Consider the following 72,089-nt stretch of genomic DNA (forward strand, 5'->3'; position numbering starts at 1 on the left):
ATTTTACATAGAAATGAAATTCAATGGATTAATTTTGGTAAAAAAATGAAATTCAAATAATTCACTGCACAATTTCAATAAATGAATTCAGTGCACAATTTCACTTTCCTGAAAAAAATTATATGTGCCACCAACTTATTTCTTTCAAAATGTTAACAATATATAATTATTTTTAGAAATGAATTCATTGTATGCTCTCAATTTCCATAAATATTATGACTGTAATTTACATAAATTAAATAATTAAATCATGAAATTAATTGATTGCATATACAAATAATTTACTTTATTGAGGAATTATTCGGCCTGGAAATCCATGTGTCACTACGGGAGAGAGGAGTTGAGGTGGCTTGCTAATGTTCTAACATGTGTGCTTAGGAGTCCTAATTATAAACATATATAGATATATAGATTATTAATCAAAATAAAATGGATTCAAGAATTCAATTTCCTCATAAATTTATCCCATGATTATACTTTCCATAAATTGAAGAATCAAATCAAGAAATTAATTCACCGCATCCATACACATTAAATGCATGCATTATATTTTCAAACAATGAATAATAATTTATTATTGAGAAATTATTTAACCTGTGTCTACTTATCGTCATGAGAGAAAAATATGGAGCTGATGTGGGTTCATAACATACTGACATGTGTGCTTGAGGTTCATGATTTTATATACATATATAGATATTGACAGTGGACTAATCATTTAATGATTTCAAAACATTAAACCATGCAGAGAAAATTTATAACGAATGTAATTATTAATTTTTTTAGTTATTAATATTTAAATGAAAGTGCTTATGACTCAGGATTTGGCTCTGCCACTAATAGATGCCACATCACTATTATAATTGGTCGGGTATAGTTGTGTGAAGAACACTAGCACTAGTGACCAAACCATTCTTGGTGATGATTGTGAGGAGCTTTGATGAGAAGATTTAATTCAGACTTTGATTTGATAAATTGTAATTCATATCTTGACAAATTGTCAATGAAGGTGGTTGGGGAAGCTTTGGTGACAAGTTATAATTCATACTTTTACAAATATTACTTTAAATATTAAGTTGTTAGAGTCAAATAACAATTTGTCAAAATCTAAATTATAACTTGTCAATATTATGAAAACATATAGTTAATACTTAAAGATTGTGTAAAAGCCTACTTGTCAAAATTTGAACCATGCAACTTGTCAAAATCAAATAATTTGTTAAACTGGAAATTCTCTTGAAAATTTGCTGAAAATTCATCCATACAAAACTATGGAAACCTCCTAATCCAATGTCATATTCTTGTTTCAAGAAATATTTTAAAACTACCCATAATCCCTACATTCATTTTAATACCTCTTTATTTTTGTGTTTTAAAGGTTATTTTGATAACTCTTTATTAAATGCATCGTGTTTATGAGGAATAAAGGAGTTTAAATATTATGCTGGAGATATTTTAAAAATATCATCAATTTGAAACATAATGGGAAGAATAAATGTTTTTAACAACTTTTTTAAGAATTAAGAGGCAATTGATTTTGTTCATATGAGATCAGTGAGTTTGAAATTGCATTATAAAATGAAAATTAATTTTTAATAACATGATTAGTATGTTCTTTTATAAAGAATATTAATGTTAGTTACTTTTTGCACCAACGATTTAAAAACTGGACCGGACTAAACAATCGGATCAGTTTGACTGTCAATCGGTCCAGATTTTGATTTAGTCAATATGTGAAAACCATTTTGGGGGTTGAGTTGAGTTGGACCGTTTTGGATCGATGGTCGGACTAGGAATGATATCTGGTTTTCAAAAATCGGATTGTTTAAGAAAAAAATTTTTTATTTTTTATTAAATTTTTTTAAGAAATGATCAATTTTTTAATCATTTGATGTTATATTATATCATGTGACTTGTTAAGTCATGATAAACTTAAAATATTTAGTTTTTTTAAGTATCAATTTCATATTTGTTTCTTTTATTTAGATTATTATATACATATATAATTTTTTCAATTTAATTATTACATCACCGGTTTAATCATTAGTCCAACCCAATTGACTTATGTGAATTGTAAATTGCTGACCTTTTTAGCTCAGTATCTAGTCCAATTCTTTTATATATATATATATATATATATAAGGGAAGAAAAAACAAAACAAAAAAAGACACAAAAACATAAAGGAAAGCAAACAGGAAATTAAGGAGGCTCAAAAAGAACATCCCTGTAGAGGTCTTCAACTTGAAGATGATGGAATCCCAGTGAAATATTCAGTGCTTTCTTTACACATCTATCTGCTTCATGGTTACTAGCTTTAGCAATAAGAGCAACCCTTATCCTCCAATCCCTTTTTAGTATGTATCGTGCTTCTTGTATTATCGAGGCATATTCATGAAAGCTTATCTCACCTCCCTGAAGAAGGTTAACCGCATCAGAGCAATCAGAAAACAAAGTACCAACCTGAATTCCTTTATCCCATGCAAACTTTAAGCCCATAATACATGCCTATAACTCTACTAGAAGCGCATCTCCTTCATGAAGACTGACAAGAAATCCACCTGTTAAAACATCATTCTCATCCTTGACTAAGCCTCCACATCTTATTAATTCTATGCTTATCGAGTATGCTCCATCAATAAAGATACTAAAGTTGTCAACTTCTCGATTAATTATAACAGAGTTTTGAGATAATCCTTGCCAACCAACATTATTCATGCCAAGCTTATTGTGATTTAAGCTCATACATCCAATAACACCTCTAACATGCACCCCAATGCTGGTAATATTTGTATCCTCTTGAAAAATGAATTCATTGTGGTTCTTCCACAAAAACCAGCAAACAATAGAAAACCATTCAGTCTAATTCTCACCATTTCTACCTACATTATAGCTCAAATTCCATTTGAACCAGTTGAAAGCATTCAAGGCAAAAAAAAAAAAATCCTCAAGATGTTCAAGTCGCACATTCCTAAGCCAGATTTCTTTTGAGAAGGCATAGTCCCGAAACACATGTAAAATATCTTCACAATCATAATCACATCTAGAGCACTTAGCATCAACACACATACCTCTATTTCTTCACACCTCATTAGTCAACAATCTATCTTGCAAATCAGCCATAAAAAGGACTTACACCGAAGGAGTGATATCATCGTCATGAAATAACTCATAAGTTGACTTGATGGTAAAACACCCATTCTTTTCAGGTCTCCAATGGATAGAGGTTTGTCCATTAGGAAGAGTAAACTACTGAAGGCCCATTTCTAATAAATCCCAAGTCTTCTTAATACCACACCAAATTTTGGAACTAAGCCTTTTCCATTCAATTTTTAGTAATAAATCATCCCCACATTCGTACTTGGCATGTACAACTCTAGTCCAAAGAGAATCTTTTTTGTGGATAAGCTCTCACCCTTTCTTCATTAAGAAGGCCTGATTTTGAGCGATAAGAGACTTAATACCCAAACCACCATTGTCCTTATTTTGACACACCTTATCCTAAGCCACTGGGTGAATCTTTCTTTTCTCCTGGGAAGAACCCTAAAGAAATGATCTAGCAAGCTTCTCCACTTCATCACAAATCACAATGGGTAGCAATATTGCTCAAAGTTGTTTCCACTTGATCAACTGAAGCCTTTGAAAAAATCACGGTCGTTAACAAAAAATAGGTGTGACAAAGCAGGTCCCAATTTTGAGAGTCTAATTAGCCTCAAAGCACCCTTTTGAATTTCATCTTGTATTATATAAGCTAGCTTCTCAATACAAATCATAAAAAGATAGGGAGATATAGGATCACCTTGTCTAAGTCCATGAGTAGGTAAGAATTCCTCCGTTTTGTAACCATCTTAAAGAATTTCCATACTAGAAGTGTCCAAGCAACGAGAGATAATAACTACCAATTTAGTCGACAATTTTAATTCAACAAGACAATCCCGAACGAAGTCCCATCTAATGTGATCGTAAGCCTTTTAAAGGTCAATCTTAATGGCCATAAAGCCTTTCTTTCTTTTCATATTCCCCATTGAGTGAATCACCTCCTGTGCAACAATAATATTATCAGAACTCTCCTTCCAAGCATAAAACTACATTAGTTAGGGGCAATGATAGAACGTAAAATCCCTTTAATTCGATTAGATATCACCTTCATCTAAAATCACGAATGGTTTCCTAGTTCTCTTTCTTAGGAATGAGCATGATAAAAGTATTGTTAATATCCCTAATTAGGGATTAGTCTCTAAAACTGCTTTGCACCATAGAAATTATAAAAGGCCCAATTAAGGTCTATTGGTTTTGAAAGAAAAGAGCATTCATCCCATCTAGACCAGGAGACTTTAGCGGTCCCATATCAAATAAAGCTCTACGAATCTCCTCAGCATCAAACATTCTAGATAATTGGTTGATCTGAACATTGTCAACCTCCGAAAATGAATGGAAAGTCTGAACAGTTTGTCTTGGTCCCTCATCATCCTTAAAAAGGTCAATGAAGAAGCTTCTAGTAATCTGAGCAATCCTTTTAGTATCATATACCCTAGCAATTTGAGCAATCCTTTCAATATCATATACCTAACTCCTATCTTCCTTTTTAAGAGCTTCAATTCTGTTCGCTCTTCTTCGAGCATTAACTTTTCCATGAAAATATCTATTATTTTTATCACCAGAAACAAACCAATCACACTTAGGTTTTTGAGCCTAAAGGAGACTTTCTTGCATAAGAATTTCTTTAAGATCAAGCCAAAGTCTGTATTGTAACTCCATCCTTGCAGGTGCATTAAAACAAGGCTAGTCCATTTTAGAAAGGCCTTCAAGCCTACAAATCAATAACTTTTTCTTATTATCGAGATGCCCAAAAACTTTATCTTTCCATTTCAAGACGGCCTCCGTAAAAGAACACATATTATCATTCCAACTATCTAGATTGTTCCAGTTCTCATACACCAATTGATCAAACTCATTATGAAGAACCCAAGAGGTGACAAATCTAAACAACTTGGGCCATGAAGAACATGAGATAGTGTCTTCATACAACTTTAGAATAATAGGCCTGTGATTAGATTTGAAATAAGGCAAAGTGACAACTGTTGCATTAGGAAAATTACATGTACCTTCCTTATTCATGAGCATATGATCAAGTTTACTCTCACACCCAGCTCTATGCCAAGTAAACAATGGCCCTTTGCACTCTATATCTATTAACTCTAATTCATCAACTAACAAGCAAAAAATTTGGCTAGCAATAGTAGAAGGATGAGATGAGGATCTTCTTTCAAGACTAGACAAGATAAAATTAAAGTCCCCTCTTATGAACCAGGGACCATCAATATTCATGTTAATACATCTAAGTTCGTTCCAAAGAAGATTTCGGTTAACAGCATTCGGGCTAGCATACACAGCTGTGCCATACCAGCTCGGATCATTTTTCTTTACCTTGAAATGAATACATTGAGCGTGACTACTAAGAATCTCAATTTTCTAGTCTAAATCATCCCATAAAAGCCAAAGACCTCCACTATATCCTCTTGCATCAACAATATGATTATTATGGACTTAGCAATACTAAGAGCATTAGGATCGCTAGTTCTAGTCTCCACTATTGCCAAAATCCCTACCTTATATCTACACTTCAATTCTTTAATAAGGCATGGAGAGGAACACGGCCCAGTGCCTCTAGAATTTCAAGTCATAAAATTCATAAAAAAACATATTAAAAAGAATGGGCTTGCAAGCCCAAGTCAGTACTTGCACATAGAGTGATGTCCATTTTAGTCACAGCGTCTAGCTCTTGATGAAGTATTCTAGTACTATTTGGTAGCTGATTCATGATGTGACACCCTTTTACATCCTGGCCTAGTTCATTCACACGCTAATTAGCCATCAAGTCCAAGCAATTTGGCCCATTATCCATTTGAGGAGTTTCACCACCAGACGTGCTCTCACCATTAATTGCAAAAGCATCAAATGAATTTGGGCTTATAAAATCTGGCCCATTTTGATATGCTCTAGGTGCAGTATTCTCTTTCTTTTTTCCTTTGACTTTCAAAGGAGCTTTTCTTTTTCCTCCCACTAGGGTCTACTCTAATTTTTGATTCAAGATCTCCCTGCCAAACTAACACTGCTCCTCAAAATTCTTTCCATGCATATTAGTATAATCATTAAATGCTTTACTTCCCTGCTCTCCAAATCTCAATTTTCTTGGCACAACCATAGGCTTCTCTATCTCCTTCCCCTTATCCGAAACACTCGCAGCTCCCTTAGGCTCTGATTTCAGCAATCTCTTGTGAAAATCTTGTTTAATGATCATATCAGGCCCGTATTTTCCACTAGATAATGTCGCCGGTGTACCTCCATCATTCTGGTCCACTGCATGAGTTTTGTCAGATTCTCCTGGCTTTTCCGACGTGATCTCCTCCACTCTTTAGCCATCCCCTGATTGTATCTTATCAATAGACATAACCATCTATTGTTTCTCTTCATCTAAACCGTCATTCATTTCTTTTCCTTGTTCATATCCTTGAGCTTGATCAAGACAAACGTTCAAATGATGCCCAAACCAGCTATAGTGGAAGCAGATGAGATGAAGACCTTCATAAGCGATTTTATACTCTTCCCCATACATAGTGAAGATGGGCATAAGAGGTTTGCTTAAGTTGAATTCAACACATATTCTAGCAAAGGCACCCTTATCAAATATAAAAGTAGACTAATCAACTTTTAGAATAATACTAACCTTATCCCCTATCATTCTTAAAAATTCTATATTATATAATTCGACGAGCAAATCCAAGACACAAATTTCAGCGGCTATCCTTCTCTGTGTTTTTGCTTTCTAGGGATTAAAATTAGGTCTTCATTTTTGCACAAGAAGATAGTGATCATCCATCATTCATGGCCCCTCCTGGTAAGCATGATCAAGATCATCCTTGCTAGAAAGGGAGATAATAAAGTATCCATTACTTAGTGGTGTAATTTGCATAGGCTCCTTAATCCGCCACATTCTTGTTAACCTGATTCTCAAAAACCTTAATAGGATATTTCGTCCCAATAATTTCACAATAAGAGAGTTTAACCAGGGCTTGCACGAGACAAGATATGCTTGTTCAGGGATCTTCAACTTTGGGATTTTCATAGACCTCTGATCATCAGACAAATCCTCCTCCTTCGATTCTTCCTCGCTTATTTTCCCTTCTGCCCTCTTAATAGCCTCTTGCGCCCTTAACTTTTCAAGGTAGCTCTTCCAAGTTCCAACCATGCATAATATCGTCGGATTCATCATTAGGAGAAAGAAAACCTATAGAATTCAGACTCAGCAAAGAATCCTTATAGGATATCTTCTTCCTAGAATTCAAGCCTTCAATCATCTTATCCTCCTTCCCACCCTTGCGATATCTATCAGTGTTCGTATTGGAAAAAACAAAGTTACTCCTTCCTTCATTGATTTCGCCTTCAAGATCACCACCCTTATCCTCGCCACCATTACCTCCATTAATCTCCAGACGCTCTCTCTTTTCCTCACTCATTTTATTCAGTCCAATTTTGAAGACATTGCTTTACACTCGAGTTTCCCGTCCTCCTTCCAAAGAAACGATTCATCTCATATACAAAACCGTATTGATGGTTAAAAAAAAAAAAAAAAACGTAAAAAACCGCATGCCACGTCAGATGTGCTGACATGGCGGACCATCAATCAAGTTAGATAGGCAAATATAGGCGACAGGCTACAGCGGGAATCAGAAGCACTCGAGTTAGCCACCCACGGGGACAAGGCGATGGAGGCGCTTAGAATATGGACCTTAGCCTCGCAGCCACTGAAGCGCTTCTCTCGCCTCGTCTCTTCCTCCACTACCACCACCATTAGGCGGACACCTACTAGAGTGGTTCTTCGCTGTTGCTCTTCTTCCGCCACCACCTCAAGCAATGTCGACCAAGGTGCTCCCAAGGGCGCTGGTCGTAATCGCCGGTCTTCTTCGTCTTCGTCTTCTACTTCCGATAGGGAAGCTGTCAGAGCCATTCGGTTGAAGAAGGTAGGGTCTACTACAATATCAGAAAAAACTGTTTCAGTATGTGATTGTTTTCTACGATTTATAATTTTATTTCAACCTTCTGTACTGAGGAAATAATAATTTCAGAGTTAGTTTGCATTGTATTATGTAAAATTGTGAACTTCTTCTTTTAAGTGATTTAGCTTTGCCGTTGGGTTATGTCCAATTTGTGGCATAGTATCTATCTTAGGGATTTAGACAGTAGTCTTTTAATCTTGAAGTAATGGGAATTTACTATTTTCTATTTGACACTTTTCTGTCCTTCTCTAGACAATCAGTTGGGAAAATTGAGTTGCAAACTTATATGTCAAGTTTATTTCTAGGGACAAATGCCCCCTTCAGCTATGGATAGGAGAGACAGTGTGATAGGTTTTGGTTAACTGCTTGATTTCTTATCATAAGGTCTGAAAATTGGTGATTCTATCTTTAAAATTATCCATTCATTTAAACTCAAATCTTATCATTTCAATTGCTTCAACTTCATTGTTATTTTGTAGGTTGAAGAATTGAGAAGCAAGGGGCTTGATCCATATGCTTATGGATGGGACAGAACTCACAGTGCTGATCAGCTTCAAAATATATATAAAAATTTAGAAAATGGAGTGAAATTAAATAGCGATAATGATCAAGTATCTGTGGCAGGAAGGATTATTGCTAGGAGGGCATTTGGAAAGCTTGCTTTCCTGACACTTAGGGATGATTCAGGAACTATTCAGGTATTTTTAAAGACTCATTTTTTTTCTCTCTGAAAACCCATAGTAGGCTGTTCACTATGAACTGTCAGATGTGAGCTTTTGTATAGTTCTTATGCTTAAACTCATAGTTGAGTCTTCATAGTTCGTTGCATTTCTTAATTATAGAAATGTTAGAGCATGTGTTGCTTCTATGTAATACGTGTTGTAGTGAGGTGCTGACTGCAGTTATTGAAATCTTTAATTTCAGCTTTACTGTGATAAAGAGAGGCTCCCGGGTGATCAATTTGAGCAAGTAAAAGCATTTGTTGATATTGGTGACATACTAGGTGCTAGAGGTTCTATAAAACGCACTGAGAAAGGTGTCACTCTGATGTTCTTTAAAATTTGCTTCCTTTAGCTCATAATTCTTCAGTAGAGTTACTGTGACTTGCATTTCTAACATTCTATATTGTGAGTAATTTCCTAAAATGCTTTACATAGTGCAGCAGATTGTGCAAGTTGGGCTTGGGTTGTCAATTATAGTCATATACAGATTATTGATGATTTTTCAGTGATAATTTTAGATAATTATTAGGATATTTTTGGTCAGACTGAGGTAGTTAAGGAGAAAATGGAGTCTTATTAGGATATTCTTTATTGCTGTCAATGAAAGTATAATATATTAAGATATAAGAGAAGTATAAATAGGATACTATATGGTATAGGGAAATATGGAAAGATCTTTTTGCGTGTCCTCTTTGATAAATATACCCTTAGGCTAATGTACTAGAGTATTATTCTTTTCCTTTGTTTACTCTTTGACTCCCTTATGGACATCTGTTCTGTTTTTGCTTGTATGTTGGTCCTTGGGACATCATTTTTATTTGCTTATCGTTCTTAAATGAAGTTAAAACATGGTTTGTATTCTGACCTAAGAATCTTGTTTTATGAACAAAGTATTAGAATAAACTGGTCATTTAATTTAAGATAGTCAACTGACTCTTGCAGTAAAATACACTGGAAGTTTTAATCCTAGAATAACATCATAGAAAAGGTGTAAATTATATTGATAATGATGTTTAGAAGGTAATTGATTTATTAAGCTAGGAAACAAGTTTCATTTGGCTTCAAAATCTGATCTTTTTTGGGTTTGATTTTGTATTATATTTTGTATTGCAATTAACTTTTGACCGAGACATAAAGGAAAGCCAAATTGTCAATGGAACATAGCCAATGCTATGGAAGTATGATGGCCTTACCCAGAACTATAAATATGAGCCAATAATTTGTGACCCATTATTCAAAATTAAAGTCTAGTTGTCCATCATGAAAGTGGAATGAAACGACAGTCAATGATAACAATATTATGTTTTCAGCAACTGGGGTTTCTGCACAAGCAGATGTCATTTCTGTCTTGAGCAATTTTTGTTTGAAATGCATTTCTTTTATGGAATTTCATTGCTTAATATGTTTCTGTTTTTTTTTTTTTGGGTCTTCAATAAGAAGACGCAACAAGAAAAAAGATTGAGCAAAATGCAAAAATATTGACAAAATTATCATATGAAACATGAAGACTTTAGCAGACAATGTAATACAGCTTGGAACAGATCTGCTTTTTGAGGACTTGCAGAATTGGGAATGCATCCGATTTTGAGTGGGTGTCTGAATTGAAGTTGATGGGTTACTTGTAGCTTGGCTTGGCACATTATTATCTTATGTTAATTGTGTTACTGTGTGTATAATTCCGAAGAGAAGTTAGTGTTTTGATCAGCTAAAAGAAGTCTTTGTGGGGTTATATGAGATATTTTAGATTCATTTTCCTTACTTCCTCTATTTTTTCTGTTAGCCCTGTGGGTCTTTCAAGGAGTTGGACTTTTGGTATTCTATGATGATGGACCCTGGGCAAATAGATGTAATATGGGAGGTTCCCGGTCTGTTATAATGATTGGTGAGGTGTCCAAAGAGGGGCCCAGGGCTGCATTACTATCACATGGGACAAGAGGTGAAGGAAGGGGAAAGGGGAGAGATGGAGTTGGCTATAAAGAAGGACATACATAGGATGGATTTGGGACGAGTGAGGTAAGAAATTTGTGACTGTGTGAATGGGAGAGACTAGCCTCTCAAATGCTATCTTACTCTGTGTTTTCTGCTATCTTCTGTGTGGCTTATCTATTAAGACCTGCACTCTGGCAGTTTATTGTTAATTTGATACCATTTCGAGCTTGAGTTCCATTATATGACTTGTAGGCCCTGCATATTTGTCATTCTTACATACCAGGTATAATTTTTTGTGTACTTTCTCAGTTCTCTGTCTGTCAATACTCGATGGCTGTTGTTGGCTTCTATTACTCTTACTGGATAATGACACTGAAAAGAAAATCTACCTGCTAACTTTATCATCACTTTGTATTGGTCTCACTTGGAATTTGGAAATCATTTTGAAGGGCCTAATAGGCAAGGAAGAAAACTCCTTTATTGTTTGTCCAATAAAGCAAATGTTTCTTAAATTGATTATAGAAGGCTCTAAACCTTCTGCCTTTCATTTCTTATACTGTTACTTGGATGCTAAATCCTAGAAATACAACAAATCAAATACATTTTTTTGGTTGTTTCAAAGCTGTGATCGATTAAGATGGAGATTATCCCTGTTTATGGTTGGTTGATTGCATCATGCTGGTCTATTACTAATATCTTGTATTTGATGAACATGCCTTATCTTTTAATATAACTACTACAAGGGGTGGAGCATTTGTACAATACTGTGATTTTCTGTCATAATATCTTTGCTACTTCTTTATGTTATTTTTCTTGTTTTGTTCCTTTCTTTAGGGGAGCTCTCTGTTTATCTGAATTCTTTTGTGATCCTTACAAAATCTCTGCTTCCACTACCTGACAAATACCATGGATTAACTGACATAGATAAGCGTTATCGCCAGAGGTTAGTGCACATTTCAATGTCTTATGTCACTTTACTCCAGTTCTTGTTATGTTTAATTTTTTTTATTGAGAAGAGGGGTTTGATTGGGGGCATGGCTTCTTGGGTTGTACAATGGAAATGGTGTGTTTAGTTTTTGATAGTGCAATTATGACATTTTTCCTAATAACTTGCTATTTCTTTCATAATGTTCTTGAAAGTTATTTTCTTGTCCTTTATTGTTGCATTGTGTTAGGTTCTCACAAAGAAAGAGATGGGGTTTACCTTCTGATAGAGAATAAAAAGTGTAAGAGGGAAAGAGAGAGAGAGCCAGAAGAAGAGAAATAGAGAGAATAGAACAAGGGGGAAGAGAGAAATGAGAGAAAGGATGATTCTTCGTTATTCCAAAACCCTTGATTAGAATACAGATACTGACCTTTCCCTCCTTGTATAGCCATTGGTCCTTAATGCCTAATCAACTAACAACCTAACTACCCATTACCCCCTAATGCCTATTCAATTATTTATTACATATCACCTTCTAATAAGACACCTCATTTAACAAGCACTCCCTTGAATAATCCCTCTTTGGCCTTTAAATCCAGATTGGGGTTTTCTATTATCATTCAGAACAAGGCAATAGGTCACCAAAATAGTCCAACTTCTCCATCTAATCTGATGGAGGACCTCATCTAAAAATAGTTCTAGCTGACATGTTATCCGCATTTTTAAAATAATACTTGGATGCGAAAGTCTTGTTTTTATTGGCTTTTGACATCCTCTACCAAGTCATTAACTACAAAAGTAAGATTCAGAATATGGAGACTTGCAATAAAAGCACTTTAGTTTTCAAATATGATGCTCAACATGTATGAGAAGATATTATGTCAGATATTACTAACTCATTATAGATGAGGATGAGGGATTAAAGATAGATAAAAGAAAACATATTTTACTTAAGAGTAGGATCATAAATTAGTAGTTTAAATTGCATCTATTTTATTTAATCCCCCCTTCTTTTGAAGTTATGGGGAACTATTCTATGGGGTCTATATAATGACCTCGTCAATTATATTGAAGTAGATTTTGTCCATTTTGGATTATGCTGTTTGTTTTATTCTCTGCTTTTTTTTCTCTATCAATTTCCTCCCTTTCTTTACCTTTATGTTTCTCCCTCTTTCTCCCTCTCCCTTCTCATCCACTACTATTCTGTGTCATAGTGATAAGTTTATTCACATTGGTCATCAAACTAGTAGGCTTGGCTTGACTTCTTTTGTCATAGTAGATCCATCCTCTGGGCATTCTGGCCCCTCACCTCTGTTTTTCTCCGTAACTTTTGACTACCAATTTTTACGTCATTTTGCTTTTCAGGGTTTCAAGAGGTATTTCATTGACGAAGTTCAAAGGGTTTTATGTTAATAATTGTTATTCTTATTTTTATGTTTTCATGTGAATGTGCATTGTGTGTTTCTATTTCATTTGTGAGCTTCTTGTTTTCCCTCTTCCACATGTCTTCCTCTTTCTTTGTTATGTGATTTTAGTAACTCTACTTATTTTGATCCGATTATCATTTCTGAAGTCATTGGCTTTTGTTAATTCTGAATTGCTAGGAAGTTTACGCACTGAAACTTGAGTAGCCCTTTTGTTTAAGTATTTCTTCCTGATGTTTGTTGTGGTTAGGTATGTAGATATGATTGCAAACCCAGAGGTAGCAGATGTATTTCGTAAAAGGGCAAAGGTGGTTCATCTCTCTTACCTTTTCATCTGAATAGAACTGTTTGCGGTGGTTCACATCTTATTTTCTTTAAATATCTATACTAGATGATTAGTACTTTAGTTTAGATATAAAAGGCTTGCTATGTTTAAGCTACATTTCTTTTTAAATGCCAACAGCTACCTTCTGCTTTTACTGTCTCTTTATTGGACCATAACTTGGAACACAATGTTAGGAGTTGATGCTGCTAAATAGAATGTAATTACCGAAGGAATAAGAATATGGGAAGATAAAAATGAAAAGAAGTTAAGACAAAATGGACCCAAAGTTACTCATTAATAATTTAAATAGATAAGTAAGTTTTTGAATTTACTAAGCTGGTGCATGTGTCATTGACAAGTGTTAAGTCGTGTCAGCCTTAAATTGCAAAGCTACACCTAATGTAACATGGGGTGCAACCTAGGTCTTTCTTCCCTAAGAAATAGATTTAAGTTGAGCTAAATTGAATTAGAAGTGTGAATAAACAGTAGCAAATGATTGGGTTTGGATTGGCTAGTGTGAAAAGAAAGCAAAACCTGGTCTTCTTTTTGTGCGTTTGCAAGTTTAATGGAAATGCAATGGAATGAAGATGACATCAATTCGATAAGCGATCCCTAGGAGTAGGAATCGGGGACAATCCTAGCCAATGCAAGTTTAATTAGCTCATTCACCTTGACTCATTGGTATATAGTAGCCTAAAGGATTCTTTAGACTTGATGGAATTGCTTTCTATAAATCCTAGAACGCTAGCAACTTGTGGTAGTTCAATTTCACTTGATTGACTCATCAACATATAGATTGATCTTGGAATGATTAATTATGCCTAAAACAGCCCCAAAACAGATCCTAATTATATTTGATCTTGCACGATTGGATTGGATTTGATTTGATCTTCAACCAGCCCTTTGAGTGATGCCACATGTCCTCACTCAGTGACCAATTGGCACATGTTGTGCAACATTTAATTCTTTTGCCACCTACACGCAAAATAAAATGTTCACTAGAATATGTATTATGAGAATTTGTTTATTTATTTAATATTCAATAAAATCTGTAAAAATTTGCAATAAATTCCAAAAATTCCCATAAAATTAATCTTCCCCTCTAAACACAACTATTAATCAATTAAGCTCAGCTAATCACAAAACAAGTTCTAAAAGTCAAGTTTAATCAGGTAAAAATGTGAAAAAAATATGATTTATCAATCAGATTTCCCAATCAAAATAAGTGCAAGGACAATTTCATTATATGTTTTCTATAACTATTATAAATCAATGAAGTAGTTCCTATTGACATTTGTGTAACTTAAAGTATTAGCCTTCAATTTTTAAATTAATGTTTGATAGAGACTTGGGTAGTACAAGATGCTTGAGTCTCACATTGAGCAGTATGAGATGCTCCATTGGGTATTTAAGTGACCTGGTTTTCTCATCTCAATAGCTATTTTTTGGGGGAGGCTTCCTCATTTCATTTGAGTACCTATCAATTGGTATCAAAGTTGGTGGTTGACGGTTCTAAAAGGGCTATCTATGGAGCATTTTGACTAATGAAGAAGCCAAGTGAGGTGGCATAGAGTGTGTTCTTTGAGGATATTAGCTCTCCAAGGAGGCCAATTTATGAAGACTTGGATAGTATGGGATGCCTAAGCCCTGCACTTGGTTGTATATAATGCTTTATAGGGTATTTATTGGGCTGGTTTCCCACTTCAATGGCTAGCTTTTGGTGGAGGGTTCCCCATCCCTTGGGTACCCATGAATTTCATATAAGAGAACTGGAAGGATTGCCTGTTTTGTTTATATTTAAAAAAATAACTATGTTTACATAAAGCATTGCTGAATTTTTTTTTTTTTTCATTGCACAACTAAATTACTGGCCTATGCTTGTTTGGATTGCTATTCCTAAAAAAGTTTAAATTCCATGTAGATAGCTGCCATATTGTCTGGTGTCTGATTTGGTAAAATTATCCATTACAGATATCTATGTTGAATATGGTTCTTGCTTTGAATGAAACTATATTCTAATTAAAACTATTTACATCAGAGGCTTTAAACCCCCTATGCAAAAACTCACATCAGGTATAGAATAAAAAGAGAATTGGCCTGCAAGATAGAAACAAACCCACCCCAGATGATGTTACATGTTTTACCTAACACCTTTGTTTACCTGTTCCTGCCTATGTACAAGTGTTTCCATTTAACAAAAAATCATTTGCTAGTTTATGACAGATCTGCGTATCATCAGGGAGTTCTTGTCAAAAAATAAAGTTATTTTTGCTTGCCAAAAGCATAGATTGCAGCACAAAACATAGTCATCCTAAGCTTAAACAACAGCCTTTTCTTCCTTCTAGTTTTCACAAAAACATGTAAATGGATAATCTTGAAGAGCCAATATCTAAGTTAACATAAGCCATTGTTATTTTAAAAATATTAACAGGTATAGAATGTCCAAGAAATAAATGATGAAATGTTTCATGATTAGTTTGTCAAAAATTGCAGAGGTCATTTTGCTTTAACTTAAAGTGTTTCGGAAAATCCTTGGTAGCTAATTTGCCATGGAAAACCAGCTAAGCAGTAATTGAATATTTTGGCAGTGTGCACCCACTCTAAACAATAGGACCCTGGGGGACTTCAGAAGGGGTAGGATGAAAACTTCAATAACAATCCTGCAATATGATTACACTGCATGTAGATTTTTTTTCTTGCATTCTTAATTGTGATTGCCATCAAGGGTGAAGAATATAAGATTTTGATAGTTGATTTTCCAATGATTATTGCTTTTCACTCGGTGCATGAGCTAGTAAGTTCTATGCATAAATTAATATAAACTCTTTGCCTTTCCAAAGATTGTATCAGAGATACGCACAACAATGGACTCCTTAGGGTTTGTTGAAGTTGAAACTCCGGTTTTGCAGGTTTGTTATATCGTTGTACCTTCAAGTTTACGTGGATTCTTTTATTTGATTTTAGTTCATCTCTTGGTGGATGATTGTTTCTGAAAGAATGCAAATTGTACAAGTCTTTCATTGACAGTCGTTGGTATCCTAACATATTAGGCATTAGTTTGACAGGCATCATGTAATTGTTTGATCTTCCTCTTCCTGTTAAAATTTAACACAATACCTTTTCTTTTAAAGTAATAGTTAGTGACAGCAATTGGTGAAATTTAGAGCCAAGTACCCAGAATGCTATAGCATGTAGGGAGAACTGCATAGTGTATATCTATACAATTCCCACGTCAAAAAATGGAACTTTAATTGTTAACAATCATTATAATGATTTCAACAACTAACTGCTAACCTGTACAGTGGTTCTGTCATTCTTTCGATGCTTCTATTTTGGCACTTTGTTGGTCTTATGTTTTATTCGGTCTGATCCCCTGTTGCTTGCATGCTTCACAACCTTGTTTTAATTTAGAAAATTTCTTTTTCAACAATACTTTTTAAATGCCATCATGTTTGGAATTTGTTTCTGTGTCAGCCCTCTTTCGATTAATTTTATTGTCCAGGGCACAGCTGGGGGAGCTGAAGCCAGACCATTTATTACATATCATAATTCTCTTCAACGGGACTTGTATCTGAGGATTGCAACTGAACTTCATTTAAAGAGAATGCTGGTGAGATATTTTGTGACGTGAACTGACTGTATAATGAACCCCAATCAGCATGTCATCTTTTGAAGTTCTGGTTTTTCTTTTATTTAAACCGTGAAACTGAAGTGTCTACAGAAAATACTCTTTTCATTGTTAGGGGAATGGAATATTAAATAATCATCTTCTTTACATTTAATATTGTGAAGATACGATGCAACTAGTATGTTAAACAATAAAAGGAAACATGGAGATAGATTTAGTATTATCAACAATTTGCCACCAAAAGATATTAAATTACTATTCACGGTCTTGGATTTTTATGGACATGGCAACATTCTGAGGGTTTGAAAAGTATACATTTCAAAGGTTGAATGGAAGAGGCTTCTTCAGGCTATGAATTTAATGTAGCTAACCACTTTGATGTGTTTCTTCATGACAGGTGGGAGGGTTTGAAAAAGTATATGAGATTGGCCGGATATTTAGAAATGAAGGAATTTCTACTCGTCATAATCCTGAATTTACAACTATTGAGGTAAAGTTTTGAGCATGCAGTAACGGGAGTGCATCTTCAAGCACCTATTCGTTTTCTTTTGAGATGTGATAGATTAACTTGAGAATTTTAAAGCAATTGGGTTGGGGTGGTGTCTGGTATGAGTATGTATACTGGTTGTAGTTAATGCATTTGTAGTTATATCTTAATGACATTCTGATTTATTAATATTTATAAAATTTTAGATGTATGAGGCATATTCAGACTATCAAAGCATGATGAATTTGGCAGAGGAGATTGTCACTCGGTGTGCTCTTGCGGTTCATGGAAAACTTACTGTTGATTACCAGGTAGATTTTGTATTTGGTCAATCTCATGGCATGATGTTTGTCTGTTTATACAAGATGTCATATGCAAGTTATTTCAAAGCTTTAACTGAAATTAATGGTCTTGTTAAACATCCTTTTTTCTCATTTAGTTGCTTAGGGAAGAAAGGTTATTTCAAAGACTATCTGGTCTTTTAATATCTTTCAAGTCTTATTACCTAGGCACTATCTTGGGACTGGAAGTTAGATTTTAACTTCTCATCACCAGAGTGGTTAGTGTGTTTCTTTGTATTAGTCTTTTGGTAACTAATTAGATAAGGTTATGATGACATTATATGACTTCTTGTTCTACAATACTGTTGCAATAGTAATTCATGATGCATAACATTCTTCAATTATTCCAATTTTCTTCCAATACAACAAATCTGCTGAAGAGGGTTAAATGCACTTTGCAGGGGGATGAAATATGTTTGGAGCGTCCCTGGAGAAGGGATACCATGAACAACCTTGTAAAAGAAACTGCTGGAATTGATTTCAATGAGTTGGGAAGTGATCTAGATGTTGCAAAGAAAGTTACTCTAAGCACCCTTGGCAATAACCTTGATAAGAAAGATAAAGCTTCCATCGATGCATGCCAATCACTTGGCCACCTCCTTAATGAGGTTGATTAGCTTCTCTATCTCATGTTCCTCGAGGCATTTTTAGTCCTCTTTATTTCATGTACTTGGTTTTGTTTGCAACTACTCACTTATTATTTTTCAAGTTGATTATTCTTTATTAATATGTTCAACTTCCTTCTGGTCGTGCTTTTAAAAGTTTTTGTATTTTCAAATTCACTTGGCCTATACAGTTTGTTGGTCTTGTTTTTTCAGGTTTTTGAGATTGTTGTAGAACCAAAACTTATCCAACCTACATTTGTGTTAGACTACCCAATTGAAATATCACCCCTGGCTAAGCCCCACCGAAGGTAGTGATATCTTAAGTGCTATTTTATCAACTTCCTTGTGCTGATACTGTCATGCTGTACATTTTGGTATTTCTGTCCAATTGCTATTAGTTTAGGATGTACTGCTTTTTTTGACACCAACAATTTAACTTAGTTATAGTTATTGTGTATTTGTGGTTAATACCAATCAATGTTCAGAAAACCAGATTGGCTGGTGATCCAGGTCATACAAAGTGGGAAACTGGCACCTAGTCTGGTCTAGAACATTCAACTGGACCTTCTGAAAACTGATCTCAATGACTGGAAAATCCAGTTAGGAACTAGAGAACCAGTAGGAAAAAAATATGAAAATTTCAAACTTCGGAGCTTTTAGAAAGATAGCCAAAGCCCAAGAAGGGATCCTTGAGGATGCTATCAAGGTGTTAAAGGAACGTTTTTGTTTGAAATCCCTTGAAAACTATAATTTTAATGAAGGACAAACGCCAGAAATAATAAAATGAAGGACAGAAAGTGACCTATGTATCCCATCCCGTCTCATGCGAATGCCTTCACTGCCTCCAATTGCTACTTCTCCATCTCTTAATAATTTACGTGAAAGGGAAAAAAAAAAAAGAAAAAGAAAAACTCTTTTTGATTTCTTCTTCCCTATAAAACTCACAGGGAAAAAACTCACGTTTCTGCAAGTTCATGGCTTTCACATCCCTGATTATATGCTTGGCCTTTTGTTCTTTCTTCTCAATTCATATAGTACAGTTAGGGACTGGACATGAAATAATTCCACATCTGTAATACAATCAAATGATAATTGTAAAACACTGAGGAAAATAATAGAGTTGTGGGAAAGGTAGTTAGCATATCTGCCGATTTACCATCTATTTTATTTACAATCGTATGTACGAAACAAAGAGGAAGAAGTTTTATCTTGTTGGGTGGGGTTGGCTATATGGATTGCATAATGTTATTATGCTCTATCAGCAACCAAATCTTTGGATATATTGTTAACCAAAATGTATCATTTGATAACTTCATTGAGTATTCTCTTTGGTTTTCCTTTAGCCCCTTTCATATAGCTCAAGATTATCTGCTCCATATTTCTCACTAGTATCTCTAGCGGACTTCTTTATATATGTTTTGTGAAATATAATTAATTAGGAAATATTCTTTTCTAACTAATAGGGATATGATTCTGATTTATAGGGATATGGTTAGATAAGATTATGAGGGTAAATAAGTGATTTGATTTTTTCTGATTATTTCCTTGTACAGTCAGCCTTGTAATCGTGTATATATATCTGCTCAGAGGAATAATAGATCATTCATTCTGGTCAATATACCTACATGGTATCAGAGCTGATCGACGGTTCTGACCCAGAAAACGCAGACGATAGCGTACGACCAGTAGAGGAGTCACAGTCGAGCAACTCAAGACCTTTGTCCATGGGCTCGAGCACCGAGAACTCCTCATCGTACACCCATGGTGGAACTCCCCTCAGGTTGAGTTCTGCCGAAGGGTCTTCTATTCTCCTGGTGTCCGATAAATTCAACGAACATAATTACCGTGAGTGGGCTCAAGCTATACGGCTCGCTATTGGTGGTCGGGAAAACTGGGCTTCATCACCGGTACGTCTAAGGTACCAGACGAGTCAGACGCAGCAGCCTTATCAAAGTGGGAGACCAAGAACTCACTAGTTGCTTCATGGTTGGTCACAGCCATGACTCCACAGGTTCGACGCTCCTTCATGTTTCTGCCTACTGCGAGAGACATTTGGGAAGCTGTTCGAGAATCATACTCGGATGGTGAAGACAGTGCTCGAACATATGAGCTGAAAACTCGAAGCTGGCAGATTAGACAAGCTGAACGTGACTTGACTGAATATTGGTTAGAACTCGTTACCATATGGCAGGAGATCGACCTCAACACAGAAGAGGAATGGGCTTGTGCTCCTGATGCAGCAAGGTACAAAAAATGAGTTGAGGATGAGCGGGTGTTTCAATTCTTGGCTGGTCTTCATCACTCATTAGATGATGTCCGAAGCAGAATCCTAGCTCGCTCGCCATTACCCTCAGCACGAGATGCATTTGGAGAAATCTGTAGGGAGTCTTCTCATCGAAAGGTGATGCTTACTGACCCTGTTCCTGTATCTTCTTCTTCTGAAACCTCTGCCTTGATAAGTAGGAGCTCTGATCACGGTTTGAAGGAGACAAAAGGAAAAATCTCGTGTGATCATTATAAAAAGACTGGTCACACAAAGGACAAGTGTTGGGATCTTCATGGGAAGCCTGCTGACTGGAAACCACGCAAGGGTAAGGCACGTGGATATCAAGCTACTTCTGAAAATGCCCCAGATAAATCTGCTGCTATCCCTCAAATGGATAAAGACCAGTTAATTAAGCTCCTGGAGGTGTTAAATACACTACAATGACCTGGTCAACCATCTCAAAACCACACTGGGTAAGAATCATTTTGCATTGAATACCTCCTTCCATAAATCCCGGTGGATTGTTGACTCTGGGGCCTCAGATCACATGACGACAGACTCCACGTTATTCACATCATATTTTCCATGTAGTGAACATGAGAAAATTGATACTGCTAACGGAACATCTTCCTCCATTGCTGGAAAGGGAAGCATTATTATTTCTGAATTTTTACAACTGGATTCAGTTCTTCATGTTCCATACTTAGCTTGTAATTTGTTATCCATAAGCAAGTTGACTAAACAAGCTCACTGTAGTGCTCATTTTTTCTCTACTCATTGTATCTTTTAGGATCTCACATCGGGGAAGATGATTGGCAATGCTGAGTGTGATGGGTTATACTACCTTAATGAATCAACCGTGAGTAGTCTCTGGTCTCGTATTCGGTGTAATCTTGTGTCCACCTCTGAGAATAATGATCTTTTGTTATGGCATAAAAGAATGGGTCATCCTAATGTCCAGTACTTAAGTCGTCTGTTTCCTCATTTTTCATTCAATAAAATTTCTACTTTTCATTGTGATACTTGTGAATTGGCTAAACACCATCGTTCTTCACTTCCGCGCTCTGAATACAAACCGTCTAAACCTTTTTCTATCATTCATAGTGATGTGTGGGGTCCTTCCCGTATCCCAAATCGGACTCAAGCCAAATGGTTTGTTACCTTCATAGATGACTATACTCGTGTGTGTTGGGTCTACTTAATAAAAGAGAAATCTGATGTCACATCCATATTTTTAGAATTTTTTTTAGAATTTTACACCATGATTCTTAACCAATTTCATACCTCCATTCAAATCCTCCAAACTGATAATGGTACTGAATACTTGAATAAAACTATGAGTGAATTTTTGAAAATGAAGGGCATCGTCCATAAAACCTCTTGTACAAATACCCCTCAACAAAATGGTATTGCCGAATGCAAAAATAAACACCTATTGGAGGTTGCCCATGCCCTTATGTTTACCACTCATATGCCAAAATTTTTTTGGGGCGATGCTATTCTTACTGTTATACCTCAAGTGGAGATATAGTAGTGAATGTTGGGCTCTAACGGGACAGCAAGAGCATAAAGTTGGAGTAGCAGAGATGAGAATGTTACGATGGATGTGCGGACATACATGTAAAGATAAAATTCGAAATGAGCACATACGCGAAAAAGTGAAGGTGGCACCTATTGAGGAAAAAATGATAGAAAATCAGTTGAGAGGGTTTGGGCATGTACAAAGAAGACCAAGGGAGGCACCAGTGAGAAGAGTGGAACATATAACTTTGAGTCCGATTAAGAGAGGTAGAGGAAGGCCTAAGAGAACACTCTTGGAAGTTGTTGAACGTGATCTCTTAATTAATAATATTCCTAAAAGCTTGATAAATGATAGAGCACAATGGCGTCTTGCAATCCATGTAGCCAACCCCACCTAGTGGGATAAAGGCTTGTTGTTGTTGTTGTTGTTGTTGTTGTTGTTGTTGGCTATTCTTACTGTTGCTTACCTCATCAATCGAATGCCAAGTAAAGTCTTATCCTATATCACACCTCTTGATCGACTACACGAAATACATTCTCTTCACCATCTTGAAACTAATCTCCCCTTGAAAATATTTGGGTGCTCAGCTTTTGTACATCTTAACCCCACTTCAAAGCTTGAACCTAGGGCTATCAAGTGCGTATTTATTGGTTATTCTTCTTCTCAAAAAGGCTACAAATGTTTTGATCCCTCTTCCCGGCGTCTATTCGTTAGTCATGATGTCACTTTTTCTGAACACGAATCCTTTTATCCTCCTCCCTCAATTCGGGGGGGACTTGGCATGAATTTCAGTCATTCTTTGAGTATTCCCCTGTTCCATCTGTGGATCTCAACTCTCTTGAGCCATCTGTCTCTTTTATTCCAGAAGCAAAAGAAAATGCAGGTACAGAGGATAACAAGGACACAAGTACCACAGAAAAAGAGATCATAACCTATAAACGGAAGAAGAAGCAAGGTATTAAACCTCCCATACCTGAGGCAATCCTTGATTCAGAACCGATAAGAGATCTTGTAGAAGGAAATGAGAACATCATAGAGGCTGTGAATGCCAATAATGATGCCAGAAAAGAATTGGATGGTGATCTAAATTTGCCAATTGCCCTCAGAAAGAAACCTCGATCTTGTACACAGCATCCAATTCAAAAATGTGTCCTATGAAGTTATATCTCCCAGGTATCAAGGTTTCATTGCAAATCTAGATGATGTTAGTATTCCGAATAATATTCATGAGGCTTTGGAATCACCAAGATGGAGAGAAGCTGTCTTGGAAGAAATGAAAGCATTAGAGGAAAATGGGACTTGGGAAATTGTGAATAAACCAAGGAACAAGAAACTTGTAAGCTGCAAGTGGGTGTTCACCCCAAAATTCAAAGCCGATGGGAACCTTGAAAAGTTGAAGGCCCGATTGGTAGCTAGGGGATTCACACAGACATATGGCATTGACTACCAAGAAACCTTTACACCAGTGGCCAAGCTAAACACTATCAGAGTGTTACTATCTGTAACAACAAACCTCGAATGGCCTTTGCATCAATTAGACATCAAAAACGCCTTATTAAATGGAGACTTGAAAGAGGAAGTGTATATGACTCTACCTCCTGGCTTTAATCAAGGCAAAGGTGATCAAGTGTGCAAGTTGAAGAAATCACTGTATGGATTAAAGCAGTCACTAAGAGCATGGTTCGATAGATTCTCACAAGTCTTGAGGTCTTAGGCTACAAACAAGGACCATCAGATCACACTATGTTTGTTAAACTCGAAGGAGGTAAGAGATGTATTCTCATTGTGTATGTTGATGATATAGTTATTACTGGTGATCACAGTGAGGAAATCATAAAAATTAAGAATGCGCTGAGTCAAGAGTTCAAGGTCAAGGACCTAGGAAAGTTAAGATACTTCTTGGGAATGGAAGTTGCAAGATCAAAGAAGGGAATTCATGTATCTCAGCGGAAATACATACTTGATCTCTTAAAAGAGACAGGCATTTTAGGGTGTAAACTTGTTGAAACACCCATTGTTGTTCCAAAGAAGAGGCCAAAGTTCACAAAGAAGGAAGAAAATTTTAATGAAGAGACCAAGAAAGTTGAAGAAAGAGAAGATAAGGAAAAAGACAGACTAGTTGATAAAGAAAGATATCAAAGACTTGTAGGGAAATTTATCTACCTATCTCATACACGACCTGACATAGCCTTTGCAGTAAGTGTAGCTAGTCAGCATACGTGTGAGCCAAAGGAAAAACACATGGAAGCAACATACAGGATTCTAAGATACTTGAAGGGCACCCCTGGAAAAGGCTTGTTGTTTCAGAAACATGAACGGAGAACCATAGAAGTATATACTGATGCAGATTGGGGTGGACATCACCCAGATAGGAGATTTACTTCTGGTTATTGTTCATTCGTGTAGGGAAACCTGGTTACATGGAAAAGTCAGAAGCAAAGAGTTGTATCTAAGAGTAGTGCTGAGTCCGAGTTAAGGGCCTTAGCTCAAGGCATAATGGAGGAAATATGGTTGAAAAGAATACTTGAGGAAATACATGTCAGACTAGATCTACCACTGAAATTATACTGTGATAACAAGGCAGCTATAAGCATGGCCTTAAATCCAGTACAGCATGAAAGGTTGAAACATGTAGAAATCGATAGGCATTTTATTAGAGAAAAAGTGGAAGATGGGATCATTTGTTTGACCTTCTTACCAACAAGTCTCCAAGCAGCTGATATGTTGACCAAGGGATTACATAAGCCTGCGATTGACAATTGTATAAGCAAGTTGGATATGATTAATATCTATGATCCAACTTGAGGGAGAGTGTGAAATATAATTAATTAGGAAATATTCTTTTCTAATTAATAGGGATATGATTCTGATTTATAGGGATATGGTTAGACAAGATTATGAGGGTAAATAAGTGATTTGATTTTTTCTGATTATTTCCTTGTACAGTCAGCCTTGTAATCGTGTATATATATCTGCTCAGTGGAATAATAGATCATTCATTCTGGTCAATATACCTACATGTTCACATCATCTTAAATGATTTTCCTTAATAGATGCCAAGCCAACTCTTCCTCTTATATGATTATTACTAATTTTATCATTTCCTATATGCCCACACATCCATCACAACATTCTCATATCTGCAACCCCAACTTTATGCTATTGTTGTTCTTTAAAGTTCAACATTCACTATTATATAATATAGCTACTGTTATGGTAGTTTGATAAAACTTCCTTTTAAGCTTATTAGATACTTTCCGATGACAAATAATTCTTGTAGCCTTTCTCGTTTTGAACTATCTAGCTTATATTCTTTGTACAACATTTTATTAATTTCATTATCATTTTGTATAATTGCTTCCAAATATCTAAACGTTGTCACTTGTGGTATGATCTGATCTCCCATTTTAACCTCCAGATCAGTATTAACTGGCCTCTTATCAAATTTGCAGTGCATATATTCTATCTTACTCCTATTTAGATGGAAACCCTTTGACTCCAAGGTCTTTCTCCACAACTTAAGTTTAGAGTTAATATCTTATGACTTTGCAATGGGAAATATATTATCAGTGAAAAGCATGTATTTGAGGATTTCCTCTTGTATGTGCTTAGTTAGAATATCTTAAATGAGGTCAAACAAGTAAGAATTCAAAGACAATCCCTGGTGAAGGCCAATGCTAAAAAGAAGTCGCATTCAACGTCTCTCGAGTGTTCTCATTCCAATTAATTTAACAAATCATCTTGAATATGTTTTTTTCTCATAGAGTTAGTGCCATAAATAATACTTGGTTTCAAGATTTTCAAAATATTATATGCTAATAAAATGATATTTCATAAAAACAAGTAAAAATTCATTTAATTTCATCTTATAGAATAATATTGTATAAATTATCATGTCTTAGATAATATTTAATATGCAAAATTAAAATATTTTAATTCAATTATAACTTGTTCAACTACAATCCCATCAAATCTTGAACCAATGCCTCAACTGATTTAATAATTAGAGTGGTTTTTATAACAATGGTCAATACTTGATGGAAGCTGCTTTCTATTTGAGAGTTGTTTATGTTTATTTTGTTAAAATAGTTTTATTGTTTCGTCCCATGGTATAGTGATTCAGTGAGGTGCCTTTTTCGTTGGGTCATGAAAACCCAAGGTCATGATAAGCATGTGCTTTTTGATAAAATTTGGTGATAATTTTGGGTTCCTTGCTTTTTGCTTGGAACTAATAGTTTTGTCTTTAGAATAAATGCTGTACTCTGATATTCTCCTCAATTTTATTAAATTTTCCTGGCATCGATATATCTAAGCTCTCTCATTTTTTTTTTTGGCTGTTAAATATTCACCTTGTTTCCTCATGCTTGGCATAAAAACTGTGCAGTGGTTGATTTCATGACCATGAAAGAAAACTTACTAATCTGCATCTATAATTGCCACTTCTATGTTGAGTTCTAATACTGACATGATATTTAGTTTTCCCCCTATTTCTGACACTAATATTTAAGAATGACTTTTCAATATATATTTTACTGCTCAATTTTTAGGATGTAATGAGAAAATTAATTGTAAAACTTGATAAGCAATTCTAACTAATTAGCTCTGATCCTCTTACTCTGTTTATGGACAACATTGTACTCTTTTTCTCCTATTAGATTCACAGGCTTGACAGAGAGGTTTGAACTTTTTATCTGTGGTCGTGAACTGGGCAATGCATTCTCTGAGTTAACCGATCCTGTAGATCAGGTAAGAAAAAATTTATGATATCTTTGTCCGGAATCAAGAGATCATTGGCTTGAGGCTTCCAAGCTTTCATATTGTTGAATGTTCGATGGCTTATTTTTCTTGAATTGAACCACATGATAGAAAAATTCTGAATGTTGGATCTACCTCTCAAAATCAATTTCTTATTACAAATTAGTAACTAAGTTTTGCGAATAAAAATTTGATCCTACAAAAGTCCAAATCCGTCAACTTGTAAATTGGGTAGTTATGATGATGATAATGAGACCTTGGGAAGAACAGTAACATCAAGTCCTCAATCAACAGCTTGCAGACATGGTTTGATTATTTTTGCTCAATTACTGGCTCATAGTTCCCCTTGGCGACAAATAAATTCTGCGGATGACTGCACTTAGAGAACTGCAGAGAACAGAATTGTAAATTAACTTCTTAAGATCATAAATCAACTTCTCAAAATATAATCTTTCATAGCGGTCAAACAGAACTGCAATTTAAGCAACATGTATCAGAATGCACCAAGGTGTAAAAATTAACTTCTTAAGATCATAAATCAACTTCTCAAAATATAATATTTTTCCAACACTTGTTTCAAGAAGAGAGATGAGCATCTCATCACTTACAAAAATGGAGCCTCAAGGTCACAGATTGATTTTCTTTTGGTTCGGAACACAGATAGAAGACTTTGTAAAAATTGCAAGGTGATCCCCGGAGATGCTGTAACGACACAACATAGGGTCCTAGTCCTTGATGTGTGTATTATGAGTAAAATCCAAAAACGTCGACAAGTAGTAGCACCAAGGATTAGGTGGTGGCAATTAAAAGGTGAGAAGCAAGAAATTTTCAAGCGAAATCTTTTGGATAAAGGAATTTGGGAATCTCAGGGAAATGCTAACATCATGTGGGAGGATATGGCTAAAAAGATACGAGAGGTTGCAAAAGTAGTTTTGGGAGAATCAAAAGGTTTTGGTCCGAGAGATAAGGAGTCTTGGTGGTGGAATAATAGTGTACAGGACAAAATCAAGTATAAGAAGAACTGTTTTAAAGCAATACATTTGTGTAACAATGAGGAAAATTGGGAGAGGTACTGTATGGCTAAGAAGGAAACTAAGAGAGCTGTGGGTGAAGCTTGTTCTAAAGCTTTTGAAGAATTTTATAAGAGCCTTGAGACGAAGGAAGGAGAGCAAAATATTTATAAGATTGCCAAAAGTAGGGAAAGAAAATCAAGAAATCTAGAACAGGTAAGGTGTATTAAGGATGAAGAGGGAAGAACTTTAGTTACAGATGATGAAATTAAAATAAATGGGAGACTTACTTTTCTAAACTTTTCAATGATGGAGAGGGTTCATCTAGTAATTTGGAGGATTTAGTAACTGGTGAAGGAGAACAAAATTTGTCATTCTATCGAATAATACGTGATAAGGAGGTAAAGGAAGTTCTTAAAAAAATGGCAAATGGTAGAGCCAACGGACCTGATTGTATATCTATCGAAGCGTGGAAATGTTTAGGTGAAGAAGGGGTGACATGGTTAACTAAGTTATTTAATGTGATTTTACGGTCCAAGAAAATGCCTGATAAGTGGAGGAGAAGTACATTAATTCCTATTTATAAAAATAAAGGAGATATTCAGAATTGTACTAACTATAGAGGGATTAAACTCATGAGTCACACAATGAAATTGTGGGAGAAAGTAATTGAGCATAGGTTGAGATTGGAGACAAGTATTTCTGAGAATCAGTTTGGTTTTATGCCAGGTAGATCAACTACAGAGGCGATTTACCTACTAAGGGGATTAATGGAAAAGTATCGTTGTAAAGATAAAGATCTACATATGATTTTTATTGATTTGGAAAAAGCTTATGACCGTATACCAAGAGAAGTGCTTTGGAAAGCGTTAGAAAAAAAGGGAGTACGGATTGCTTATATTAAAGCCATACAAGATATGTATGAGGGGGTAAAAACTAGTATAAGAACGCCTAGTGGTCAAACAAAGGATTTTCCTATAAAGATTGGACTACATCAGGGATCATCTCTGAGTCCTTATTTGTTCAACTTGATCTTAAATGTTTTGACAGAACATATTCAAGGAGAAATTCTGAAATGTATGCTCTTCGCGGATGATATAGTTCTTATAGCAGAGACAAGAGAAGAGGTTAATCGCAAACTTGAGTTATGGAGGAGGACATTGGAGTCGAAAGGTTTTCGTCTGAGTAGAAGTAAGATGGAATATTTATATTGTAAATTTGGTAAAGGACTATTTGACAATAATTTGGAAGTGAAATTGGGAGATCAAATTATACCTCAAGTGGAAAAGTTTAGACATTTGGGAGCCATTATTCGAAATGATGGCGAAATCAGTGGAGATATTTCACATAGAATTCAAGCTGGGTGGTTTAATTGGAGAAAAGCTAAAGGAGTTATTTGTGACCGTAAGGTGCCTAATAAACTTAAAGGAAAGTTTTATCGCACTGCTATCAGATCGGCAATGTTATATAGTAGTGAATGCTGGGCTCTAACGGAACAGCAAGAGCATAAAATTGGAGTAGCAGAGATGAGAATGTTACGATGGATGTGCGGACATACACGTAAAGATAAAATTCAAAATGAGCACGTACGCGAAAAAGTGAGGGTGGCACCTATTGAGGAAAAAATGGTAGAAAATCGGTTGAGATGGTTTGGGCATATACAAAGAAGACCAAGGGAGGTACCAGTGAGAAGAGTGGAACATATAACTTTGAGTCCGATTAAGAGAGGTAGAGGAAGGCCTAAGAGAACACTCTTTGAAGTTATTGAACGCGATTTCTTAATTAATAATATTCCTAAAAGCTTGATAAATGATAGAGCACAATGGCGTCTTGCAATCCATGTAGCCGACCCCACCTAGTGAGATAAAGGCTTGTTGTTGTTGTTGTTGTTGTATCAGAATGCACCACCATTGGTGTCTCAGGAGCGTCAACAGACACGGTCGTCCTGTGATGAACATAATCAGGAAAAGAGGAGGTAGAAAAGACAAACTCAAGATAGAGACAAGTGAACTGGAAGCTAAATGACAATGAAACAGCTGCTTCTATGACAGTTACATTCTGAATGACAAAATCAATCGAGTATTCGACTTTTGATAACTGATCTATATTCTAAAGGCATATTCTAGCCAATGGATGCTGCAATAATGTATGCAAAGTAACATAATGCTTTGGGTATTTGTCTTTTGATTCCTTCATTTTCTTTTGGCAAACCCATAAAGACATATCAAATTAGACGCCTTCTGACTATAAATAGTTTTTCAAACTTGTTCTACAAACAATTCAATACTATCTAAATTCTGAAGCATGGGGATTAGCAGAAAATAAATATCTGAGTATAAAATAATATTTCACAAAGCAGGTAATGGTAACTATTTAATAAGATACCGCACTTTTGGAGCATTGATTAGAGTAGATGCTATATATAGTCGTAAAAAAGCTGTGTAAGTTGAAAATATACTGAAGATTCTTCTAGCACATGTATTTTTGGTGTATATCGTTGTCCATTTATAGTTGTTGGTGCTTCCTAGGTTTTCACTTTTAATGGTTTTTTGGTTGAACCTTTTATTAACTGGCGTGAATCTATATGTTTTTAAAACAATTACATAAAAACTTTGTTCTTGAGGTTTATGTCTTGAAAATGTTACCCAGAATTGATGCGAAGAGTTTGTCTTGCGATGATCATTGTATTCTTATTTGCACCTTAAACCAGTATGTTGTTGTATTAGCCAAAATCAAACTTCATATAATCTCTGACATTTCAGCACTCAAGTGAGTTGAAACTCGGTGGTATATTAGAATGTCAACGTATTTTTCAGAGGATTTTGTCTTATTTGCTACTCAGCAAGAAATGATTTATGGTGATTATAGGTGGACAAGCTTACGTTTATTATTGTTTGCAGTTGGGACTGGTTTGATTTTCTGATAAAATGGTTTTGTTATTTTGACTTGGAAGAGAGGACGCTTTGAGTATCAAATTAGAGAGCATGAAAAGAAGAGAGCGGCAGCTATGACTGCAAATGGTGCTAAGAGGGAAGGCGCGCAAAATGAGGATGACTCATATGAAGTCACTCTTGATGATGACTTTTTAACAGCTCTGGAATATGGAATGCCTCCAGCTTCTGGAATGGTATCATCATCTGTTTCCATGTTCTCTTGTTTTGTTTGAAATATATTGAAGTAACATAAAGGCAATCAAGTTTTCTGTAGAAATTCTTTTCTAGAATTTTTTTTTTCTTTTTTGTTCTTAGCCCCCACAGCAAACCAACTTAATATTGTAGCTGGAGCATTTCACAAGCATGGTATAAAAATTTAGGTCAACCTACCTAGATGAATTAATAAAATGTTAAACTAATATTTTGGTCAGTTTAATAAAATGGTTTGATCACAGTTCGAATAAAACTTTGACCATTAGCCCTTGAATTAGTGCTTTGATTATTTTAATGACATGTCTAATTTTTAGTACCTCGTCACAAGTCTCCCATATCTTCACATCAAGTTTGATAGTAGGTCAAATCCCCAATTATGTTTTTTCTTATGTTTCATGTCTCACAGCAAGTTTCTAGTTCATGCCTAGTTGTAGTTTTTTCTTACAAGAGATTGATAAAGACCTGTTGAAATAAACCATATACATGTCTTTGAAAGTCATGTAGCAAGTTTATTCTTGAGCGTCGTGATGATTCCCCGGTGCATAAGCTTGATCTCTCTCTCTCTCTCTCTCTCTCTCTCTCTCACACACACACACACACAGTTTTAGCTTGAAGTTATTGCCTTTTAGTTGCTTTTTTTTTTTTTTTTAACTCCTTGAACTTTTGTCTACATGAGATTGATGAATAAATATATTGTTTCAGGGACTTGGAATTGATAGGCTTGTGATGCTTTTGACGAATTCTCCTAGTATCCGAGATGTAATTGCATTCCCAGTGCTCAAGCTCCAGCAATAGGATCATTTGACAGAAGAATAGATGGGGTACTGCGTGTACGAACAAGGAACTTGTCAAAATTAATATTTTTCTTGTATTATTTGTAAGATAAATATGAGCGCAAAAATTTTGGTTATGATTCACTTATTTCTTTGAATAATATCCTCGTTTGTTCGTGAACATTTTTTATCAATAATTTTATGATTTTGTTTTATTTGGTTGTCTTTGCAAGAACCTTGGTCAAATATTTGAGGAAAAAAAAAATGAACAAGGGAAAAATTCAAAATTATGAAAAATTCCTCGTTGAAAAATTTATTGCTTAAAAGTACCTGAAAGTTTGTTTAAAACCTAGGTCCTTTACAGGAATAAAGATTGATAATGAAATGACCAAAATACCGATATGACACCCAACCACTGCACTTCGTCACTCAAACACCCTTTTCCCTCACATCTTCGATTGCTAGTCACTCATTGTCTCTCTCACATTGCTACTTAGACATCCACCCCTTCCTTGCATTGCCGCTTAAGTGCTGGCCTTGCTCACAATTCACCAGATGAGAATCTATCTTTACCAATGAAGATCTGGATGAGCTCAAATGTTGCTTGGATCTTAGTTTTGATTGATAATGAAATGACCAAAATACCCACACAACACCCAACCACTGCACTCAGTCACTCAAACACCCTTTTCCCTCACATCCTCGATTGCTAGTCACTCATTGTCTCTGTCACATTGCTACTTAGACATCCACCCCTTCCTTAAATTGCCGCCTAAGTGCTGGCCTTGCTCACAATTCATCAGATGAGAATCTATCTTTATCAATGAAGATCTGGATGAGCTCAAACGTTGCTTGAATCTTAGCGTTGACTTTAGCTACGATGAGATTCCTGAGCTTTGCAGCACCTTGATTGTGAGTTTGTGTGAGGTACTTTATCCGCCTGCGAATTCCTGTTCTTCCTTGTACATCTCTGGCAAATTGGAAAATATCTAGTGCTGCTGAGTGAAATTATTAAAATCAATTTCTTCTTCCACTTTTGATGTCAAATTGACACGTGGAGGTCTCCCTCTCCCTCTATGGTATGAATAATTATCACTTCCTATGGTATGATATTTTAACTCTTGAGATTTTCATAGCAGATACAACACAGGCAGATGCAAGTCGTCTTCTATTGTTAGTAGTGGTAATAAATGGTTTCATATATATATATTTATTTATTTATATGAGTTTTGCAATGGTTGGATGCAAAAAGAGGAAAAAGCATTGCTTCAGCATCCAAAATTATTGGCTTACTTTAAGCTGTAACTCTTATATGTGCATTGAAACCTCTATGAGGTGTAATGGGGTCGAAACATGCTAGAAACTTTGATGTTTTAGATCTTCCTTGAAATATGAAACTCGCAGGAAAATATACTTCCTGTTAGCTCTTATAATGGCTGGAGAAGTGGAAATAAAATTAGTCTAAACTTGATTCGTCACACCAACTGATAATTCCTCCCTTCTCTTTCCTTTTCTCTGCAGACCTGTCCTTTGTGAGAATGTAGACCTTAGTTGGCATTTGGAGTACATGTATCTTAGTTTCCCCAGGACTCTTAAACCCACATATGAAATGTAAGCACGAGACGTTTTTTTTTTTTTTTTTTTTAAAAAAAGGTCAACATTCTTAATGTAAGCATGGGCCATCAACTTGAATCATATGTTTAGAGAATTCAACTCTTGTGCAGATTGGATGGCTCATCAAATTTTAAACGACAACATCAACATCTCAATTTTTGAAGATCCTTCGCCTGAATGTCACATTTTTATACGGCTTAATTTGACCTAGTATTGCATGGTTATTCATGACCTTATATTCAAAATAAAATTTTCTGAGGACATATCCAGCACATAAATTTTATATTTTTCCATCATTGATATACAATTGTGCTCAAACATATTAAAAAATGGGTTTTTATTTGCTTGGGAAACTAGTCTTTACATGCATGCCAAATACAACTTGAGAGTCTACATGCAGGATTGCAATATGCTTGTTGCTCTAGTTGGGTAGTTATGGTTATGATAGGTTATCCTATTACTCCTCCACTTTCTCAATGTCGGTTCGAAACTTGACATGTGGGAGGATCATTATCTTCAACACCCACCATGACATATGAACATTAACGGATAGGTTATCCTATTCTTTGAAAGAACTTTGAAATGGAAAGAAAAAGGGGAATGTTTGAATACAACACTATTGCAACATGGTTTCTTAAACATTTTTCATTTGTTTTGGTCATTACCTTCTTAATTGTTACTCCCTTTAATCCAAAATATAATTATTTTTTTTCTAGCTAATCTTAATTCAAAATATAAATAATTTAATATTTACAAAAGCCATTTCTCAGTTTATCTCTTATACTTATTAACCTAAATTTTTGTGTCTATAAATTTATGACCTTCTCATACTTCATAACTTGAAGCTAAGGGTAAGAAAGAAAGAAAGAAATATATATATATATATATATATATTATTTTTGTGAAATATTATTAAATGCTGTTTATATGTTGAACTAAAGGAGGAATGTATAATAGCCCAAAATATATTTATTAAATTAGAATTAATAAGTAAGTATATTTTAATTTTTTTTTGGGGGGGATTTAACAAGATGTATTGGTGGCTTGTAAAAATTTCTCACGCTGCTTAACGCTGCTTTTGTTCAGGTAGGGAGATATTTTATTTTGTTTTAACTTGCCAAAATTGTCAAAATTATCATAATGCCCCTTCGTTAAAAAATAATAAATGACCCAAAGATTTCTTTTTTCCCCATTCCTTCTCATTCTTCTTGATCGTTGCAAACGGAGGGAGAGCTTCCAGAAACGTCTGCTTCCTCTGCTTTCCTCTTCCCCCGTTCTTTTTTATTCATCGCCATGACTGTCAAGCATCCATCCGCCATTGGTGTGAGGTTCTCCTGCTTCCATGATGTTCCGCTGCGAGTTCTTCCCCTGGTTGCCGTTCATCTTTATCGCTTGTCATTCTCCTTCCCCTCTACTTCATGTTGTATTTCAACAATAGAAGGGAGAGGTTTTAGCATTGTATTTCAACAACAGTATTCATAGTTGCAATCAATTGATATCCCTACACTTTTACTAGTATTTTAGCCTTATAATACACTTGGGCAACATACAAACAATAACCCAAGGCTCAAAATAAATTCCAAAATTATACCATCAAAAGCGTAAGTGTATGCAAAATTTAAATCTAATTGGCAATATATCAATTATTACACAAAGATAAGTAGGGTCAAGAAGCTATACAGTAGGAATCCTAAATTCCTAACCTTCTATAGCTTTTTTCCTTTTTGCACCGGAGCTAGAGGCTATAAAATATTGAAAGAAAGCAATGAATCTAGCCATTTAGTAATTAAGGTACACCTATCTTTTGTAGTTGTATATTAATTGAACAAACACACAAATTGAAGTTTTACTTTCTCAAAACATAAGTACTAATACATGTAACACAAATTATCATTCCTCTTCTAACTTATGTTCACAATTTTCATCTCAAATCACATGACACATATCGTAAGATGTACATACATATGTCAATGACCCAATTTACTATAACAACTTACCACACAACTTAAACAACCATGTGACACATCATTTGAACACATATGCATGATCAAATCATCTTTATACCCTATTTATTTTCTACGATTGAAACTGTAGGCTATAATATCAAACAAGGCTTCGTCCATGTGACAGGATTACCCAAGCTCATCAATTGTGAGGTGTGACCCGGTTAAAGATCATAAAACTCACTCTCAAACCATGGTTTTCCCCACTCTCAAGTCTCTGGGGTATTTAATATCCTAAGCTAACTTGTTGATAAATAGGTGGAGCTAGCTAGGTTTTTATCCCTTGACAAACTATGAGACAGTCTCTTGACAAACTATGAGCCAAGGCTATACCCTCGTGCATTGAAAGACAGCAAAAAATACTATAATAGATTTTAACTACTCCTCTCCCTAAGCAAACTCTCACAATTAATCATACAATGTATGATGCTCACTCATTTCACAATTTCATTATTTCAATACCAACACGTTTAGGTTTAAGATAGTATATTGCCCAAGTGAGCATTAATTTTATTTTTCACAACCTTATCCATTTACATTCTCAATTTTATACACAATTCAAATTCTCATTTAAGCTCACACATTATAACCATATACTAATACAATCACATTATCATCATATCACATATCTCAAATTATAAAATTTATCATTTCAATCCACCATTGTAGTTTGAAATATATTTCAAATTCACCCTTGCATTTTAATTCAAATCAAAGAGAATAAGATCACATGCTCTATAACATGTTTACACATTCACAATTACAAATACACATACAAATTAACATATCACACTTTTCAATGCAATTAATAAACAACTATTTAAGATAGGTTTCCCTATTACCTCAAACTTTTAAAAGGTTAAAGGTTCACCTCTCAATAATTAGCTTCTAAGCTTGTTTTCCCCAAGCCAAATGTGGTGCTTGGATGATTAATCAAGTCCAACCTCAATTAACATTGCTACAATACACTTTTAACTATTATTTTCCATATCTACAATACCCAATGCCCATATTTCTCACATTTATGCCTACCTATTGGGTTTATTAACTCTCTTTAACTCCCAATAGCTTTATTAAACTCTCAAAGTATCATTAATAGTTCCCAACAAATTCCAACTCCCTCATTTATTCCAAATTTTGGAATTAATGCCCTCCCAACTACCAAAACTTATAAACTCATAAACCTTAAGTTTAGATACCTCAAACAACTCTCATTGACTCTATTTAAGTCAATGAGTTTGGACCCATAAGCTATATGAACTTAAAATCATCATCTCCATTTAAACCCTAACTCAAATCTTAAGAAAATAGAAGAGAAAGGAAGGAAAGAAGTGTAGGACACTGACCTTAGGTGTTTTCTAGCACCAAAATACTCCCAAACCACTAATGTAGCAACCCTAATAGAGGAATTGTCGCTTTCTCTTTATTCTCCCCCTTTCTCATTTGAGTTTCTTGTCAGTTCTCAAGGTAGTTTATCAAAAATTTTGGCCATGTGCCGTGGCACATGAAGCACACGCCACAACTCATGGCATAGAGAGGTCCTCCTCTTTTGTTTGTCATCTATTGTTTGTGGCAAATGTGTGTGTATGCTGCGGTATGTGGCACAGAGACAAGCCCTTCAAGTTTTCTTATCCTTTAGATGCCTGAGTAGCCCAACTTCACTTCGACCCATAATTAAGGTTGAAATCACAACCGAATACACTTATTAAATATCTCTGACCACACACCACATCAAATCACTCAATTATTATAGTTAAACCTAGCTAATTAAGATTAAATTTCCCTAGGATGTTACACTTGGCATGTCATGGTTAAATCTTAGCTAGCTTGGTATTCATAACCATTGTATTCACCCTTCTTTTGCAAGCCTTTTGCCAATACTTGTTTTGCAGGTTTTCTTCTTGTGCTTGTTTCATGACTCTTGTTTTGTGGCTTCTAGCTGTGTTTAATTATTTCATAGCTTAAAGTCCTACTTGTTGGTTATTTAATTTCATAGAACTTTGTGTCCATGCTTATCAATAATTTTGATTAAGTCCTATTAAAAAATTGAGTTTTGAAACTTACTGTTTATTCAAAATGATATTTGTTAAATGAGATATATTTCTTCACTTATAGATTTTTAAAAGAGTTACATTTTTTAATTGTTTAAAACATATACTGTAGTACAAAAGTGAAATTTTAATGCTATGTCATCATTATTTGGATTTGTACATATAGATTCATATATTTACATAGAATCATGTGGCCTATGAGATATGAGTTTCTAATTCATTTCAAATGGATATTTCTATTAAATTCCTAATCATGTCATTAGTACACATTCTCTTTATTTTGTTTAATTATAAATTGGGACGTTATTTATAACATCCCAAATTTTTAATCTAAGAAATTATGAACTAAAAAAAGATAAATAGGGAACTATAATTTTAATTTAATTATGTTTTTGGAATAGCTAATGGAATTATTGGGATGTTTGGATAGCTTTAAAATGAAGCTAGGATGGTATTTGGATCAGCTGGGCCTAATTAATGACTTGAATTTCATATGACGAAACTAACCCATGTCTCGTGGTGAATGCATCCATGCACCGCAACTAGGGTGCTAGATTTACTTAAGTAGCTTGTGAATTAGACATGAGATAGAGAGGAAAAGAAGGGAAAACAAGACAAGAGGAAGAAGAAGATGAAGCCTTGTACTTCCTTACTTTCCTTATCTGTTTCATTTTCTCTTTGTTTAAGATATGGAGAAAATAAATTCTAAGTTTATGGAGGGTTTCTGTTCGGCCCAATGACCTTTATAGGGTTCTTGAAAGTTAAATTAAGGGTTTGCATTTGAATTGGTGGTTGTTGATTATGTTTTGGGACGTTGATTTAATTATAGCTTTAAATGGAAGGTTTGAAGTTGTGAGAACTATATTGGTGTTAATTGGTTTAATAGAAGTTGTATGAAGCTTAGGAGCTTAATTAGGGCTTAGAATTATCCAAAGATAAAAAGTTAGGAGCTTAGATTAGCTTAATTGTGTTGTTAAGTGCTTAAGTTAAATTAGGAACTCGACATACATTGCTCATTATTGTTGATTGATGTGCTCAAATGTGTTTTGAGCAATTGGAGGTGTGAAGAGAGATAATTTTCATGGGTAGCCTTTTTAGTAATGAAAGGGTTGAGGTAATTGAATAATCTAATATGTTTATTTACATATTGAATTGTTTATATGTTTGTGAAATGGTTGATTTGTGTATACATAAATATAGTTTGAAACCTAAAGTAAAGTGGATTTTTGTAACATTCTAAATTTTTAATTCTTATATTAATACTGATTAAAGAATAAATTAGTGATTTAATGCGAGATTAGAATTCTAGATAGTGAAATGTTATTTGACTCATTGGGACGATGTGTGAATAGTTATGAGTGGAAGAATGGCCTTGTGAACTAGAGCGGGTAGTGCAGTGAGGAATTCTCTCACTGTGCCATGCACTGTGGCTAAGGCTGAATGCGCCTCGGTGCATGGTGTAAAAATTTGGTAAATAAGGACATGTTTGCTCATGAAAAATAGAAGGGAGATCAAAGAAAGAGGGGTCACGGGTGGAAAAGGAATGATCCTCTTCTAGGGCTTTGGTTTTTAAGAGTAAGGACAATGTTTTTGACCTATTACTTATTGGGTAAGTCTTATACCACCTTAACTTTTGATTCTACCTTAACTGTTGAGAAATTGAATTTGAAAGTTTTAAGGAGTTAATTTCTTAACTTATAATAATGGAAAGGTTCTCTGGACTAAACTGGTACCTTGTGACTGGTTTGAGTCAAAATGATAGAGCTTTAAAGCAATAGTGTCAATTAACTTAGTTTAGAGAGACAGAGAGTAGTGAGAGAAATTTGATTGCGAGAAGGTTAGTGCTTGTCACAAGTGGTAATTGGTCATACTATGTGTGAATGAATATGAATAGAGAAAATGATACATATTAGATGCCTAAATTGCTATAATTGGCACTTCCAGTCAGTGAGAAGATTGACTTTGGATGCCTTAATTGTATAGATTTTGTGTATGATGTGTTGAAAATGCGAGAAGGAGTTTGAATGAGGTTTTAGATCACGGGTAACTTTTTCTATTAGACAGAAGGGTTAAGGTAACTATATAATTTGTTATATTTATTAGCATTTATAATTATGCAGAAGTAACTGTACAATTATGAAATCATGTTTTGTTAGTTTGTGCATGATTTTGCATTGTAAATGGTTTTAGCATGAATTGTGGAAAAGTGAAGAAATGTGTGTGAAAAGCATGATCATAGGGGGTAGGAGTTTACCCAAGATATGTGTGGAAATGTGTGTGTGTAGATGAGAGTGAACAAATCTATATGATTGGGTTGACACTATGAGACATCTGGTACAGCATTATACGAGCTAGTACCATGGGATATTTGGTACAGCATTATATTAAGACTGTTACCATGGAACATCCAGGTAGTCTGGCAACTCCCTAGTGCCTATGAGAGTGCGGTTAGGAGTCAATGACGCCTTTAATCACAAGTATGTGAAATGAGGAAAATCATAGTCTAGAAGTGGGATAGAACACATTTCTTCAGGTATTTTTGCCATTGAAAGTGTGCTCGAGTTAATATGCGATTGATCCAAGAGAGCCTGTGGTTTTATGTCAGGGAGCATTAGAGGCTAAGCGGATAGATGATCATGCTAGTGTTATGATTGTGAAAGCATTTTGAAAAGAGAAAAAAAATTATATCTACTTTTGATATATATATATATATATATGCCATTACTTTAGTTTTGTTACTTTAGTATAGTTATTTATGGTAATAGACATTTAATGAGCTATATTGGTTACTAAAATTTTTATCTCACTCGTGGTTATTACATTTTTCAAGGTTTGATACTAGTGGTGTGAAGGAAAAGGATTTGGGCTAGGGATAGACAATCCTTTACAAAGCCCATTATAAGATGGTGTAATAAATTTGAGTAAATAATAGTGGTTATGTATATAAGTTGCCATAGGAATCCATACCTATGCATAAACCTATGAATGGGTATATATGTGTGTGATTTTTAGAGTTCTAGCCTAATAAACTTGTGTATATGTGTGTAAGTGATGATATGGTAATGTGGGCTAGATAATGAATGCTTGAGAATATGGGGGTGAAACATATGTGATGTTTGTGTGGAATTTGGCCTTGAATATGAATAAAATCAAGAAATAAATTTGGCGCAGGATTTTAAGATGGGCAGTTTACAAGCTAGATGGATATATGTATGTTATATTGTGTATATAACTGTTCAATCAGGTGTTTGTCCATTTGGAATTGATCATAGCCTTAAAAGTGGCTAATGACTAGTAGTTTCATTTGGTGATGCATAAGTGACAAATTTTGGCTTAAAGTAGTCAAAATGCACTTGAGTATTTAATTTTTAAATGGAATGTTGGATTTGAATGAAACCAGTGTCACTGGTTAGATAGATTATGAAACAAGTTTGTGTGGGCACTTGAATCACCCCAATTAGACATCAGATGCGAAAATAATGCATATCTGAAGTTCATATCAGATTCTGCAATTTGACAGCATAATCTGATATGTGCACTGTGGTGCATGTGTCTACATGTGACCACATGCCATGGCACATGATACAAAGCGTGGGAGTTATATCTCTGTGCCACATGCCATGGTGCATGTAGCATGAGCCACAGCATATGGCTTACTTTTGTGTAAATTATGATGGTTTGAGTTGCTCTTTGATGTGCTTATGCTAAATATTTTCACTATGTAGTGTTTTACAACTTGAATATTTTATGAAATGGTTTTAGAAATGTTTTATTTGGGCTCCTAAGCTTTCAAAATAAAATGATTTTGAATTGATTAGTAGATTGCATAGAGATTGTAAGGTAATGTCAGTGAGCACATTACAATTTTGAAATAGATTTATATAAATACATATAGAGATTTAATTTATGAATTTATAAATTATGTTATATGAATGACTTGGAATTGAAAAGCTAATTGTATATGAGAATGCATTATTGTATGATTCTGCATAATTAGTGATAGTGTGGGAGTTCACCTTAGGGGGAGTACATAAAAAACTATATGATACCATTGATAGCATGGGTGGCCCTAGTTATGTATAGTTTATTCTAGTAATGTCATGGAAGACATTTCTTCCCTTATGTCTTTTCATTTTTCATTTTTTTCCTTTTATTTTGTTATTAGTTTCTTGAATTTTTAGATTTGATCTTGTGTATTTTATTTTATGTATTCATATTTAGATTTTGACAATCTACATATATACATATATATATACATATATATAGGGTTAATGGTCAAAAATATCCTTGAAGTACACACGAAGGGTCATAAATGATCCTAAACTCAATTATGGTCATTTATATCTCTTAACTTTAAAAAACTGTTGCTCCATTACCCTGGCATTAACTTACTATTATGTAGGTCTTACATATGAATTTTTAATGTTTTTATCATAAAATAGTGCTTGTGGGCCCCACATTATTTTTTAATGGGTTAAAGGTCAATTTTATCCTTAAAGTATATATGAAAGATCACAAATGACCCTAAACTCAACTTGAGATCAATTTTATCCCTCAACCTCTAAGATTTTTAAATTTGTCACCTTACTATTTTCTTCATTCATTTTCTTTATTAATGGGGCCCATTTTAAAATTTTTATTATAAAATATTTAAGTGGGTCTCACCAATCATTTTTTAATATTCTTCTCCTTCTCTCTCTCCTCTCGCCTTTAGTAATTTGAATCAAGGTTGTGTATCATCTAACAAGCTGAGTCCTTGTGTAGAAACTTCTTAGTTGAGAGAAACATGTGCACAGCTAGAGATGCAACATGCGCTCGTTGAGAGCAAAATCCTAAATGAAAAATGGGAAACATAATGCCTGGAGGCTAGCTTTAGATTACAAAATACCACTCAGGGAGTTCGAGCCTAGAACTTGATCTATGACCGGATAGCAACTTGCACATAAGCATACATTTTTCATTTCAAGCATGGGTCAAAGCGATCATAATGCTGATCCCCTCATCTACATAACCCATTCTTGTAGATTTGAATGTAGCATGGTTGTTTTGTAAGATCTGGCTTTTTTGGTTTGAAAATTGAATCAGTGGTCAGCCTGTGCTTGAACGACAACATTCCAAGATCCTTCATTCCCTCTCTTTTCCCATCAACAACAATTTTGACCACTCTTACACGACCTTGATTCAAACTAATGAAGGAAAGAAAGAGGGGAGAGAAGGGAGAGGGGAGAGGGGAGGAGAAAAATATTAAAAAAATGATTGGTAGGAATCATTTAAATATTTTATAATAAAAATATTAAAAATTTTTAAAATGAGCCTTGTAACATCTTGAATTTTTTAATCCTAAGTTTAGCGGTTAATCGGAGGAGGATGGTAATTAATGTGGGATTAGACATTCGAATGATTCCTTGATGATTTGACTTGTTATATTGTATGAGTAGATACGGGTGAGAGGAGTGCATTTCAGGTTGAAGCAAGTATGCGTAGTGAGAATAAATCTCACTGTGCCACATGCTGCAGCTTGTGTTGCATGTGCCACGGCACATAGACTAGAAAATCACTTCTTAAGTTGTGAAATTGGGTGATTTTCAATAGTAAAAATTTGAGAAACACACGAGAGAGGAGAGGTGAAGGGCTGAGAAGCTAAGTCAAGCCATTTCAGGTCATTAGAAGGTGATTCGGATCAATAACTTGTCAGGTAAACTACATATAACTTTTACCTTCCATTATACACAAATTTATCAGAAAATGAGTTATAGAGAAATTGAATAAGTGAAATTTGAGGGGTTTGATTCTTACCCAATAGCAATAAAAAGGTTCTCAGGAGTTAAATTAGAACTTTGTAACTGGTTTAAAGCTGAACAATAGAGCTTTGAACCCGTAGGCTCAATTTTAGCCTTTAAAGAGAGAAAGTTAGGGTAAAAATTTGATTTGAGTAAAATAAGGCCGGTTGAGATGATGTAAAGTAGTAATTGGGTAGTAATAGACCTAGAATGGATATAGAAAAGAATTTATAGATGAATATAGCTCTAAGTAGTAGAAACTAGACCAAATGACTAAAATATGTCAAATATGTTCAGATTAGCACATTAGAGGCATGAGTAGAGGAGGAAGCTTGAGATAAGCTTGTGTGATAGTTGAAATCCACGGGTAACTTTTCTAGTGATAAAAAGGTTGAAGTAACCGAATAACTTTCTTTGTTTGACTGTTTATTGTAACTGTATGTTAATATGCTATGTAGTGGATGAAATGGTTTTAAATTGAGCATGTTTTATAGCATTGTGTGATTGTTGTGTGAAATAACTTTTAATTGAAATAAAGTATTGAAATGTGTGATTTCAAATAGAATGTAATATATGTATATATATATATATATATGTGGGTGTGGGTGTGTGGTGTGTGTGTGTGTGTGTGTTATGTTTGAGAATTGTGAAATGGTAAACGGGAACCTTAAATGGTTCAAAAAAGCATGATTATAGGGGTGAGACTTCACCCGAGTGTAGGAGATGATAAAGACCATATGGTAAGGTTTGCTTAGTACCTAATAGGGTGCGGTGTTGGAAACAATTCTCCTTAGTGCCTTGAAAGGTGTGGTGTTGGAGACGAAAGACTCCTTAGTATCTTTGTGATACAGTGTTAGAGTTAATGATGCCCTATTGTGTGTATTGGGGAAAACCATAGTTTGTATTGTGAGTTAGAACACCTTCAGCTGGATGATTCTACCACTGCAGGTAAGCTTAAGGCCAATGAGAATGTACATTAGTCTAAAGTGAGTCTATGGTTTCATGTCGGGGTGATTTAGAGATTCGGTCAGTAGTGATCATGCTAGCGTGCTATGTGATATGTTGAGATATGTTATGAGATGGCATGAGATCTTATGTGATTAATGAAAAGTTGAGAATGAAATGAGATATGTGATATAAATGTTATTTTAATGAGACTTGAATGATATAATATGATTTACTTCCATATTGTTGCATGTGATAGTTAATAGGAGTAGGTTATTCTGTTATTAAAATTTTTATCTCACCCCTATGGTTACATGTTTATAGGATCGGGAAGTGATCAAAGCAAGGGAAAAGAGTTTGGACCGGCTTGAGTTATGAAGCCATATACTTTAAGTTGTGTAATGAACTGAACCATAATTTTATGTGTATATATGTAAATGAGTTACCATAGGGTTGCATGCATGATTTGAATAGAGATTTTGTGAAATCCAGCCTGATTATGTGTATATGTGTTGATTGAAACAAGGGGCTATGAATTGAGGATATTGTGTTGAAATGATTGTGTTTGGTAAATCTTAAGCCAAAGGACAAATTATGATGAAATGAGTAATTTAGGGGCTAAAATTATATTGTGAACATGAATATGTATGAATGTGTATAGAAATAGCCAAGTGAGCTAAGTTATGCCAAGAAATGGCAAAGTGTGTAAAGTAAGTGAATTGTGAAAATTGGCCATCAAAGGGTTAAATTTCAATATATGAGTATGGTTGTGATTAATTGTTATCAATTAGGTATATTAGATCCTTTTATACTTAATTCAAGGCCTAGTGTGGTCTAATGAGAGAAAGGGATCGATTTGAGCGTTTGGGTGTGCAAAATTTTTTAAAAAAGTGAACTTTTGCACCTGGGTGTTTAAATTTTGATCGGATCATTAGATCATGTCCAAACCTGTCTCATTAGTTAGTTTATGATTAAGTTACGTATTGGCACTTGAATCACTTCGATTGGATGTTGTATGTGAAAATTGTGCACGTCAAAAGTTCATCATTGTTGCTATCAAAATAATAGTAGAAAATTAGATAGGCGTGCCACGGCGCATGGTGACACATGTCACGACGCACGGCACAGAAAGGGTAAGCGTGTGGCTCTGTGCCGCATGTCACAATGCACGTTATACAAGCTACGCATAGACCAATTCTTAATTTTATTTTGTGATGAAATGCTTGCCATTGGGATAGGAATGCTGCTGGGTTATGTCCATTACATATTAGAGGAGTGTATGATTTTCTTTTGCTATATATTTTTCTAATTGTATTGTGAATTGAATGATTTTACAAAATAAGTCTTTGGCCGAAGCTTTTGAAATGAAATTTGATTATTGTGATTGATCTAAGATAGTGGTAACACCGTAATTTTCTCAAATATTGAGTGGATATTGAGGAGGTTACAGGCCCCATTAATAGAGAAAATAAATGGAGAAAATGGCAGGGTGATAAATTTAAAAATCTCAGCAGTAGAGGGATAAAATTGATCATAAGTTGAGTTTAGAGTCATTTGCGACCTTTCATGTATACTTCAGGGATAAAATTAATCTTTAACCCATTAAAAAAATGTAGGGCCCACAAACAATATTTTATAATAAAAACATTAAGAAAATTTATATATGGGACCCACATAATGGTAAGTTAATGCCAGGGTAACGGAGCAATAATTTTTTAAAGTTAAGGGATATAAATGACCTATAGTTGAGTTTAAAGTCATTTATGATCCTTCTTGTGTACTTCAGGGATATTTTTGACCTTTAACCCTATATATATATATATTATTCACACATTTCTTCCCCTTTATGTCTTTGCATTCTTTTCTTCTATACTAACTTTATTTATCTCACTTCCATCCTTAGAAGGAGAGAAATGGTGATTCAAGTTCTTGCTTTTGGAAATTTACTAGAGGAAAATGAGTAAGCAATACAGAAGAAAGAACCAGCACTTGATGTAACATCCTAAAAGTTTAACCCTGATTAACTAAGCTAAATTAGGGTAATTTAATAAATTAATGTGGTGTGTGGCTAGAAGTCTAACGAATATTTTATAGATTGTGGTTTTAACCTTCAATTTGGATCCAAAGTGAAGTTAGGTCACCTATATATAAAAAAGTAAGAAAATTAGATGAACAAAGTTTTGTGCCACATGTCATAGCATACAACACCTCCGCCGCAGCACATATGTGGCAGATCACAAGGGAGGGACCTTTATGGCCAAATTTTTTTGATATTAAATATGAGTCAGACTTGTGAAAAATAGAGAAGAAAGTGAGTTTTGAAAGAGAAGGAAGAAGAGCTCTTGGTTTGGTCCACTAGGGCCTGGAGATTAAAGCCCAAAGGAGTGATTGAAGCTTGTTTATATTAAGGTAAGCTATTACTAACCTCTTTTCTTCCTCTCTACACCATCATGATTTTACAATCTATTGGTGGGTAGAAGTCATTAATGGCCAATTTGGGATATTAATGAGGGTTGTTGGAGGTGTTTGATGCCATTAATGATAGTTTAATAGTCTAATGAAGCTAATGTGAGCTAAAGAGAGAAAATAAACACAATAGGTATGTTTGGAAAGGAGAGATTGTGATTCTGTGAGTTGAGAGTGTTGAGTTAAAGTGTTGGGATTAATCCTCATAAGAATATTAATGATGGTTGATGTGATTAATTATAGATTAATCATCATTTGGCACTATTTGAGCTTGAGAAGAGCTTTGAAAGAAATTGTATTAAGGGGGTAAACCTTTAACCTCTAAAAGGTTTGAGGTAATGAAGGGAAATTTAGTTTGTATATTTGCTTGTTAGTTGATTATATGTTGAAAATTTATTCAAAAATTGTATGATAGTTATCAATTTATTTTAGAAGTAAATTGTGGCAGTTTGACAAATTTATGTGATGTGCAAGTATGTGTTTGAATTGATGAAAATGACACACACACATGGTTGTAATAAAGGGGAGTTGTGAATTGAGATATGTATTGAGCATTATTGTGTTTGTAAATGTGATGAGTATAATGAAATTGATGTTAATGAAATTGGCATGCTAACTGTAACATCCGAAAATTTCAAATCTGAAAAAATTAATTAATTTAGGGATAAATTAGTTAAAAATATGATTAATATATTTAATTATGTTTTTGGGTTGCTAATTGGATTTTTGGATCATATTTGGCTCTAAATTGAGATAGGATGAAAGTTGAATCAAGTCGGGAGGCATCGGGGGGAGAAAAATCCACTTGTTCCTTGCTGCATCGTGAGCCGCGGCTTGCGGGGCGTGAGCTGTGGTGCACGGTGTAGTAGGCAACTTAAAATTTTAAAAATGATCAAAAATGGCAGTTTTGTGGTGTAAAACCTAGAGCACGAAAGGTGCAATTTTGGGCACTGCTAAGGCATCATTTTAGGAGGATTTTGAAGATAATTTGAGCCTTCAAACTCTTAAGTAAGTTTCCTACCCTTCTCCTCTACCTTTTCATCTCATTTTTCCATGGGATTTGGAAGAGGGAGAATTTGGTCTGATTGGATTAAGCCATGAGTCTATATTTTGAAGGTTTCTATTGACTCTAAAGGTTTGATTTAGGTTTATTAATCTTAGATATGTGGTAATATGAAGCTATTTTGTTGTTTGGTGAAAGTTGGATTAAGCCGTAACTTAATTATGGGGTTTTGAAGTGTGATAAGTTGAGATATTAAGTGTTATGTTGTGAGAGAGTTAGAGGGAGGCTCAAAGGAATTGTGTGAACAAATTCTAATCTTAACAAGCCTCTTTGTTGAGAGTATGAGTGACAAGTGGGAGAATTGGGAGGTTATTAATAGCTAATAGTTTTTGTGTTAGTTGAAAATTAACATATAGTACTTGTTGATGTAGATTGTGGTATGGGAAGACTTACCTTGACACAAGAAGAAATTTAGTGCCACGGGTAACCTTTTTGGTGACAAAAGGGTTGAGGTAACTAGATAATTTACATTATTTATTACCTTGTATAACTTTGTTGAATCTATCATGAACATGGACAATAGACGTTATAATGTTAATGCTAGGTCGTTGCCCGTAAGTAACGCGCTGCATGGCTCGAGCACAGTGATAAGTGAGTTAGAGCCGCTGCATCGGCGCCCTGATGTAGTGTTAAATGAGCAAGGGCTACTGCATCATTCTGGACGCACGCGGCTAAAGAAGTTAGTCCATAAGAGCAAAATTAGATTTGGTACTTAGAATGTTGGGACATTAAATTCTAAATCTTTAGAGGTTGTAGGGGTTATGATTCAAAGGAAAATCAATATCCTTTGCCTGCAAGAAACAAAATGGCGTGGAGAAGAAGCTAAGGATATTCAAGGTTTCAAACTTTGGTATACAGGAAAAGTAAGTACACGCAATGGAGTAGGCATCATTATAGATAAGGAGTGGAAGAAGAACGTTGTAGAAGTTAGCAGAATCGGAGACAGAATTATTTCCTTAAAAATAATAATTGGACGTGAGACTGTTAATATTGTTAGCGCTTATGCGCCGCAAGTCGGGACAGAAGCCAGTCTTAAGGAATTATTTTGGGAGGATCTAGAGGGGTTGATTCGACATATACCACAGAGTGAAAAAATTTTTATTGGAGGAGACTTTAATGGGCATGTTGGGAGGGAAGCTGGTCAGTATGCGAGGGTGCATGGTGGTTTTGGTTTTGGAGAGCTAAACAATGAAGGACAAACTCTTCTTGATTTCTCATTGGCGTATGATTTTAAGATTGCCAACACTTGTTTCAAGAAGAGAGATGAGCATCTCATCACTTACAAAAGTGGAGCCTCAAGGTCATAGATTGATTTTCTTTTGGTTAGGAACACAGATAGAAGACTTTGTAAAAATTATAAGGTGATCCCCGGAGATGCTGTTACGACACAACATAGGGTCCTAGTCCTTGATGTGTGTATTATAAGTAAAATCCAAAAACGTCGACAAGTAGTAACACCAAGGATTAGGTGGTGGCAATTAAAAGGTGAGAAGCAAGATATTTTCAAGCGAAATCTTTTGGATAAAGGAATTTGGGAATCTCAGGGAAGTGCTAACATCATATGGGAGGATATGGCTAAAAAGATACGGGAGGTTGCAAAAGTAGTTTTGGGAGAATCGAAAGGTTCTGGTCTGAGAGATAAGGAGTCTTGGTGGTGGAATAATAGTGTACAGGATAAAATCAAGTATAAGAAGAACTGTTTTAAAGCAATACATTTGTGTAACAATGAGGAAAATTGGGAGAGGTACCGTATGGCTAAGAAGGAAACTAAGAGAGCTGGGGGTGAAGCTCGTTCTAAAGCTTTTGAAGAATTTTATAAGAACCTTGAGACGAAGGAAGGAGAGAAAATATTTATAAGATTGCCAAGAGTAGGGAAAGAAAATCAAGAGATCTAGAACATGTAAGGTGTATTAAGGATGAAGAGGGAAGAATTTTAGTTACAGATGATGAAATTAAAAATAGATGGGAGACTTACTTTTCTAAACTTTTCAATGATGGAGAGGATTCATCTAGTAACTTGGAGGATTTAGTAACTGATGAAGGAGAACAAAATTTGTCATTCTATCGAATAATACGTGATAAGGAGGTAAAGGAAGCTCTTAAGAAACTGGCAAATGGTAGATCCAACGGACCTGATTGTATACCTATTGAAGCGTGGAAATGTTTAGGTGAAGAAGGGGTGAGATGGTTAACTAAGTTATTTAATGTGATTTTACGGTCCAAGAAAATGCCTGATGAGTGGAGGAGAAGTACATTAATTCCTATTTATAAAAATAAAGGAGATATTCAGAATTGTACTAACTATAGAGGGATTAAACTCATGAGCCACACAATGAAATTGTGGGAGAAAGTAATTGAGCACAAGTTGAGATTGGAGACAAGTATTTCTGAGAATCAGTTTGGTTTCATGCCAGGTAGATCAACTACAGAGGCGATTTATCTACTAAGGGGATTAATGGAAAAGTATCGTTGTAAAGATAAAGATCTACACATGGTTTTTATTGATTTGGAAAAAGCTTATGACCGTATACCAAGAGAAGTGCTTTGGAAAGCGTTGGAAAAAAAGGGAGTACGGATTGCTTATATTAAAGCCATACAAGATATGTATGAGGGGGTAAAAACTATTATAAGAACACCTAGTGGTCAAACAAAGGATTTTCCTATAAAGATTGGACTACATCAGGGATCATCTCTGAGTCCTTATTTGTTCAACTTGATTTTAAATGTTTTGACGGAACATATTCAAGAGGAAATCCCGAAATGTATGCTCTTCGTGGATGATATAGTTCTTATAGCAGAGACAAGAGAAGAGGTTAATTGTAAACTTGAGTTATGGAGGAGGACATTGGAATCGAAAGGTTTTCGTCTGAGTAGAAGTAAGACGGAATATTTATATTGTAAATTTGGTAAAGGAATATTCGACAATAATTTGGAAGTGAAATTGGGAGATCAAATTATACCTCAAGTGGAAAAGTTTAGACATTTGGGAGCCATTATTCGAAATGATGGCGAAATCAGTGGAGATATTTCACATAGAATTCAAGCTGGGTGGTTTAATTGGAGAAAAGCTAAAGGAGTTATTTGTGACCGTAAGGTGCCTAATAAACTTAAAGGAAAGTTTTATCGCACTGCTATCAGACCGGCAATGTTATATAGTAGTGAATGCTGGGCTCTAACAGGACAGCAAGAGCATAAAGTTGGAGTAGCAGAGATGAGAATGTTACGATGGATGTGCGGACATACACGTACAGATAAAATTTGAAATGAGCACGTACGTGAAAAAGTGAGGGTGGCACCTATTGAGGAAAAAATGGTAGAAAATCGGTTGAGATGGTTTGGGCATGTACAAAGAAGACCAAGGGAGGCACCAGTGAGAAGAGTGGAACATATAATTTTGAGTCCGATTAAGAGAGGTAGAGGAAAGCCTAAGAGAACACTCTTGGAAGTTGTTGAACGCGATCTCTTAATTAATAATATTCCTAAAAGTTTGATAAATGATAGAGCACAATGGCGTCTTGCAATCCATGTAGCCGACCCCACCTAGTGGGATAAAGGCTTGTTGTTGTTGTATTACCTTGTATAAGTTATTCTTAAGTTGCTTTCCTATGATTTATTGAGTATATATGTATAAATTCTTTAAAGGTTAACTATTTTAAAAAATGAGTGGAGTATTGGTTTGTGAAATTCTATATTTTTGAAGTAATTGGTAAGATTTGTTATATTTGTTTGGAAAGTTGTTTATGTATGGTCAAGTAGAGATATGTAGTGAATTGTGGCATATTAGAGGGTGGGAGATCACCCTAGTGGAGTTAGTGAAGATTAAGTCCATATGGCACTGCTGGCACGTCGGGACACCAGGTGCAACATTTACTCTCCTTAGTGCCTGAAAATGGGTGTGGTGTTGGAGACTTACTCTCCTTAGTACCAAAAGGGTGTGGAGTTGGAGAATATGCTCCTTAGCATCCGTAGGATACGATAGTGGAGTAATGACACCCCAATTACTTGTAATGGGAGAACTAGTAGTCCAGAAGTAGTTTAGGACACCTTGGCCAGGTAGTCTTACAATGAATGGTGAGCTTGGGACCATATATGTGGTTTGGTTTCATGAAATAGCTTATCGGTTCAGTCAGGAGTATTAGAGGACCAGATGGTTAAGGATCATGCATGTAACTTGTGGTGATTTTATATGGTGTGATTATGTTACTTATTTTAATGCTTGTTTATAACTTGGCATGATAATCAATAATGTAGGTTATCTTAGTTACTGAGATTTTTATCTCACCCTGTGGTTATCATTTGACGGGTTCTACTGCTGAGACTGAGCGAGGGAAGGAATCGGGCAAGGATTAGTAGATTTGCCACATTGAATAGTAATGCCTGATTTGGTCTGAGTGGTGTACATAAACTTATTATATGATATTATATGTTGCCAACTAGGAATGCATAGCATTTTGATTGGTTGCACTTGTTTCATACTATGTTATTTTGTATTTTAGCCCAATTATATATGATATGAATATGTGGCAATTTTTGTGGTGATGGGCTAAAATACTTTTACAAGTACAAGGAATGTTTTATCTATATTGTGACAATGTATATGTAATGTATTATGTGGCAATAGAGGCTAAATAGTGTATATGGTGTTGATTTGGTATTTTGGCCATATTAGGTAAAATGGCCATGGAGTGGCCAAATTTTGTGTTTGGTATGTTTTTATGTGTTTGAATGTTCACTCAAGTGTATTTTGGTTTATTGAACTTAGTTCAAGCCTTACAATGGGTTAATGGTATAAGTTATGAGCTTTGGGTACATGAATGCTTGAAAGCCGCTTTAAAAACTGACTTTTGCATTTGAGTATCTAAAATTCTCATACGATGTTAGATCATAACAAAACTTGTACCATTAGTTAGTTTATCAAATAAGCTTTGTGTGGACGCTTGAATCACTCTAATCGAACATCGAATGTGAAAATGGTGTGCATTCAAATTTTATCTAGAAAAGCTGTCATGATAGCATTGCTGTCATGGACATATGTGCCGTGGTGCATTTCGCACAAGCCGTGGTGCACGGTACAGTGAAAAAACTTGGATTTCTGTGCCACATGCTGCGGTGTATAGATCAAAACACTAAAAAATGACATTTTTGGCCTTGTTTTGAAGTGTTTTGCTTCCCAAAACTTTTCCATTCTTCCAATGCCTTTATAAATCATTAAGTTTGAGCTCAAACTATCAATTTAAAAGGTTTTTATGGGATCTCAAATTTTCCAAAAATTATTTCTAAAGCATTATGTTTTAACCCTTATATAGATAATATGAGCTTAGGAGCAATCTTTGCTCCTAATTATGATTGTTGGTTGTGATTATGTGGTAAATTTTGATAATGTCAAGGTGGACATTACACTAACTGCTAATGTTATATGTATGGCATGATCATTTATGATGAGATTTTGCGTAAAAAGAAGAGTAATGACCAATTCTATGTGGTATTAGTTGCTTATCATTAGAATTGAAAAGCTAGCCAGGTTGCCAACTATTAGAATTTGGAGGTAGCCATTGTCTCACTATTGTTGAAGGATTGTCCCACTATTTTGGAGGGACTCGAACCTAACTAGTCTCCACTGATTTATAAGGAAGCTAGATTAGGGGTATGACACTCTATGGTTATTAGCATTGGGGGAAAATATAACTTACCAGTGAGTGTAGTAGACTTAGTCGGGAAGCTCCTTATGAATGTAAGGCTTAGGTAGTTCGAGTTCATGGACATAGCCTACTAAATAGCCAATATTTTCATGTTGGAGATATCGAGAGGGTATAAGGATGGCATTGATCATGCATATCATATCTCGATTACACGGTTGTTGTTATTATAGTTTGACATAATTTGATAGAGGCATATGATTGTTAGTATTCTGTCCTTAAATGTGATTTGATAATTATAATTGATGTTAATTTTGATATATGTTTATGGCTAACTACATGGTTGTTAGTATTGTGATCGTAGCAATATTTAGAAAACAAATAAACATGTGAAAGTAGTGTAATTTCCATTTGCATCCTTATGATTGATTAACTTGCATTTGCACATACTAGATTAACCTTGGTTACTGAGTGGTTGTACTAACACTCCCTTTTCAATATCACAGGAGGTAGCTCATTGTATAGAATCGAGGATAATGACTTGAGGCATAGGATTCTGTGAATACTAACTATAGGTCTTTTGTAGATTTAATTTGTGTATTTTAATTGATAATTTGCCAACTAGGAGTGTATTGTTTTAATTACTTGTAGTATTAGATGTTTTGAATTTAATTTGTGTATTTTAGGCCCTAAGGCATTTGTACATTTTTTTTTGCCAGAGGGAATTTGTATGTTAAATCTTGATGTTTAGACAAAGCAAAAATACTAGTGCAAATATGATATATATGTTGTGGATGATTGTAAAGGAGAATCATGAATGTCATAATGATTTGGCTCCCCCTTATGTTTTTGTGATCAAGGGGTTGTGAAAATGTGATATATGTGTGATTGAATGATCATGGTGTATTGTACAAATCCTTTGTAGTCAATTCAGCATGATCTAAGGGTTTGTATGAGTTTTTGGCACTTTGATTGAATATTTGACACCTAAGTTTTTTTGTTAATAGTAAAAAGAAGTGAGTTTGAAAATTGGTGTCTAACTTTGGGTTATAAATGATTTGAATGTGAAACTAGTGTTATTAGCTAAAGCTTGAAGAAAGCTTTTTATAAATAATTAGATCACCTCAATCGACGTCAGATGGAAAAACGGGGTATGTTGGAAGTTCACCCAAAAAAATTATCATTTCATAGCCAAATTGCTATTAAACTCATGCAATATGCCATAGTGCATAGCACAGAGATGTGCCGTGGCACATTTGCAATATGTTGTGATGTACCTATATTGTTTTATTGAAATGATGTTTTTTAATCTTAATGTAAATACTTTAATACAAAGTGGATTCCCATGCTTCTATAAACAAGTTTTGTTTTAATTTTGATTTATGAAAGAGACCAAACGTGTTTTAAGGTTTAGAAAACTTGGAATCCCATTTATGTGATTTTTACAAACTTGGTAATCCTCCTGGGTTATTTCCATTGTTACCTTAAATTTTGAAGATAATTGTGAATTAGTAAGGGCGACCTTACACTTGAGCAACCTAAACCTCAGGGAAATGATGCATTGTTAGAAGAATTACGATATATGATGATTGAGATTAGGAGGACAGTTCAAGACCATGATGCTTTGCTAAGAAATAGAGGTCATGGTGAGAGTAAGACAATAGGAAATAAAGGTAAGCTAGAATAATAAGAGGTGCATGAAAGTGGGCTGGGATTGTCTCAAGGTTCTAGTAGTAGGCTGTAATAATATGGAAATGTTGGTGGTAATGGTATGAAGGTATATATTAATAAAGCTTGGAAGGAATTGGTAAAATCAAACTACTATGATATATTTAATGTGCCTTCTAATAAAAGGAATTGATGTGATAGTTGGGATGAACTATTTAGTAGCCTATAATACTACTTTGGATTATGCTGGAAAATGGTTTCTTTACCTGTATATGTTGTACTTATAGCTACACCTGGTCAACCCAATTATCTTATGTGATGCAAGCAGAAAAGTACATACAATAAGATTATCAGGTGTATATGGTTTTCTTTTCAATTTTTAGGGTCTATGATGGGGCTATCGAAAATATTAATGTGGTTAATAAATTTTTACAGGTGTTTTTTGACAATATGTTTAGGTTATCTCTAGATTAGGAAGCAAACTTTTTGATTGATCTATCCTAGGAATTAAGCCAATCTCAAATGCTCCACATTGAATGTCCCTATTGAAATTAGCAAAACTTAAAAAGAAGCTTGAGGAGTTGTTAGAAAAAAGATTTATCAGGCCAAGCATATTGCCTTGGGGATTGCTTATGTTGTTTGTCAAGAAGAAGGATGTTAGTTTAAGGCTTTGGATTAACTACTGATAATTGAATAAATTAGCAGTGAGGAACAAGTATCCTCTGTCGATAATTGATAATCTATTAGATTAGTTAGTAGGAGCATTGGTTATTAGGATAGACTGGTACTCAAGGGGGGGATGAATTGGGTGACATTTTAAACTTTTGAAAACTTGAAAAGAGTGAAGAGTTAAAGAGTGAAGGAAGAAGAAGACACACTTGGGATTTATACTAGTTTATCCATAAACTTGGCCTATGTCTAGTCCTCAAGATTACACTTGAGATTTTTGACTAAAATCATAAGCTTCAATGGGTGCTTGCAACTACAGAACAACTCTCAAGACTAACCTTGTCTTGATTCACTTAACACACCTTGCTACAAGCTAACAAGTTGTTACAACACTTGAAAATTTCTTTTCAAGATTTCTGAGATCTTAACAAAAACTTTTTATAAAAACTCTCTTAAAAAGTAGATAAGAATACAAATGAAAGCTTATAAACCTTTGAGAGCTTTTCACAATTTTTTTTAAGAATAATGAAAGAATGCAATGCGTAAAATCACAATTTAAAAGCTCTTTAAATGCAAAACTGATAATTTGTTTTGCTCAAAGATCATTAGTCTCTATTTTGGTTCAAAATGAATCATTTATATTGTTTTTGGAAGTTGATAGATTGTTAGAACAGTGATTCTATCTGTTGGTGCATTTTCTTGTGAGTGACCGATATAATCATGGGTGATTTTGCACTAAGGAAGTTTCATAAAACTAAATGTGATAGATCACCTGTGAACACCTTGTCCTCTCATGCGTGGTTTTGTACTTCTGATTAACCATTCAGTTCTATGTGCTTAATCAAGCATAGTACCTCATTGCTCTCGATCTCACGTGGTTTAGCACTTATTAATATACTAACATATTAAAGTGCTAAAACTTGCGAGTACACCATTTGTTCTCATGCGTGGTTTTGCACATAATGAACTATTATCAGTTCTGTGTAACAAATCACGTATGGAACCCCTCCTCTCTCATGCATGAAATAGCTGGCAGAATGCCAAAGCCATACAATGTGATCAAAACTCATGTGAAACCAAAAACATATCACGTAAATTTATTTGATACATATTCATACATGGAATAAAACACAACTCAAGCAAAATATTGCATGATTAAGAGATATGGATTTGTGAGTCAATAATCATAAATGTGAATAATTTTAGCTTGGTTTGAGAAGATTTAAGACTCAACAAAATAAAGTATGATTGTTTGACAAGTGACAAATCACACGTGGCTACCATCAGTCTCACACATAGTTTTGCATTTAATCACAATACAATGAAGCACGAGTACTAAAATTTGCATGGACAATAAAGCCTTTTACGTGTGGTTTTACATGCAGAGATAAAGCATAAGACAGCATATAGTGCAAGTTCTTAATCATGCGTGAAGCACTTCTTCATACTTATGTGATTTTGCTGTCAGTGTGCCTAACATGCAAAAATTTATGAGTGAACTGCAGAATCATGAGTGATTTTGCCTCTTCACTAGGCAAACTTTTTCTATGAAGAACTATATGCAAGAAGGCCATTGTTTGAAAGCTTCAACATATTTAGATGAGTCTTAATGTGTGTAAAAGAGACATATGATGCATTCATTTAGTAATTAAAAAAAGTAATTAAGCTCTTTAAGTTTTCACATTGAATCTAAGAAAATTTAGATTACTTATCCTAAACTTCTTCATCTTCTATTAATTCTTCATGCTCCTAAGGTTTTTTCTTCATCTATGATTCTTTATATCTGCACATATAACAAATACCTCTTCCTTTGATTTTATAATCATAAAAAATACATGATCCAATAATCTATCCCTTTTTGATAATGACAAAACCTCAAGATTAAGGTTCTTTGTTATGTTGAATATAAAAATCCCCTTTAAACTGATATGGGAGAATTGAAAGATAAAAGTGTAGAATTAAGTAAAGAGATTGAATCATATAGATGAAAACATAAAATTCCATTGATAACAGAAAATATTATAGTCATATCATTAAAGAAAAAAAATTTCTTCCTAAGGCTTAATTTTATACACAACTCTCCCTTAAGCCTGGCTTATCTTTCTATATATTTCTTCTCTCCTTTTAGCATCATTAAAAAGATATAGGCCTTCCCAAGAGAAAGGAAACTTGATATCTGAGATAAGCTTTCAAGATTTCTATATTAGATAAAGAATTTAGATTGAAGGTAGAAGTTGACAGAACAATTACCCAAGTGAAAGAATCATTTGAATCTATAGGTGGAATAGGATTCAAAGGTTCATTTGAGCTATCAGTAGCTTGAGGAAAGGATAGGGATGATTCTAGATTAGCATCTTCAACTTGCTCTTCAGGAAGTATAGCAGCTTAATGGTGCTGAGGCTTATCTTCAAGTCCTTAAACCTTTGGTTCTTTAATGAGGGGTTCCTTAATAGTTTAGCAAAGGGAAGGTTTGGTTTGTCTATATTTAAGGATAGATTTCTTCCTTTGAAAAGTTTTTGTTATTGATTGAGTAGAGGAGATGGCTAGTGAAGTTATAGGCATTGGCATGGATGAGGGTGTGGCAGGTTCTCCAACATTTTGAGTGAGTTTACCAACGAGTTTGGTAAGACTCATATCATTAATATCTTTAAAAGGTTTCTCAAATAAAGGAGTTTCTGTAGTTTTGGCTGTGTCTAAGGATTTTGGTGGAGAGGAAATATGAGGAAGTAACATACCATTGAAAGGATGAATAGGCTTTGAAGTATCATGATGGCTTTGATATTCAGATTGGGATTCTAGAGGTTGGTGTTCTAGGTGAAGATGGATGGATGATCCTTAATCTCTTTGAGAAAGAAGATTTTATTGCTCTCGAGAAGAAGGGTCAACTGGTAAGGGCATTTTAAATGGGGAGTGAGGTCGATCATAGTGTGTTTTAGAGGTTGAGGGTGAATCTACTATGTGCACCAAACCCTTTTTGAATCTTGAAGGACCAGTCTCATCTTTTTATCTGATAGTTCCTCCTTATGTCTCTGAGATCCTAAGGTGATTCATGATTCTATCTAGCTTGCCATTTAAATATAGCATCATGTTATTAAGTCCCTTGATGTTATTTTTAAGATTCACCACTGTTTGGTCAAGCTTTCCTTTAATTCTATTAAGGATTTTATATAGGAAAGCATTTGACATGTCAGGTGGAGTAGGCATTTGAAAAGGGGGTTGAGATGAAGAAGCTCCAGTAGCCTTTGATGTTCTAGCAGCAGCTTTCTTATGTAACTTATTTTTCTTCCTTGCTGCAATAGGATTAGCGAGCTCTTCTTACTCCTTAGGAGCAAAAATGTTCCCTTCTAGCTTGAACTTCATTTTGTAGAGTGTAGTATCCTTAAATTCTTCTGGCTCCAGCACTGCTCCTTTAGTATTGACTCAAAATCTTTTTAAAATAGTTGATACGATTGATGCAAAGTAAAGATTTTGGTCTTTCTTCTGTTCCTTCTTCCTCTTAGTGTCAACTTTAGAATTATACAGCATCTTAGTCAATATATAGTGACACATATTTATCTTTTACTTCTTGATCATTTTAGTAAGGAACTCAATCTTGAACTCAGTGCAAGTGTTGGAGGCTGTCCTCTTGTTAAGAAAGAACCTTGCTACTACATATGCTAGCATTTGATACTTGAAAGGGAATGAAGTTAGTCTAAAGATGAAATTAGGCTTCAAAGCCTCCTCAGGTACATCTTCTGTTATCATAATTGCTTTATATTTCTCTTCATTTATGTTTTATTTGGGAGCATTTCTTTGATTAGTATGATCAAACTCTTGAAGCTCCAGACCCCTTACTTCAAGACCAAGTATATATCTTAAGCTCTTTGGAGTGAAGTATATAGGACACCCTTAGACATTGACCTTATAAGTCTTCTTTTGCTTATCCCATCCGAACCTAGCATAGAAGGCCTTCACTACTTCAGTTAAGTATGAGAGGTTAAGCTTTAAGAAGCCTTTGTAGTCACTTAAATATTTATCTAAATCAAAGTTATGAGCTTTGATAAAAGAACTATATTTGATGCAATGACGTGTGACCACCATAATAAAAGAGAAGTACTAATTGAACCTGGATTGATGCTCGGAGCTCAGAAGCTTTCCATCTTTGATATTTGCCTCTGAAACTTCACTTGAAGGCATATTGCTACCATGATTGGACAAGTCTCTATCAATTATGATCAGAGCTTCTTCTTGTTGATTAGTTGTAGTAGGCTCTAATGTAGAAGAAGGCTCCTTGGATTTTCTTGGAGTTTTGAGCCTCTTGGATGATCAAGAAGCTAATTTGATGCCTTCTCCCATCAGAGCTTCTGAGAATTTTCTCTTTTTCGTATCCTCTTCACTTGTTCCCTTTCCAGTCTCCTTTGTTCTTGCCATTGCAGAGAAGTTTAATAAAATATAAGAATTTAGGTTGAAGAAAGAAATGAGTTTAGAGTGAAATGAGATGCAAGAAGAAGATTAGAAGTGATGGGCAAAGTAATTCGAATGCCAAAATGGCCAGAGAAGAATTAGGGAGGCAATTAAGAAGGAAGGATTGAGTAACAACTAAAAAAAATGAATACTAGTTCACACGTGAAAATGAAGATAGATGAGGAAGATATATATAGATAATGTAGGATCATGCATGAGAAATAATTAATTTCACGCATGATTTAGCACTTTTAGCTAACCAAGTGGTAAATCTCGTTTGTGATAGACAAGTTTCATGCATGATCTTGATAGCAAGTATAATGTTCAAATAATGCACAATAAATACAGGTAAAGTCACATGTGACCATAAATTACTTTCAAGTATGAAATGACTGTAATTGAATACCATGCTCTTAGGAAGGCATTCCACACAAGTAAGCCTTCCTCTATCACACATGATTTAACACATCTTAGGAAGAAAGATTCATTAAGTGCTATTTCACACAAGCAAGATTAACATCTTCATGCATGATTTAACATAATTTAGAAGTGAAGACATCCTAAGTACTATTTCGCGTGGGTAAGCATATCTATTTCACACGTGAAAATGTAGCCATATAGAGAGAAACACATAATCAAGTAAATTCACTTAAGATATACCTCTTAAACATACAAGAACCATTTTCTAATAGTAATAACCAATCTTTTAAACATATTGTATCTAATCTTCTGACGTTTTCCTTTAAGATTTGCCTTGATTTATTCTAATGAGGTCAGGATTCATAGATTTCTTCCTATAAAAACAACTTAAGACAACTCTGAAGCTTAAGTTATAAAAGATTCAAAATGTAATTTATTTAAATTTAAGAGACTTACAACTTATTGGGATTTACCATTTCCAATTCCTTTCTAATGAATGTGAATTGTTCTTTAGCCAGGGGTTTGTTGAAAATATTTACTAGTTGTTTAGTGGCAGAAAGAAATTCCAATATGACATCCTTCTTTTGCACATGATCTCTTAAGAAATAGTGTCTAATGTCAATGTGCTTAGTTCTTGAGTGTTAGACAGGATTCTTAGCTAAGTTGATAGTGCTAGTGTTGTTACATCTGATTGGAATTTCCTTGAGATCAACTCCTAAATCTTCCAATTGTTGTTTTAACCATAATATCTATACATAATAGCTTCCAGCCACCAAGTATTTAGTTTCACATGATGATAAGGACACACTATTTTGTTTCTTGCTGAACCATGATATTAATGAGCTATCAAAAAACTGACAAGTTCCACTAATACTCTTTCTATCTGTCTTGTATCTTCCATGATCAGCATCTGAGTAAGTAATCAATTCAGGCTTTCCTCCTTTTAAAAACTATAGTCCTAGCTGTGTAGTTTGATTCAAATACTTGAAGATTCTTTTCACAGCCATTAGATGTGATTCTCTTGGATTAACTTGAAATATTGTACACATATCGATACAAAACATGATGTCAGGTTTGTTGGCAGTTAAGTAGAGTAGTGATCCAATCATTTGCCTAAATTTTGATTGATCCTCCTTTTTTCCTTGTTCTTCCTTATCCATTTTGATTGATGCACTCATAAGTATGTTGCTTGGATTTAAATTTTTGAATCCAAACTTCTTTAGAAATTCTTGAATGTACTTGGTTTGGCTTATAAGGATCCCATCCCTCATTTGCTTGATTTGAAATTCGAGAAAGAAGTTTAGCTCTCCCATCATAGATATCTCAAATTCTCCTTGCATAATCTAAGCAAATTTCTCACAAAGAACCTCGTTACTAGCTCTAAAAATAATATCAACAATATAAATTTAAACTACTAGGATATCATTACCTTTAGTTTGATAAAATAGTGTTTTATCCACCATTCCTCTTTTAAAGTTATTATTTAATAGAAAAGTACTTAACCTATCATGCCAAGCTCTTGGTGCTTGCTTCAATCCATACAATGCTTTCTTCAATTTATAAACATGATTTAGCACTGATGGATTCTCAAATCCTGGAGGTTTCTCTATATAAAATTCTTCATTAATTAGTCCTTTCAAGAATGCACTTTTAACATCCATTTGATAAAGTTTAAAATCTTTAATGCAAGCAAAAGCAAGTAAAAGTCTAATAGCCTTAAATCTAGCAACAAGAGTAAAGGTTTCATCATAATCAATACCTTTTTCTTGATTATAACCTTTAGCTACTAGCCTGGCCTTATTCCTTACCTTAATACCAGTTTCATTAAGTTTGTTTCTAAAGACCTATTTTGTCCCAATAACAGGATGATCAGTTGGTCTTGGTACCAAATCCCAAAATTGACTTCTCTCAAACTAGTTTAACTCTTCTCTTATTGTTATAAGCCAATATTCATTAGTTAATTAGAAGGTTCAGTATTAGAAAGAAATACACTGAAATGGCATACTTCTCTAAGTGAACCTCTTGTTTTAACTCTATTACCAACTTCTCCAATAACTTGATCAATGGGATGTGACTTATTATATCTCCAACCTTTTGAAAGATTATTTGTCTCTCTACTTTGATTATTAATCATGGTATCATTGTTAGTTTGATTTTCCTCATTTTCTTTCAGCGAAAGATCATCAAGAGGAAGATTCACAATTTTTTCTTCTTTGTTCTCATATGATAAGGATTCATCAAATCTAACATGAATTAACTCTTTAACAGATAAGGTTCTTTTGTTAAAGAATCTAAAAGGTTTACTTCTATTGGAATGACCAAGAAATATAGCTTCATCTCTTTTAGAATCAAACTTATCTAGATTATCCTTACCATTATTGAGTACAAAACACTTATAGTCGAATACATGAGGATGAGAGATGTTAGACTTTCTTCCCTTGTAGAGCTCATAAGGAGTTTTATTCAAAATAGGTCGAATATGTGCTCTGTTGGTTATATAGCATGCTATACTCATGGTATTTGCCTAAAAATATTTAGGAAGTTTCTTCTCATTCAGTATGGTCCTTGCTATTTCTTTCAGGGTTCTATTCTTTCTCTCTACAACTTCATTTTGTTAAGGTATTCTAGGAGCTGAGAATTCATGACTAATTCCTTGTTCTTCACAAAACTCAATAAAGTTGAAATTGTCAAATTCTCTACCATGGTTACTTCTTATCTATATAATTTTCAAACCTTTTTCATTTTGTACTTTGGCTACAAATGCCAATAAATATTCAAAGGTTTAATCCTTATGAGATATGAAGATAGTCCATGTGAACTTAGAATAACTATAGCAAAAGTGCAGAGATTAGCCCCTAGACTTTTTATCCTTGAAGGACCAATTAGATCTATATGAAGCAATTCAAGGGGCCTTGATATGGATACTACATTTGTTCTTTAAAATGTAGTATTGGTTTGTTTGCCTTCCATATAAGCATCACATAGCTTGTTAGCTTTTTATTTTAACTTTGGCAGTCCAATGACAAGTTTCTTCTTTATAAGCTTGTCTAATTGCTTCATGCTAACATGGGCTAATCTTTTGTGCTACAACCAACTCTCATCATTCACAAAGATGAGACATTTTGTGTTTAGTAAGTCATCATCACATAGATTTATTGAATATACATTTTGAACTCTCTTTCCTTCTAGGATGGTTTTCCCTATTTTGTCATCTCTCACAATGTAATGCACAACATTAAAAATAACCTCATAACCCTTGTCACATAATTGACTTATGCTTAAAAGGTTATGTCCTCAACCATCAACTAAATAAACATTATCAATACAAGGAGAGTTAGATGCATTCTTACCAACTTTACTTATACCGAGAATTCTTCCCTTTGCATTATTCCCAAAGGTGACAGTTCCACCATCTTTGTTTTCTACCATATATAAAAACATGGAGCTATCACCAATCATGTGTTTGGAGCAGTCATTGTCTAGATATCACTTTTTATTTGTGGCTTTCCTTGATACCTACACAAATGTCATGTTTTTTTAGGTACCCAAATCTATTTGGGTCTTGGTGAGTTAGTAGATCCCTTTAGAACCCACTTCATATTTTCACTCAACCCTTACTTCCTTGAATACATGACTTAGTCATGTGATCTTTTTTATTGCAGTAGAAACAAGTGAATTTAGGTGAGTTAGTCACAGTGGCAGGAATAAAGAAGTTCTTGTAATATTTTTACTTCTTATTCAATTTATAGCCTATGCCAGTTTTATCAAAAACACTTCTTTGTTGACTCAAACTTTGGTTTAAATAATCTCTACCCTTAATAAATTTTTCAAGTGTATTTTTTAAACCTTCCTTTTCAAAAATATGAAGAAAACAATTAGTACATAAGGTTTCTTTTTCCACAACAATAATATTCTTTTTCAAGGCATCATTTTTAGATTTAAGAATTTCAAAAATAATAAATTTCTTTTTAACTTGTGAAATATTTTTCATAAGAAGAAAAGACTCATTGTGTAATTCTTCAAAAGTAATTTTTAGCTCTTCAAACGTAAAATCAAATTTAGAATTTACTTAATTAGGGTAGACTTTTTAAAGGCTAATGTTAAAATCAAATAGTAAATCTAGTCTTTAATTAGTCTGAATTGTTTACCTAATCAAAATGGCTTTTGTCCATTAGGCACAAATTTACTTCTTCTTTCGTGGACTCCTCATCACTGTCACCCCAGAATGAAGAAAGATAAGTTTTGAATTTCTTATTGTCATACTTGTAGCTTTTACTCTCTTGCTTTAGAGGGCAGTTAGTGTTAATGTGTCCAGGCTTCTTGCACTTGTAGCAAATTATCTCTTTTTCTTTCTTCTTTGAGAATTTCTCCCTAAACTTTTTCTTCCCAAAGAATTTGCCAAATTTCTTGGCAAGTATAGCCATTTCTTCATTAGAGTCATCACTATTACTTGCTTCAGACTTAGATTCTTCCATTATTACTATTAAGGCCAATGACTTCTTCTTTTTATCAGCATCTTCCTTTAGCATGGATAATCTTCTTTCATACTCGACAAGACTTCGTAACAAAGCTGCCACAAATCTCATGGAATCACTTTTTACTTCTTCAATAGTAATAATTTTGGTTGCCATTTAGTTGGGAGACCTCTCATAATTTTTTTGACTTGCTCCTTCTGAGTATATGTCTTTCTAAGTACTGCAAGCTTGTTTACCATGTGTGTATATCTAACTTGCATATCCTTGATATTTTCTTTAGGCTTCATCTTGAATAACCCATATTAATTGCTGAGTTAAAGTACTCATTTTATTTTCCTTGACTCCTTTAGTGCCTTTATGAGCAATCTCTAGAGCATCCTAGATCTCTTTGTAGTCTCTAGATTACTCACTCTGAAATATTCTTATTGACTCAAGGCACTTGCAATGATCAACATTGCCTTGGAGTTGAGCAGTACAAGTTTTTCTTACTCAAGTTTTTCTTCATTTTCAATAAGTTCACTCCTTTTTTTTCTTATGAGTTGTCCTTCTACAATTTTGTATGGAATATAAGGACCAATTTCGACAATCTCCCATAAATCATGGTTAAAGCCCTCAAAGAATAATCTCATCTTTCTTTTCCAGAAGGTATAATTTTCATTATTGAATCTTGGAGGCCTATTAATTGTAGCACCTTTAGGTAGAATACTGTCATCAAAACCACCAATAGGATCCTCTTAGACTATTAAGTCTTTTATTAAGAGTTAAAGCTTTGATACCAAATGTTAGCATAGGCTGGCACTTAAAAGGGGGTGAATTAGGTGGCACTTAAAACTTTTGAAAACTTGATAAGAGTAAAGAGCTAAAGAGTAAATGAACAAGATGACACACTCAAGATTTATACTAGTTCAGCTACAAACTTGGCCTATATCCAGTCCTTAAGATCACACTTGAGATTTTCAACTAAAAACACAAGCTTCAATGGGTGCTTGCCACCATAGTATAACTCTCAAGACTAAACTTGTCTTGATTCACTTAACATACCTTGCTACAAGCTATCAAGTTGTTGCAATAATTAAAAATTCTTTTTTAAGATTTTTGAGATGATAATAAAGGCTTTCTACAAAAAACTCTCTTAAAGAGTATATGAGAATACAAATAAAAGCTTATAAACCTTTGAAACCTTTTCACCATTCTTTTCAAGAATAATGAATAAATGTAATGTGTAAAATCATAATTTGAAATCTTTTAAAATGCACAACTAATAATTTATTCACTCATAGATCATTAGTTCATGTTCTAGTTCAGAATGAAGCACTTACATAGTTTTTAGAAGTTGACAGACTATTGGAATAGTGATGCTATCTGTTGATGTATTTTCTTATCAGTGATTGGTACAATCACGTGTGATTTTATACTAAGGAAGTTTCAAAAAACTAAATGTGATAGACCACGCATGAACACCTTGCCCTCTCATGTGTGATTTTGCACTTTTGATTAACCATTCAGTTTTATGTGCTTAATCATGAATGGTACCTCATTGCTCTCTCACGTGGTTTAGCACTTATGAATATGCTAACATATCAAGGTGCTAAAACTTATGAGTGCACCACTTGCTCTCACACGTGGTTTTGCACATAATGAACTATTATCAATTCTATATGACAAATCATGCATGAAACCCCTACTCTTTCACGCGTGAAATGGCTGGCAGAATGCTAAAGCCATTCAATATGATCAAAACTCATGTGGAACTAGAAACATATTACACGTGAAATTGCACGCACTAATGCATAAACTTGTCTGATGCATATTCATGCATGGAATAAAGCACAACTTAAGCAAGATTTTATATGATCAAGAGATATGGATTTGTGAATCAATGATCATAAATGTGAACAATTTTAACTTGACTTGAAAATACTTAAGACTCGACAAAATAAAGTATGATTGTTTAACAAGTGATAAATCACACGTGGTTTTGCACTTAGTCATAATACAATGAAGCATAGGTGTTAAAACTTGTATAGATAATGAAGCCTTTCATGCGTGGTTTTTCATGCAAAGACAAATCATAAGGTAGCATACAACACAAGTGCTTAATCACGTGTGAAACACTTCTTCACACTCGCATGATTTAGCTATCAGTGTGCCTAACATGCAAAAACTCATGAGTGACCTGCAGATTACATGTGATTCTGCCTCTTCATTATACAAACTTTTTCTATGAAGAACTATATACAAGAAGGAAAATGCTTGCAAGCTTTAACGTATTCAGATGAGTCTTAATGCATGTAAAAGAGACATATAATGTATTCATTTAGTGATTAAGAAAAGTGACTAAGCTCTCTAAATTTTCACATTGAATCTAAGAGAATTTAAATTACTTATCCTAAAATTCTTCTTGCGCTTGAGGTTTTGTCTTCATTCATGATTCTTTATATCTGCACATATAACAAATACCTCTTCTCTTAGTTTTGTAATTATCAAAATACATGATCTAACATTGGTCTTTTCTAAGATATATTTACAGTCAAGGTATCATCAGTTGAGGTTCATGTTGAAGATGTACCTAAGACAACGTTTCAAATAAGATTTGGCCACTATGAGTTTCTAATGATGCTATTTGAGTTTTTGAATGCACCTATAATTTTCATGGATTATATATTTCAACCCTAGCTATCTGGACTAATTTGTCATAGTATTTATAGATAGCATTTTGATTTATTCCTAAGATAAAAAGGAGCATGCCAAACATTTGAGAATTATTCAAGAAATTTTAAAGGATAACAAGTTATATGTTAAGCTCAATAAATGTGAGTTCTGGTTAAAGGAGGTTAGGTTTCTTGGTCATATGGTTTCAATCAATGGTATTGTTGTGGATTAGCATAAGGTAGATACTATGTTGAATTAGGAACATCTTGGCTTAGTTACTAAAATTTAAAGTTTTTTGGGATTAACTAGGTATTACTAATAGCTTATATGGATTGATAAAGTTTATATTGCATCACCATTGACCAGGTTAACCAGGAAGGACCAGCCGTTTATATGGATTGATAAATGTGAGGTTACATTATAGGAATATTAAGAAGAAATTGACTTTAATGATTGTGTCACTTATTCCTGATCTATGTTTACCATATGTGGTATATAAAAATGCATCTTTATGGCTCGATGTTTGAGATATTCAATGATTATAAAGGATTAAAGTATTTGATAGACTAGAAAGAGATGAATATGAGATATAGCAGGTAGATAGAGTTCATTAAAAATTTTAATTTTGAATTAAAATAGCACTTAGAAAAGGCTAATGTTGTAGACTTTTTAAGTTGGAAGCTGATTTAGGTAGCTCAATTAATGTTATGTAACATTCAAAAATTTTTAACCCTAATTTATTAACTTAATTAGGGTAGTTAGTGAGTCAATGAGGTGTGTGGCCAGAGGGGCTTAACTTGGCATAAATGTTGGGATTTTAGCCTTAGAATTGGGTCCGGATTGAAGGCAAGCCACCTTAGCAAGGAAAGAGGACGAAAAAGTAAAGAGTTGTGCTTTGTGCCACAGGCCATGGCACGTGGTTGGTCCACTGTGACACAAGGACATAATTTAAATGTAATGGGCTTCTCTATGCCATACACTATGGTGGAGGGCAGTATGTGCGGTGGCGCATGACCAAAAATCAGATAAATCAGCTCGTGAGCTGCGTGAAAACAGAAGAGGAAGAGGGGAGGAAAACAAAAAGCTTAGTTTTGGCTCTGCTAGGGCACGATATTTAGCTCCATTAAGGATAGATTGAAGCTCCCAAACACCCAAGGTAAGATTATGGTGCTTCCTTCTTCCCTTCACTCTCTCATTTATGATTATTTATGATAGGGTTTGAGTTGGGAGATCGATTTTCGATCTATAAGAGTATGGGTCTGATTCCATTAGTTTAAATGAGATTAATGGGAGTGATTTAATGTATTGGAACACCACATTGATGATTTTGGAAGTGGTTGGTCCATATAAGCATTTAGATCCAAAATTAGTATTTATAAGGTAGCTGGGAGAGGTTAATGTGCATTAATGATGGTTTGAGGTGTTATTAATGATAATGTACATTAATGGAATCTAGTGAGCCCATTGGGTATGAATGGATAGTGGTTATGAGTTGGTAAAATAGTGTATTAAGAGTTTTATATTGATAAGCTTGAAGAGCTAGATGATGATGATATCCTTATGATTTGGTTATAGAGAGGTTTGTCTTGGCACCTTTCGAGCTTGTTGAAGCTTGGGAAAGTTAATATAGTGAGGCGTAAACCTTTGACCTCTTAAAGGTTTGAGGTAACCGGGGGAAACTTAATTTTTATAGTTAAATGTTAATTGTGTTGAAAAATGTGATTTGTGAGTTAATTTGATGATACATATTAGCAATTGTTTGAGTATGAAATGGTTTTGAGAAAGAAAACTTTAACTCTACCACCCTTGATGTTTTATGAAATTAATTGTAATTTATTACTGTGGGTGGAGAATTTTAATGAATTATGTGTTAAAATGTGAATTATACGTGTTATGTGAGTCATGTATTGAGTAACGAATGTTGAAATGCATAAAATGTGTGAAATGTGCATGGCATGATCATTGGTGAAAGTTCGCATAGGGAGAGGAGTAGTTTGATTGAAAATCCACATGGTATTGGCAGTGACTGTTGGAATCGAGAACTAGCTTTAGCACCAACCGTTGGAATTGGGAGGTAGCCCTTGTCCTATAGTTGATTTAGGACTGTCCCACTTATTCTATGAGGGACTCAAACCTAACTGGGTTAGTCCATGAAGGACGTAGCCACGTGACAGCCACCAATTTCGTGTCAGAGGTAACAGGAGGATATAAGGTTGGCACACGATCATGCATATAAGTCCGGCCATATGGTTGTTAGTATTGTGGTCTGGCACGTGTTAAGCGTGCATGGTTGTTATTTTTGAAACCTTGAGTTATATTTTTAAAAACAACATGTTATAGTATTTTGTGGCAAGCCCGGTTACTTGGTTATTAGTTTTGTGAACTGTGGCTCAATACCATGTGATATATGTGTTATGTGCCTTTTTGCATCTATTTACAATTAATATGTAACTGTAAGGGTTAAGTGAAACTTGGTTACTGAGTGGTTGTACTCACCCCCCTCAATTCTCAATATTTTCAGGGACTAGCTCATCGGATCCAAGTCGAGAAAAACATACAGAGACTTAGGATTTGTGGAGTAAATCCTCTTTTTGTCTCTCTTTAGTTGTTTAGATGTGTAATTATCAATGTAATTGCCAACTAGGAACAATTATCATGATTGGTTTACTACTTGCATGATTTTGTGCTTAACTAGTGTATTTTGTGCCCTGGGTTAGTGAGTTTTTATTATGAATCCATGAACAGGGCTAAAATACTTGTGCAAGTAGGAACATATGTATTTTTACGAAATATGAATGAAATGGTTGGTTTTGTGCAATTTTTCCTCCCCCTCTATGTTTTCTAAAAATTGAGGTTGAGTGGTAATTTTGTGAAACAAGTGTTGTGGTTGTGTGTGGTGTGTTGCACAAGTGCACAAGAGTCCATTGCATGTGGTCGGAGGGTTAGTGTAGGCTATTGGCACGTGTGGTTGAGTTGAGATACCCCATTTGGAAAATTTTGTGAAAATATTTCAAAATGGGTTTTAGTATCCAACTTTTGATAGAAAATGAATTTGAGTGTGAAACTAGTACCATTAGCTAGAACTAGGAGAAAGCTTCGTGTAGACACCAAAACCACCTCAATCAGACATCGGACGAAGATTTGGGATGCCTTGGAAGATTGGTCCCTGTACTATCAAATGACAGCATCGATTTGTCAAATTTTGTGCAATGTGTCGTGGCGCATGGCACCTTACACCACAGCGCATGGCATAGAGGAGACACACTGCGGCGCACAAACTGTAAGCCATGGCGCACGTGTCAAAATCAGTGTAAAAAACCTATTTTTTTGTTTTAAAACTCATTATTTGGGTCTCAATTGGTTTTCAAGCTTCTGTTTTATTTTTAAAACTCTAATTTAGAGTCCTTAAAAACATGTTTGAGATTTTAACGGTTGAAAATTGGGATTCCTTGAAATAGATTTTGAGAAATTCATTTAGAAACCCTACAGTTTGGTAATTCTTGTGAGTTAAGCCCTAGATTACCATAATTTGGAGTTAAGTGTGATTTAACCTTAAGGAGGTTACAGTTTGGTATCTGTTTCTCTAGTTCTGAGAACTGGATTGTGGATTTGTGAACTAAGTGACAATTTGTTTTGTGAATGGTGCATTTGCATATAGAAAGTTGGCAATTGACATTATAAACATGTTTTCCCCTTTGAGCTAGTATTAACTATTTTCCTTTTATGGGATAACTTCTATCCTTAGGAAGGGAGAATGGTACAAACAAGAAATACTGCCGGCAATATTCTAGCGAGTGTACCAAACAAGTGCGGGAAGTCTTGGTACAAGAGGATAACATTGTCCCTAGTGAGTGTGTTGAGATGGCACAAGGCTCGGGTCAAGCTAGAGAGCAACCAAGGCCTACAATGGGAAATGAGAATATATTGTTTGAGTTGAAGAGCATGATGGAAAGAATTGAATAGAGAATAGATGAGCAGGATGAGATTCTAAAGAAAAGACCAGAAGAGTCAAGCAAGATCATAAAGAGAGTTGGCGGTCATGGTGGAGAAAGACTTTAGAGGGGACAAGAAGAGGATTATTATGAAGAGAGTGGACCAAAGAGGCTTAAACCAGTAAGGCCTAGAGAAAGAGAGCAAGAGTATTGGAAGGTTGAGTAGTTACTTGAGAAGATGCGACCTAATTACAGACAACAATTGGCACCCTTCGATATTGTCTCATACAGTGACGTGTGCAGTAAGTTGAAGGCAGTGGCTAGATGAGGTCGTGAGGTTGAGGATAGCTAGAGCAAAG

At 34.6% G+C, this 72,089-nt stretch overlaps 1 protein-coding gene across 4 annotated transcripts; it reads left to right on the forward strand.

Moving 5' to 3' along the window:
- The first annotated feature begins 7,278 nt into the window (after positions 1-7,278).
- Positions 7,279-32,128, forward strand: LOC129291005 (lysine--tRNA ligase, chloroplastic/mitochondrial-like). Of its 4 annotated transcripts, XM_054928084.1 has the most exons (14): positions 7,325-8,019; positions 8,535-8,753; positions 8,980-9,091; positions 11,541-11,649; positions 13,306-13,363; positions 16,221-16,289; positions 16,883-16,990; positions 17,406-17,498; positions 17,702-17,806; positions 18,238-18,444; positions 18,655-18,749; positions 26,885-26,975; positions 30,948-31,121; positions 31,843-32,128. In XM_054928084.1, the coding sequence occupies exons 1-14, from the start codon at positions 7,765-7,767 to the stop codon at positions 31,933-31,935; spliced, it is 1,788 nt and encodes a 595-aa protein (XP_054784059.1). In that variant the 5' UTR covers positions 7,325-7,764; the 3' UTR covers positions 31,936-32,128. The 4 variants fall into 4 exon arrangements, 2 of the variants coding, with proteins under 2 accessions (XP_054784060.1, XP_054784059.1); XR_008588605.1 differs by lacking the exons at positions 26,885-26,975; positions 30,948-31,121; positions 31,843-32,128 and adding exons at positions 19,995-21,180; positions 21,498-21,727 and having other exon boundaries at positions 7,279-8,019; XR_008588606.1 differs by lacking the exons at positions 26,885-26,975; positions 30,948-31,121; positions 31,843-32,128 and adding exons at positions 19,995-20,842; positions 21,498-21,727 and having other exon boundaries at positions 7,279-8,019.
- The last annotated feature ends 39,961 nt before the right edge of the window (positions 32,129-72,089 follow it).

The sequence above is a fragment of the Prosopis cineraria genome, unplaced genomic scaffold (genome assembly GCF_029017545.1).
Source record: "Prosopis cineraria cultivar Desert tree isolate PC_DT_omini unplaced genomic scaffold, ASM2901754v1 PC13, whole genome shotgun sequence".
Classification (NCBI taxonomy): Eukaryota; Viridiplantae; Streptophyta; class Magnoliopsida; order Fabales; family Fabaceae; genus Prosopis; species Prosopis cineraria.

Coding starts and splice junctions, on each gene's coding strand:
- LOC129291005 (XM_054928084.1), top strand. CDS start 7,765: ATGGAGGCGCTTAGAATATGGACCTTAGCCTCGCAGCCACTGAAGCGC. Junction 9,092..11,540: donor TATAAAACGCACTGAGAAAG/GTGTCACTCTGA, acceptor TCCTTTCTTTAG/GGGAGCTCTCTGTTTATCTG. Junction 16,991..17,405: donor TTCATTTAAAGAGAATGCTG/GTGAGATATTTT, acceptor TCTTCATGACAG/GTGGGAGGGTTTGAAAAAGT.